This window comes from Taurulus bubalis (assembly GCF_910589615.1).
Source record: "Taurulus bubalis genome assembly, chromosome: 1".
NCBI lineage: Eukaryota > Metazoa > Chordata > Actinopteri > Perciformes > Cottidae > Taurulus > Taurulus bubalis.
The window spans coordinates 8,808,361-8,880,449 of NC_136589.1; the positions used below are offsets into that span (position 1 = coordinate 8,808,361).

A 72,089-nucleotide genomic window follows, 5' to 3' on the forward strand; every position below is an offset into this window, starting at 1 on the left:
CCTCCCATTTCATGAAGTCAAAACATTTAAAGACCAAATATGCAATAACTGGGCATCATTCGTTCGGCTCTTCCAAATGTAGCCAAAAGGTGTAGCCCTCCTTTCCTCAAAAAGGGGCACAACTGGTGTATCCTTTTACTCTATCCCAAAATCCCCTGTTAAATTCAGGTGGTCATGTGTCACCAGCAATTAAGTCACATGATCCGCACCAAAGAAAAAGCAACTGAAAGTGTTGGTTTCTACGAGGCGAATGGGTAGAAACATATCATGCTCAGAATCCTCTCATTTTGGCCTGGTATAGGCCACATCTGTCAAAGGAGGTGGCCCCTAAAATGGACACCGTGTCTGTCCTGCTCCCTCTCGTTTGCATGCTTTCCACCAGTTCGCCCCTGATTGCACCGTGGCACTTCTGGGTCAGCCTTGTATCACGACAACAGGCAGCGGTTCAAACTTGGAGAAAGACTGAGCACGAGGAAGAACCAGACAAGCGCAAGAGAGGACAGAAAAAGAGGGAAGACGGAGCCAGACAGAGAGGGATGCAGCGAGGAGAGGAGACATACGGACGGACACAGTCCAACAGACGGAGAGCTATAGGGACATTTGGAGGATACATGAGGCAGTTATGAACCTATTTGGTTTCTTCTACAGGGGCGCCCAAGTGTCACTAATGGCAAAGTAGGGGCTGGTAAACACATTTCTGTGACGGCACGACACTGCTGAAAAACAAATTAAACTCTCTTCTCACATTTCACACCCTCTCAACCCTTTTCTCTCTGTCTCCCTCAATTATTCATTTCTTGCCACTCTAGTTTTCCGTCGCAGTCTCTCTATTTCCACATTCTTTATTTTCCTGTCCATCCGTCTGTTTCAACCAATCCTTCTGTCTCGTCCACATTTTTCTGTGGCTTTCTCCTCACCCATTTCTCTTCTCTCTCCTCTCCTTTCCACTGTGCACCTCCACCCAAAAATGAAAAACAGGGCCATATGCGTTGGGACAGGGAGCAGAATTGCACTCCTGATGTTCCTGCTGAGGCAGTTAAGCGTCTCTCTGCAGACCGCGCCCACTTCTGCCTTGCCCAGGACATGGGGACAGTTGGCAAGCACTGCTTCCCCGAACAACACGGTAGCTGCTTTCTGGCTGCTCGTGCTGTGATGAGACTGGGAGTGGGAGTGTAATGAAGCTGCTGGGTCCTTGTGTTGACTCGCTGCCCCGTGTACAATGCCTGTCTGAGCTGCTGGTGCGGAACCGGACGAGAGGTGTGCAAGCTCCTCTTGCAAGAGAGCAAAAGACACTGAGGACGACTGAATTTATATGCACACAGATACACGCAAATTGCATGTTCAATGAAAGAGAATGAAAAAAGAGGCCCAAGCGCTGCCTTAAGATGCCCCTTTCTGCATCCTCGGATGAATTTTTTCTTCAGCGGTTAGATGTGAAGAGCCTTCAAAGGGGAATCTTGCCATCAAATGAAAGCCAGCGTTATCCTCTCCAGAGACGTCCCTTTACTTTCCTCCAGACTTGGGTTAAAATAACTTCTAAACACACCGCTTACCTCTTTCTGACCTTCACTCTGGGAGAGATTTACACACGTGTGTGCAAGTGTCACTTCTCTTTACACTCACTGCCTGTTGTCCTTCAACATCACGCTCGAGGAGTTTAATTTTCTTTCTTTCCATCAAAGACGTCTGAGCACACGAGCCTGATATGTGTTGGACATGGAAACTGGCAATGTCCATGTCCCTTGCAACATTAGAGCACAATTAAGTGTAGCATCAAGATATTTTGGAAGCTAATCTGGATAGTTGCAGGGTGCTGGTGTTTTTCAAAGGGCAAATGTTGCACTTTGCAACACATCAGTTGCAGTATACAAACATTATGACAATAAAAACAAGTCAAAATAAGAAAGTCCTTGCTTGTATTTCCAGCATATGAGTGATTTATGAACTCTTTCCCAGAGTAGTGAGCAAGCAATAGATAAGACCTTTATCTTTTTATTTTATTTTTTATCTCAGTGAGGAGGTGTGGTTTGTGTCGTCGCTTCGGGTGATGCTATTTTAAATACTGACATTGATTGATCTGTTTTATCATCACTCCATAATACCCAGTGAAGTAAGAGAAAATGTTATATTATCTAATATTTAATTTCCGCGCTATCCTCGGAAACTGACACGTGAAGCTGTTATTACACGCAGTAAACATGATTTTGCTGTCACTTAGGTTCTTTCTTGTATTCCCTCTGAGACCGACTGCTACTTTTAGGAAAACTTGGGGAACAGGGCTCCAGATTGTTTTGCTCAAATCTGAACAGCGAGGAATTGGAAGCTGCAGCAGGTGGTAGCAAACAGAAGGAATCAGATCGTGAAGTTGGATGTTTTTCAGAATAACTTGAATCTGATGTTCTACTTTTATGCCAGTCTGACAAGAAGATGCTAAAAAAAAAGTTGTAAGCAAAGTTTCACAAGTTATGTAATGTTTGCTAATGACTAACTCAACATTAATGTATCTGTTTTTTAAGGCAGTTATGCAACTTCACTTCGCCTTTGAATGTGAGAAGACTCTATTCTGCAAGTAAAATATGCAATTACCTTTAATTACGTGCTTGTAATAACGCAAAGTTATTGAACAGGAAAACAGGTTCCCAATCGACAACAATGCCACTGTACTCCTTTTACTTTAAAATAAAGCTCAAGTGCTCAGTGAGCCCTTGTTTTGACACAGCATTACACTAATGCTGACAGTGTGACACAGCTGCTATTAGCTCTTCATCCTATCCCTCTTTCCTTTTCCCCCCTCCTCCTCACATCTCACCCCACTCAGTTATTAGGAAAGGTGTCAGATGGATGTGCTTAACACTTATTGAAAGAAGTGTGTGTGTGTGTGCGCGTGTGTGTGTGTGTGTGCCCATTTAGCGAGGTGACACTTTGGATCGACCATGCGCTACTACAGGGGCTGATGTCGGTGTGTGAGGGGTTGCATGGGTCACTAAGTCACTAACTACTGCTGAGGGAAAGCCAGTAGGGGGTTGCTGATGTTTACAGTGGCCCACGGTAACGCATACTGAGTTAATAGTGTGCATGTGTGTGTGAGCCGGTGAGAGCCAGTGTGTGTGTGTGTGTGTGTGTGTGTGTGTGTGTGTGTGTGTGTGTGTGTGTGTGTGCGTGCGTGCGTGCGTGGGCGCTAACCTCTTCCTGGACTTTAATTCTTCCGAGGAACATTAGTAACAGACCAGAACACTCCCATCTGCCACTGCTCCGTCCTTCGAACTGCCTCTCATCCTTTTTTCTCTCCTTGTTTAATCATCTCTGAGCTTCTTCTCCACTCCCTCACTGTATCAGTTTCTCATCAGTGTCTCCTATTTTCTATTTTTTTGCTTTCAAAGTCTCTTTTCTCTCTTTAAAAAATGGTTGAGCCACTCCTTTGTGAATTACTTTTCCTCCTCTCCTTCTGTCATTCCCGCCAGCTGTTCTTCTTGATGTGTATCCATGTACGTAACCATCACTGTGTGCTGTTATCCACCTCTGCACCTCACGCACACACATTTCAATCATGTTCTCATTTTGAACTTAAATATTAGATAATCCACCGCCAAACAGCCACCACTGCTGAGAGCTCTCTCTGTCTTTGCCTCTGACTCTTTCTAAATGTTTCTCACTGTTTCTGTTCCTTTCCCTTCTCTTTCACACACACACACACACACACACACACACACACACACACACACACACACACACACACACACACACACACATCCCTGCCTCCGATGTGGTGAATAGTAAAACTGAACACAATAAACGTTATCACAACAGCCACTGAATTCGGAGAGATAAGAAATTCATTAGGCGCCAGCTTGCTAATGACGTGCAAAGAGACGAAATTATGGCAAGGACAAAAAGGATGTAAGAGACGAGAGAAGGGGAGGAAGGAGGGGAGGAGGTGAAGTGAAAAAGGATGTGGGAGAAAATGTTTCCCTGGATGGTACACCATATCATGGCATGCCAGCCCGACTGGCTTGTGACCTCTGCAAGTCAAAGAACTAAACGAGGCCTCATTCATATGACAACACTGTTTCCCTTTGTTCTTATTCACAGTTTGTGTTTCTTTCTTTCTCTCTTCCCCTCTATATGTCTGATATTACTCAGCATACACCGCGGGGGAAATCGAGGTTGATAGTCGAAGCACTCATGCTCGCAGTCTCTTCCTCGGCTTACTGCTCACATGCTACTCAAGGTCACTTAAGCGCAGGCCTCCATTAACTAATCATGGAAGTTCATAACCCTTTTGCCATGGTGCCGCATGTGGAAAAAAAGTTATTTTTCATGTTGAGAGTTATTATCCACCTGCATTTAGTGCTGAGGACAAAACACTACAGGTCCATCTGTGGCACATCAAAAACAGACAACCGTAATCCCAATGTCAGTACCTCAGCACGCTTAACATTCCCTCTAACACACACGCACGGACACACACGCACGCGCACACACACACACACACACACATCCGCCATCTGGTGTCCATCCTGCCCCATGTTATAGCCCCCTCTGCCCCATGCTGGATTACTCCCTCAGTATTTACATCTTGCAAATCCAGCCGGCGGCCTCTGATAGGGTCCATCTGTAATCTGAAGGTCATATTTGCAGCATGTGTGCATGTGTGTGTGTGTGTGTGTGTGTGTGTAGGGAGGGGGAGGTTCTCATGTGTGTTCTCATGTGTGTATCGGCATGTAATTTGTCCGTGCTCAGCACAGGGACAGTATCAGCATCCGCGACATCTGTTCAACACAGGGCCTACACAGCAGAACTGAGCGCATCATCTGCATCGGGCAGCACAGGGATGAACACACACACACACACACGCACATACTGTATATGTGCATGCATGAAATCATTTCGTTTTTCAGGTTTCCCATGCTCTTTCTTTCTGAGGAGGTTGTTTCATGTTTGTTATTTCTGTCTCCTCTGTTCAAACGACATCTATTGCATGTCTGCCTGTCCTGAAAGAGGGATCCCGCTTCTCTTGCTAGATTTGTGCTTTGTAATTTTGGGTAATATTACTGCTGGGTTATATATAAATTAAATAATGCACTTTGGAAATGTCGCTATTTGTTACTGATTGTCAACAAATCATTCCAATAATGCAACTTGATACTGCATTATGTTTGACCTTCTGTTTCATGCCAACATCTTTCAAAACCCTGCCTCTGAGTTGTAACAACTGAAATTGGAGGAGAGCCCCTTTCATGAAAATAACTTGGAATCCAGTTTATTTGTCAGGATGGCAACAAAGCGTTCGTGCTTTCTACATGTGCATTTAAGTAAGTGTGTTTGTCTGCACATGAGCACACATGCCGTGCAGTTGTACGCATCTGTGTGTGGTCAGCCGTGATTGAATCATCTCTGTTCCACCCAGCAGGCAGAGGAAAGGCTCAAAGGCTAAATATTGGAGTCTGAATTCCCAGTATTTGTTGCCAGGGATGACGACAGCAACTCAAGAGGGATGCACGCAGAGAAGGAGAACAAAAAGACTGAAATGAATTTACAGCTCACTCGTCGGGGGGTGGGTGTGGCGAAGATGAAGTGATGATCATCTCGGTTCCCCGCTAAAATGAAATATGATGGCGAGGGAGCTCAGTGCCATTTCCTGCCTGGCACAGGAAGCGCCCATCTGGAGCAGAGTGCTGTCTGTCCTCTGTTGTTGTGTTGCACGGCGTTGAAAAAGCTTGCTGTTGTTCCTGTTTTCAATGTTGCTATTATTTCTGAAGCGACACGCTGGTCAGCTGAGGGAGACGGGGAGAAAGAAATGATATTCATAGTTTAAGATGCTGAGGAGTTTATCATTTGAACTGAGAGGGGGTAGTAATAGAGGCAGTGGAGGGGAGTCTGTAGGAGGAAGAGCAGTGAGACGCATGTTGGCAGCTGCCCGTACGACTGTCACATCCCACCGCCCGCCAGAAAAGCAGAAGGAGGCCACTCGTCATCACCGTGACACCCAACGCGTGACGGGAGGAGGAAGGAAAGTTATCCATCAAAAAATGATGTAGGGATGAGCGCACTCCTTCGTCTCTCTGCACACACACACACACACACACACACACACACACACACACACACACACACTCACACACAGTCAAAAAATGCCATCATATTTCATCTGGGTCATCAGGAACAACTATCTCCAAGAGGAAATCTCTGACTGAATCTCATGCTCTCTCCACTCAACAACATGATAATGTATTTTCCTCTTTAACGAAGTGACTACAACCCCCATAGGGAGAATGTTCAGAGCACGCAGACAAACTGAAGGCACAATAGGAGGGAAACAGCAAATCAAGTGTGAAGTAAAAAAAACACCCCAGAGCCAGACTGTCACACTGAAGGCAAGTGTTTGGTTGTGCTGTAGACAAAAGCATGAATTCATTTAAAATAAATGAACCTGTCAACCAGAGATTAGTTATCTTCTCATACAAGATTGTACATGACTGATCAAGATTTGAATAATATCACACTGTTAAAGTTTAAAAAGCCAAGCAAAATGCTTTTTGTGTCGCACAAATGTAAATACGCTCAATATTTATGTTTTAAGATTATTAAGTGAAATCCTATGATCTTCCAGTGCACTGGAAAACCTAGCAGACAGATTTCTACGGTTAATAGCAACGTGTGCGTATCACACATTGAGCAGCTGAAGCTGCAAACTGATGGTTGTGGATCACAGGGACAAAAGCTTGAAAGGAAGACTACTGTACTCTCTGAGGCGTTGATGCCTGAACAAATAGAAAGTGCTGTAAACTGTGAGCGCTGAGCACCACCCAGTGGTTGAGTATGTGTTCAGGTAAATATAGCTGCACAGGATTATTAAAAAGGCACCTTCAAATGCATGCAGTTCTTACTTTTTATTGTCACCAATTTAAATTTGATGAAACAGACTGTGAGGAGTGACTGATGTGTAATTTTCTAATCAGTTTGTTGCTGTTGCTGTCTGCTGTAGAGCTTCACTGTCCCATAGATATGTATGTTGCTTACAATGTTGTACGCATCTGTGTGTGGTGTGTGGACAATGTGAAAACAATTTGACAACGTGGAAGAGGTCTCTTGAGGGTTCAAATTAATTTCAGATCATTGTTTAGGGCCACAGCTTTACTGTTGGTTCACTGTCAATTTAGCATTTAGTAGCACAAGGCTCAGATATTAAACTTGGGAGTTTATAGATACAACAGAATTACAACTAAATAAATATTGGACTTACATTCATCAAATGGTCAGGAGCACGACTCCAAGTGAATGTTAATGTGTGCATAATTAGCAGCTGTTTGTAAACACGTTCCCCAGGCGGCGACAAGATAATAGTGATGATATGTCAATGCTGTGTTTACGGCTTCCGCTGCCTCCAAGTGGGTAAAATCAACATGCTATTGAAGGTTCAAAGACAATGCAACGCTTGAAAGGAGAAATTACAGTACACTCTCCTTCTCATGCAAATGAATGGTTGAATCCGTAATTTAACAAAATGAACCCACATGCAAGGTTGTTGCTGCTCTAGCTTAAGTTGGCTATTGTTAGGAGAGATATATGAATGGCTTTTTGAATTACATTTAGTCTTTTATGAATCTTTAGTCTGTTATCTAACTTCATCACTTTCCTCTATTTCTGCTACTGTTTTAGATTAGATTAGATTAGATATTCCTTTATTCGTCCCGCAGTGGGGACATTTGCAGGATTACAGCAGCAAACGGGTAAAGTGCACACAAGAAACATAGTAAAATAAAAAAAGTAATATAAATAAACAGTAAAACAGTAATAAAAACAGTAAAATACAATAACTACATTATATATATAAACAGAATGTAACATAATGTCTTAAAAAATGTATCATCAACCTGCAATTATCACGTGTGACTGTGCACCAAATTTGCATCAACATTTTATTCTCAGAAGTTAGACATTTCCTCGTTATTCAGATTTATCTGTATCAATTCTGTATTTATTTTGTTTAATGTACCAATGTATGCGTATATGGAGTGTGTTTTTTCTTTTGCCAGATTGATGAATTCTACCCTTCCCAGTTAATAACAGGACTTTCTCTTTCCATATACATTTACATTTTCTCGCGAGACATTTCTCAAAACTGTCAGATAATGATTGTTAGAGCTGCTTACTTTGGATGAAACCATTTCTCCTTCACTTTTCCTCACAATATTTTCCCTATCTGGTCCCAAATCGGCTTCTTCAGTCACTGGGCGGATGCTGTCCTCTAGAGATCAATACAGTCAATATTCATAGAGGTGGTCAATAAAGTATAACATTAATTGTGCAAATTTGATTTGTCCAAGTTGATGAAAACAAACATAAACATGTGTTACAATACCACTTACGTGTGTATATGCACACATCACACTAGCTTCTTCCCATTACTCTACTGTCATCTATTGGTAGGAGGGCCACAGTGGCGTCTGCAGCGCGAACCAACAGGCATGACTGTAGCCAGCGGGGAGAATAATGAATGAGCAATGAATAATAGAAGAATAATGAAGATTAATGACTTGGGGAAAAGACACACACATGCATACATACTGGTATGCTCACTTCATACACACGAGGGCAGACAAAGATCATTATACGGTATCGTCATTTATCTTTCTCTCAGAGAGAGAGATGCATAAATAATGCATAAATAATGCATGGCTCATGATGAGTTGATGCATGCATTGATGCAGGATATATCATGAATTCCTGTTGATGACCGTTAAGAAATACGTTTTAAGTGTTAGCTAATAGAGGGCTATCGGGCTGCTCCTGACATCTACTCTAACGCATTCAGATACAATGGAGGATGTTTTCTCAATTATTTCCATTTTGTGCTTCCTCACATTTGACACATTTTGATGATAATACGTTCATAATTTTTTCGAGTAATTGAGTATTTTTCATGGTGGTATTGCTGCATCTACTTTTGTAAAAGTTTAAAATATGTAATCTACTACTTAGTGTTAAGAAGCTGTTCCTTCCTCTCTGGGTGGTTCTGTTCTTGGGCAGCATTTGGTTTGTTTAAGCAACAGTTGTATGATGCAACAGAAACCACTTCCTGCATTTCAGGGACATAGCTATGGCAACCAGTGAGCATTTGCCTCGGGTGAGAGGTCTGGTGTCAAAATGTCCAGCAACAACAATCTTAGCTGTTATCTCAGCCTGAAGGTGAACACGGTCGCAGATATGAAATGTTTAAAACCGATTGTGTTGAGAGTCTGATAGACTGGCCTGCCAGCTCTGACTTAAAAAAAAAAAACATTCACAGTTCTGTGGAGTCTGGTTAACTGTGTTCCCTGCATGGCGTGAATTGATTGACAGGTTTAAAATTGTACAAACTAAAAGCTTGCATGTGTAATATTTGGTTTAGTTGTGATTCTCTTTCTGCCTCCTGTGTACTTTGGCATGCTAAGATTTCCAATAACAAGCTATAGAAGTTGGACACATTGGATTATGCCGCTTGCCTTGTCAAATTGCGAAATGTTAATCATTATTTCTGTCCAGCTGATTGATTTAATGATAAGTTAACATTGCTTCATTTCATTCAAGAACAAAGAATACAATTAGAACAACTTCATAAAAAAAGAATCCATGGGAAACAATAAAAAGGAACCTGAAACTTCCTTTTTATTTCTGTTTCCCAGTCTCATACTTCCTCAACTCTTACCTGTGCTTTGATTGTAACATTTGAGTCATTCTTGTACCTGTTTGCCTGAAGAGAGTGTGGCATTTACTTTTTGTTCGTCTTCAAACAACATGCTGCTTATCTTTTCTCTCCTGTTGTTTTTGTGTGAGAGCACAGGTAAGGACATTTTTATTAGTGAGTGTAAAAACAGAACCCAGGACATCGGTTTTTAAATATGCTGCTAACTTGTATTTGTGCTTCTTGTTGTGTGTACAGTGAAATCCCAGACATTGCCTCAATCAAACTCGACTTCTTCCACGGCTAATTATTCAACTACAGTGGCTCCTGAAGGTATTACAGAATGTGATTATTTAATAATTCCAATCAAATGAAAGTATTAAAAAACAAGAGCTATGCCGGCAGCTCTGTGAGGATGTATCCAGTTTTGAGCTAAATGCTAATGCTAGCCTACTGATATGCTCACAATGTGTATGTGACCATGTTAATGTTTAATAGGTGGGAGGGGCTGCTAGTTCAGGTAGATGTTTCCCCATTGTTCCAATTTTCTTTTCTTTTTTTTCACAATATCTTCAATGGTACTGAGAATTAAAAAGTGAGTTGATTAAAGCTGCAGCTTGATCAGTTCTTAACAGCTTAATATTTAGCATCCACTTGAGTCACACAACATTGTCAGTGTTGCCAAAATACTGTAGCTCCTCCCACTTCATAGCTCTATGATGTTTGCTTCTTTCTAGTTTAGCATGCTAGCATTTGCTTATTAGCATTAAACAAAAAGTACTATGCATCTGATGGGAATGGCATTAATTGTGCTGGTATTTGGTCATAAACCAAAATTTTGGGGAAATACATTTTGACCTAATTATGGCGCTAGATGAAAAGTCAACGGATCACCAAAGTGATTCGTGCTTATCCTCTGGGGAACGGAAATCTCTGTACACAATGTCTTAGCAATGCATACATTAATTGCTGAGGTGTCTGGTGGATGAACTGGCCAACACAACAGAACCCAGACATTGCCCTCCCTAGAACCGTGCCTTCTTCTGTCTGTAACTGTTCATACTCTCTCTTTCCATCATCCATCATCCATCATTTTGTGTTCACTATACCCTCAACCCTTTTCCTCCCAAGAAACGCTCTCTCTGCAGCTGGAGGCCATACCAGACTACCCAGTTGCAGCAGGTCAAAGGGTCAACCTGCACTGCAAGGCTTTCCCCATGCCAGACTCTGTCGAGTGGGCCTGGCAACGCCTAGAAAATCAGACTTGGCGTGAGAAGAAATTCGGGGGGGATCTGACCCTTACCAAGCCAGAGCAGAGCGGGCTTTACCGCTGCCATGCAAAGAGACAGTTATCTCAAAACCACACAGTCTATATAATCTCCATGCATACAACAGGTCGGTACTCTGTTTTGACTCTGCAGTTCCCCTCAGCTCTACTAAGCTTTAATTTGTCTTTCAGCTCATTGTTTAACTGTCCAGCCCACAACTGTTTTTATTCACTATTCTCATAGGTGTTTCTAAATTATGCCCATATATAAATTTATCTACAGTAATATTGTCTACAACTAACCAAGAAAACGTTTGTGTTTGTCATGCACAAAGACAGAATGCCATTTCTTTGTCTTTTCAACCGTTTATAATTTTTTGCTATGACCTACAACTAAAAACTTTCACCTGTAATTCTGTGTTGTTTCCCTGACTTACAACAGTCGGTGAGTATTTAGGAATAGCTGCCTTTGTCCTGTCTCTCCTGGCCTTGATCATCAACTTCACTAATCTTTTGTGGCTTGGCTACCACAGACGTGACGCCACAGTGACCACTTCCAACATTGCAGCTCAAGGTAAAAAAAAAAAACACCAGAGAGCATTTCCTGTCAAAATCTTGTAAAACTCTTGGTCAAATCTTAATCAAATGTTCTGTTGACTATTTCAATGTCTTGGTTTTCTTAAAGGTTTTCCTGGATCTGAAAAGTCACCAAAGTAAGTCTCGACGGAAAAAATATTTGGTTCACATGCTGTGCATATATTAACAGTCTGATGCCATTTTTGTACTCAGGGGAGGTTTGCCACACACTGAAAGTGACGGAGATGTGTACATGAATTACACAAACACCAGCCAAGCCTACACTGATCTGGACCCCACCAATATGAATGAGGAAAATGTGTACTCCAGTCTATCATGAACGATCATGTGATGGTGGAGATGTGCAATAAAAAGACAAAAAAATGCATTTTGTTCAGCAGTAGAATATCTGAAGAAAGAACTCAGCATTACCTTCAACCTGAATTATGCCATATTTGCCACCGTAATGTGATTATTATGAGTTATTTAACACAATCTGAATGTGGTAAAAAAAATTAAAATCCCACAAAACACAAAGAGGCCATTCCTTTTCTGTGTTTGTACAATTTTGATAACACCTGTAATTTGCTCTCGTTCTCTGTCTCTTTTTTATGTGTGTACATAGACTGAGATGTCTTCCAGCTTGTTGATATGTAAGAAACTGTCTTTTTTTATTTTGCTTCAATCAACACGGCAAATGAAACTTCAAAATTAAAATCGCAAAAGTTGACAATTGACAAAAGTTGAAAGTTTAAATGACATTCCAAACACATTTGAGTCCCATACAAGAAGCTACTGAATACAAAATGCGTCCTAAATCAGTTTTGCAACAGCAGATACTCGCAGTAAGAATACAGTATAATGCATATAAAGTAGATCGGTGAATAATAATAAGTGTTGTCACACTGACTCATGGGATTTTTACTATGTGACATATACACAATGTCACAATACTGGATGCTCGCGGGGAAACATAGCTCAAGCATTATCACTTCCGTTTCATGGTTTCACAATAGAAGATATAACATTCAAAGCCAAAAAACACGTCATTTATCTAATATAGAAGACAATCTTACAGATCTGTAACCAATTTACTGATAAAATGTCATGCAAGACAACCACACCGATACTACCCGTAAGTGTATGTGTAATCTAGTGAGACTTTCCCATCTTAACACCCACAAAGAGATGACTAGGCTCTTTATATATGGCTATTATCCTTGACTTCTCTACTCTTTTAGTGTCCCACTTTGTGCAGAACAACACCTGTAGGAGGATCTAAATAATGTGTCTGCTGCTGCTTTATCAGTTCATTTCACGGACAAAAGTGATAGTGTCCTCTTGCAGACTTTCCAGAGCCATCATGGGTTTTCTGATGTACTTCTGCTTGCAAAACTTCTGCTTTTCAGCTTGTACTTCACACAGGAAGAACAGGCGGACTGGTGCACGTCAGACTGATGCTACTATAGTGTGTGGAGATAGAATGTCTATTGTGAGGGTGACACTAAACTACGTCAACATTGACAATGTTTACAGATTCGGAGGTGCAAGAATATACTGTATGTTCTGTAATCTTGAAACAGAGGCAACATGAAAGTCTTTTTACACACAAGTTACAAATATCTACACTTTTGTACAAGTATTAAATCTGTTTAAATTAATGTATTTGGGGCTGCTGGTCCTCAAGTCTCTGGCTCTGATTCCTGCTGTCCATGGAGAGCTGTGAGGTGAGCGTCTGTGAGCACCCCTCTCTCTTTACTAACTGTTTAATGTGGGCCATGATAAACCCTCTGAACTTCTGTGTGGCAAAATAGTAAACTACAGGATCCAAAATGCAGTTGAGGCCCATAAGAAGCAAAGTGACCTGATGCGCGTCGTTGAGCGCCTGAAGGGTCTCCCGGTCCCACTCTACGTGGCCCCAGCCCTGTGTGATCTGCAACACCGCCAGTGTCCAGAAGCCTTGAACTACATGGTGAGGCAGGAAACACAGAACAAACACTCCCACCACTGCGAACAACATCGGCAGAGCTCTTCGTTTCACCCCGGTGGGCCTTTTAGTCGAGGAGGACTTGGTCGTGTGGGACTTCCTGGCTATGATCGTTGCAGACTGGAGCTCTGACTGAGGAAGATTTTGATGAAACAACACTCGAGCAATAAGGAAATTACACACCACGACCAGAAAAAAGACCACAAAAAACAGTCCAATTATTGCAAAATGAGTTGCAGCCACTTTTCTCTTCTGTGGATCGGAATCCTGTTGGTACCCCTCAAAACAGCGAGTTATGTTTTTCTCAGCAATGTTGGTCCCTGGAGATGCCAGATATGGAATAGCCATTGCCATGGTCAAAACCCAGATGACAACGCTCACGATGATCCCACGACGTCTGTGGTCCGAGGTGGCCACATCCAGAGGCCGGGTGACCGCCCAGTATCGGTTGATGCTGATGGCCCCGAGGAAGAGGATGGAGCAGTACGTGTTGATGAAGAACAACGAGCCAGTCAGCCGGCACATGAAGTCCGTGTAGATCCAGTTACCATTCCGGCTGTAATAGTCGATCCAGAAGGGAAGGGCAGTCACAAAAAGGAGATCGGCGATGGTCAAGTTTACCATGTAGATGCGGATTTCACCCATGGCCTTGGCAGCGCGGAGGCAGCGCAGGACAAACAGCACGTAGAGGTTAGCGAAGAGGCCCAGGATGAAGGTGATGCCATAGACAACCGGGAAGAGGACATAACGGAACTTAGAGTCCAGGAAGGTTGAGCCATTAACGGCCGAAGAGCCCAGGCGAGAGGTCATGGTCACGGCAACCTGCTCTGTAGTTGAGGGTAGCATTTCTGTCTGTGGGAGAAAAACCATCATAAAACATTCTGGCGTTTTTTTATTGTCAAAACAAGTTTATTAGGTGCAACCAGCTAAAACGAAGTCTAATACAATATAAATCCAACCAATGAAGGTTATTATGATTTTACAGAATTGGTTGATTCAACCTTTCTTTTAGTGTTTATATTATTATTATTATTACAATTAAACCTTAGTATGTAAGGTAGGTCTACCCTACTTTTAACTTTTTTTATTTATTTTTATTTATAAAAGACTTTAAAAAAAATCTCGACTTACCGGACTGCTTCTTCTCCTCTCTATCTCTCAGGAAGTAAATGCCTCACTGAATGGGCGTCTGCTTTTGTCTTTCTGACATTACTTCAAAATTCAAGACGAAGAAGGTGTGAACGTTTTTCAGAAATACCCACATGTCGCAACAAGCCCTCCTCATTATTGTCTCCGTGTTTGTTCTTGTTCGTCAAAACAAGAGGAAAAAAAGAAAGACGTCTCAGAGTTTGGCAGTTTGTCTTTAATTCTGTCGTCATAAAAATGTGTTTTAAATATTCGGAGGAAGACACCAACAATCGAGTGGCGTAGTTCAATTGAAGCTCTTCATGGGACCATAAGGCAATAATATAAACAGCAATATTTTAGAAAACAGAAAGTGTGTTTTGTTATTTTCCTATATAAGAGAATATAATTAAAATCATTAGTTACAATAAGAGTTGAGCTCTGAAGTTTTTAATTCAAATAATGAATAAAAGAAGATTATAATTATGGTCCTTTAAATCTATAGTGTCAATGTATTACATAGCTATATTAACTCCTTATCGCAACATAGGACCACATGAATGTCACTTTAAACTCAATTATGGGAATCAAAGACACTGTTCCGCTCTAGAAGTCACAACACCAACTTAAATTTGTCAAAACTTGCAACCAAAAAGTCGTTCTAACTTTATGAGCAGTGGCTCAAGTTTAACTTTAATTGTATCTCCCATATTAAACATTACATTATTAACGTCTGTATTTAATTTAAAGGCTGTCAGAACAAGTCCTCTCTCCTAAATGAGTCATGATTGCGGCTAATAATCTGAATGATGTCGATGAAGCGTCAGATTAGTTCGATGTTGTTTGTATTGTCATTAGCATGCCTTCATCGTTCGTTATGTAGTCCGGGACGTGCAAATGCATTTTGTGGGGCTTTTTTACTCGGCACCCACTGTATCATGACTCCAGCCGATGTTAGCACACTATACAATTATTTCTGTCAAGGACTGTACTGATAAATATATAATACACCTATATATGTTTTGTTTCGTTCTCTAAACCCATATAAAGAGTGACACATTATACTGTTGATATCTTTGGCTCATCAGCAGCTGAGGCAAGTGTGCAGTAATGCATTTTAACCACATGGGGGAGGCAGAGGCAAATAAAAAGAGCAAAGAACTCAAGCTTCATAATCTCTGTGGTGAATGGTTAATTCAGGCTCCTATGTACAAACACACAACACAACACACCCTCCTCTCCCTGGTGCCACAGTGTAATTCATATAGATTAAGGTTAACGAGCCTCCCCAACCGTATTGCTGTTATTATCGCTTGGCAGTGGAACAAAAGAGCAGAGATTTTTGGCGGATGTGCCCTGCATGACTGCCAGAGGTGCAGTGCCATTGCTGGGTATAAAGGATTACGCTGTATAATAAATAAATTAAATTAAATCTATTTTTTTTTCACGATACATCTTGCTGCTCGTGGTTTGGGTGCGGATTCAAAAGATTCCACAGCAACATGTGAGATTTGTCTTGGTCATGAAAGCAGCTGGTTGAATTATATTGTATAAGCTGTCAAACAACATACAGGAATTTAGCAAAAACAACTCATCTCTTTTAAAAAACATTTAATAAAAAAGTTCTAGTTCTCAGATGCATCTCAAATGTACAAACATCACAAACATTTGTTCATTATTCTGAGTAGAACTGATAAGTTGGATGGATGAGACATGATCAATGTATTAGCAGACTTCCCAGCATGTTTTGTTTGAGGGTTCAAACTCTGCAGAGACCATTCCTTTTTTGGAGTGAAACAATATCATGTCTGTACATTAAATGTGAAGCTACGGTCAGCAGCCTCTTACAATAGTTTAGTTCGGCTCAAAGACTGGAAACTGGGGAAATCCACCAGCCTGGAGGGTTTAGTCTTAGCTACGCTAGTTGTTTCCCCATGCTTCAAGTATTTGTGACCAAAAAAGAATTAGTATCTACTTCAGACCCTACAACTTACACTTTTAATTTAAAGGAGTTGCCTGCAGCAGCCGTGTTTTGATTCAGGTACAGAAGGACAAAGACTGCCATACCGAAGAATCTTTCGAGGGGAACCCATTTTTTAAGTTGAGCCAGCCCCGCGATGTTTTCGAGTACAATGTTAAGCAACTATTGGATTAAAATCATGACATCTCATGTTGCACCGACAGTTGTGAGATACTTCACACATTCCTCCACAGTCTGAACACACCTGCGTCTGGCTCACACCTGCATGCCAACGGATTCTTTTTCTCAAACATACTCCTGTTCGGCCTCTAAATGGCCCAGGAAGAAATGTTAAATAATCAGATACAGATTCACGCAGGTGATCCCGGATGCTCTGCACTGCTCCACTGGTCAGTCCAACGAATCATTCCTCCCAAAGTATGGTTGTACTTTCAGTCCAGGTGTGCAGATACAAAGAGAGGGAACGCCGCCATGGCCTCATATTTTCTTTCTTCCTTTTTTAAATGGGATAGCTCGCTATCGCCCTGGAAGGGCGATACAGTCAGAAGTCAGAGTCATGCATTCCTCCGGGAGGCAGGAAGGGAGGGAGGCAGGGAGCTGCCTGTGGAGCTCCTCTTGTCCCATTAACACCTTTTCACAGTTGCTCCTTCACCTCACCTTGATCCATGGCACTTTGCCTCAGGCAGACATGAAACGTCCTAGTTGGATAATTTACAGGCAGCTGTATGCTCAGGCAAATTATGAGGAACAGAGAGAAGCGGAGAACTGATAAATAGGTGTTTAGCTGCACGTCTTGCTTGGCGGAGGGTTCTTGGCAGACCAGAGAGGGTAGGTCTCTCTCAGGCAGATTTACTGCGTGCCAGAGGCTGAGGTTTGAGGAATGTCCCCCTGCAGTGAGAAAGAGAGGGCCATGGGAGGGTGAGCTAGACAGGCTGAGACATCTGTACTTCAAGATCATACAGAACCGATATGATTGTTTTATTCCTATCAAAGGTTTTGGAGATCTATCAATCTTTATCTTTCTCTCTCTTGGGACTTTCTGTGTACTACCGGATGAAGATATAAAAAAAAACAAATATCAAAACTCAGCATGAAGTAACCCGTTAGCGGTTAAAGTGGAACAATCTGTCATAGTTTTAAGATATTTAGAGTCACGGGACAGTATTGTACAAGCAATGCTGTTTTTTTTAAAAGAGGTCCCTTCAAACATGACATCTGTACGACACGCTACATTTATGGTAGTTTACACAACGTTGTCAGTGGCTTGATGACATTAGATAAGTGCATGTTTCCCTCCAGGACAAGCTGCCCGACATTTTGATCCATCAGGGTTACATTTGTTTAAATACCGGCCTTAATCCACCGCATTAAGCACAATAATCCTTATCCCCGCTGTAAAACGAATACAAAGTGGAAAAGCTTTATTGTGGTATTAGATCCTCCAACTATGATCCATTTTTTTCTTACATACTTATTTTGTCATCAAAAGAATATTAGCAGGTGACTATTGACCTGATCCTTGCACTCTCTACTATTGGCTGCTTGTAATTTTGGTGATCTATGCCGGATTATTAGAGATTAGTCTGCTGTTGCAGCCACTGCAAGCCGCTCTGGATAAGATAAAATACCTAACATGTGGAATAGAAATAAATCACGACGAGGCTTCCTTTTATAAGACAACCAATGCATTCATTTGATTATGATTTGTGCTGTTCACTCGCACGTTTATTTTATAGGAATAAACAAGTTAATGTTACTGGGTGGTGAAGGATGTTTGTGATTAGGAAGGATGTTGGCTTGAACACATGCTCTTCCTGAGTCCTTTTGTGCTACAGTGTGTGCTGTAGGAGATTACATTACCCTGTCCATACACATTAGATTTCAGTCTGTATTATGCATTTGCATTTCTATAATTTGATGTATTAAGGCAAATTCCCAGAATGACAATTTGTGTGAGAATGAGCCAACCTTCTTCAGACGAATGAAACATGGCTGATACACGTCCTCCTAAAATCCTCATAGTCATTTTCCATGCCTGTCTTTACTTATATGTCATCTCACTGTTTCTATTGCCCTGATGGATGTTTTGTGCTTTGCTTCTGCATAGATCAAGAGTTATTTTAATGTCTAGAGCAGACCAGTCGCTCTGGAAACTGAAGCATACATTTACATAGTCTGCGGTTCCTCGGTTTCTCTCTCCCTTTATCTTTTAAACACACTAACATAAGAAATATGCAGACAGACATAGAGGTTAAATAGAAATATGCATGCACATATATTAACATACACCTGAGCTTGTAGTGTTCAGGTGCATGGGCATGCCTGGTTCTGCCTTTAGTGTGGAGCAGCTTCTGAAGGGATTCCATATCTCTTTCATTACCTTTGACAAGGAGAGAGCAACACCATAGAATTATTTTCATCTCATCTATTCCCTTATATGATTAGCGCGCGATGGTCTTTTCCAAGGGAGGGATGTTTAATGAGAGGGAAAACAAAGACTTGACTATGAGAAACTCAACGAAGGGCTGCTTTAATTACACAACCATTTAAGTCACACAAGACACTGTCACTGATGAACGTTAGGTTTTTGACATCCAATAACTATATCATCCAGCCTCCTCCTTTCACGGTGAGCAACAAAGTGCCGCTGCATTAATTTAAAAAAGCAATCAGGCAGTATTGATTTAGTTTTTAATAATACAACAGAGCCCTAACATGACGGCAGTGTTTATGTCCTCCTCTGCTGAATGAAGCAGTATTTTTGCAAGAATCCGTGCACATTTTTTTTAAACAAACACTTCGCAGTGTAAGAGCGTGTGTGTGTGTGTGTGTGTGTGTGTGTGTGTGTGTGTGTGTGTGTGTGTGTGTGTGAGAGAGCAGGACTTCACCTGGTTACTGAAATAGATAATACATAGTTATGTAACTGAAAGACAGCAGAATTTACTGCCACACTATAATAATGCTGCAATACAAAGAGTAAACAATTGGCTTCTGTTGCAGTTATCACTCCGACTGCAGTTCGCGTACTTAATGACAGCAGTTGAAACCAGGGAGTATTTCATACAGGTACAGTGGCTGCTTCGTAATGGAAACTTGGAGAACCCTTGACTTAAATTCCACCCTGAAACCTCTCCACAGCAAAGCCACTTGCATTTCTGAACCTGACACAATAAATGTTGCATAACTTTAATTGGAACATTTGCCCATTTATAAGCATATGCAGAATAATCAGCATGTTTGTGGTGGTCAGTTTGCAGTTCCTGCATATTTATGGACATTACAGTGCACACAACAGCCCCAGAACTGTTTTTTAACAATTAAATGGGGATTTATTACATATCTATGAAACTGGAAAATATTAGTTATATATTTTTGTAATCTTACTAGTGTTTTTACCCTGTTTGCGATTATTAACATTGCCACAGGTGTTACTGTTTGAATTGTATTATTATCAATGATACTTTTGACACTTAATTCCCATATCACTACTTATTTATATTGCAATAAGGACCTGAACTGTGATATACAATGCAAATCCTGAGGTAAATGTGTTCTTAATGCTAAGTTATGAATGGGTTAAATGCAGAGACCAAATTGCATGTATGTATGTAAAAATATGTAACATGACGATGTAATAAAGTTTAAGTTATATCCACAATCGTATTAGAAAGATAGTGCTATTAGAATTGTTGCGGAGGATCATGGTGTACCAGGAAGTTGTATAGTGATCATGTTGTTCAAGTCAAAAATATGTTGTGTGGGCAGAGAGAGAAAGAGAGAGCGAGAGAGAGAGTTTAACTCAGAGTATATTCAAATACCCGGACTATCCTCACGAGCTCCCTTTAGACTCGTTCCTCCCCACCGTGCAGACTTGCCTATGTTCTGTGGGGAAGAGGCGGGACCTCGCAGCCGGGAAGGGCGTTCTCTTTGCGGTCAGACCGGGCAGAGTCCTCCCGAGGGGTGGGTCCTCCGGCAGCAGTAAAGGAAAACCCACCTTTTTTCATTGTTAAAGCCGCGGAGGAATGTGATGGTTTGATCTCAAACGAACCAGGGAGGGGAATACCCGAGAGGAAAAGGGCCGAAGAACGTGATTCAGAGAAAGGGGGAAACCAAAGAAAAACAGCTGTCCGCTCCGTGTCCTCCAACTCTCCGGGTGTATGTGAGAATATGTGGATGAACTTGTCCTCGCCGTGTCGGCAGCAGCGAGTCTCACCGTCCGCATGAGCTCCAACCGTGTGAAGCTGTGGATTTACTGCTGAGTTTTTTCTGTCCCGGTGGTGGGCCAGCCAAAGGTAAAGTTGGTCTTTATTTCTGAGTGTGTTTGGGGTTTCATGGGGAGCATGGGGACACGGGTTTTTGGGGGTTTAGACAACGCGCTTCCTGAGTTGGAGCCAGTCAATCGGGACTGCAGAAGTCTGAACTGCGGCAAGTTTTTTAACCCTCCTCCTCCTCCTCGTCGTCTTCCTCCTCCTCCTCCGCTGGTTTTGTAGCCAAAAGGAAGCATCCAGGACTGCGGTGAAAACCTCAGGTGGTTAAAATGTAGCGGTGCACACACGCAACGTTTACGTTTTTATTTTGTTAACATGTCGCAGTTTTTTAATGAAAATGTTTCGTGTATTTGGCGTCTACGCACTTATAACGCTACGTTTATTTTTTTTAGGCTGCTGCATAACAAGCCATAGTTCATAACACGAGGTTGATGAAAAACGTTGACAAAAATCGAAAGTTGGCTACTCGCAACGCTCTTGGTATGGTTTTGGGTAAAGATATTCTCTTCAAAATGTAACGCAACTCAAGTTAGGAATTTTAGGGTATTTTTTTTATTTTTATGAATGAAGTCACAATGTTTCAGTTTCGTGCTTCAGTTTCAGCAACACGAGCTAGTTAGCATATATGTAGACTTTGTACCTGACTGCCAAAGGCACTAGTACTGCCCTCGTTTCCTTCAGGATACAAGGAAGCAGGAAACGGTGTTTACACCCAAACACAAAGATATTTCCTACACTTTGAATACAGTTTTAACGGTTGATACGACATCTTATGTTAGTATCTACAGCAGTAGTTCGTGTAGGGCGGCTTACAGTGTACTGGCTTACATATATTTTGTTGTTCGATTAGTCACACTTTGGGCTCCATAATATATCAACTGAGCAAAATAGTCCCCTAAAGGACATTACTCTCAGGAATAGACTAACAACAAATCTGCAAGAATACTCTCGGGTTTTTTCTTTGAAGGGAATTTGAACACCACCTGTATTTAGGTCTTTTAATCTGTTGAATCTGTTGAATGTTAATGAAGCTGCTTTGACAGCAGCTGTGATGACAAATGCATTAGTCAGTTTTTGGACGGTGGACAACCTCAGTGTAAGGGCAAAATAGTTGAAATTAGTCTGAAAACAATACTGAAAACTAGTAATCTCGATAGACAAAAACATAATAGTAATTTATTCAGGATAAATGCCAAATATTTTCTGGCTCCAGCTTCTCTAAATGGAGAGGCTGTTGCGTTTCTCTGTCTAGTTTACTGTGTGTGTGTGTGTGTGTGTGTGTGTGTGTGTGTGTGTGTGTGTGTGTGTGTGTGTATTTATTTATATATTTTTTTTTGGGACAAGCAATTTAAAAATATGTTTCATACAGCTTTGAGAAGTTTCTTTTCACAATTGTATGGCTAAATTAAAAGAAGTTGCCGCATTCAGCCATAACTAACATAACCAGAAGAGTGTGTGTGTGTGTGTGTGTGTGTGTGTGTGTGTGTGTGTGTGTGTGTGTGTGTGTGTGTGTGTGTGTGTGTGTGTGTGTTCCTTCACGTGAGATGGAATGTGTTCTGCTGCATAGTCTACACATGTATGAAACTAAGGTGGCAGAGCACGGAATCTGAACAGTATGTGCCCTGTGCTGTCTCACCAGAGCGTTTGTGTGCGCGTGTGTGTGTGTGTGTGTGTGAGAGACAGAAAAGGTAGTTGTAGTGGTGGAATACTAATCTGCCAGGTGGGGCTCGTAAAGAACAGCACAGGGAGGGAAGGAGATGGCGGGGACCTGCCTTGACCTGTTTCAGACATGAAAGAGACAAAAACAAATCACTGATGACTTTCCAGTAAGGCTCACCCTCCCAGCCAGCTGTAGATTATACCAGCTGAGCTACCAGTTTGAGCTGTTCTAAACCACCTTTTCCTCCTAGATTTAGCACAGGCACTAGCATGACAGTTTGTCATGGCGGTGGACGTGCGAAGAGGGTTTCCTATGGTATTCTAGAGGGGATTGTGACGTATGCAGTTTATGCCATCAGATTGGAAATGCAAGGGTGAAATGAAATTAGAGTACCAGCAAAGTGACTAGTGAGATGTCACGTTTTTCCCTGATCAGTGCTTGTTCCACACAGTCTTGGGGAAATCATTGCGCCAAGTTTGGTTTGGTTGCATTGGCTCTCAGGAGGAATAATTCAGAGTATAACTGAACATGATTCCTCAGTGATGAGAGCTGTTGATGCTGACGCAGTAGGAGGGCCACCGCCACCTGTTTCAGAATCTTGAAAGGATTTTGATGGAGACAAGTGAAAGTTACACAAAGACGCAGTTTGCACCGTGTCCTGTCCAGGAGTTGTCGCCTGCCATGCAAAGTAATAATCATACCCCTCGCACCTCTTTTATGACCTGGGCTATACCACGCATGATTGATTTTCCGCTCTGCAGAACGCTGCGACCGCCCTATGAAACCGCCTGCAATGCTTTTGGTGAAACCAAAAACTAATCATTATGGGTGTCCAATAAGGGTAATTATCAGACTAAGCGCTGGACCTGGAGATTACACAGTGGCTAAATGACTGCTGTGGGGATTAAATTAAAATATTGAGGTTTTCTGCCTGGGAAAATCAAACCGCTGGGAATGTCAAACCCAGCCTGTCGGGGGTAGAATGACTGCCACTCCACACATCAAGATTTATGCACAGAGCCCCTGCTGTTAATACTGCACCGTCGCATCAGTGTGGACATTGACGTAATTTGTTGCAAGTGCCTGCAAATATAAATGGATATTGTGATCGCTTAGTTGAATTGCTCAGTTTGCCGACATTTAAACATAATTTCCCTTTCAGTGCATTGCCTTTAGTGTTAATACCAGTAACACACCAATTAATACCATCGAACAATTAGCAAGTAATTGATTTAATTGTTAACATATTGAAAATGCTCTGACGGTAATGTAAATGTTAAAAGAAAAGGTCAGCCCCCATATGAACAGACCTATACATCCTAATATGCTGTAATGGATATCGCTCAGAGTGGACCGGATGGTGTTGCTTACTATTAGTGGGTGACTCTCACTTTTAGCCTCCGTAACATCTCACCCAGGAATAGATCAGCGGAGGATGCACAGACAGGACACAGAGTGGTATTGCAGGCGTTACAATTCGGGGGCGTCCTTGAAATAACACAGATTAATCATGGTCTCTCAGAGGCTTGTATTAAAGCCCACACACAGCCTGTGTGGATAGTTTATGTGCGCATTTGGCTATAATACAAGAATGGACTCCGTATCCGGGACATAGGCTGCTGTTGACAATCCGCAGGCCAGCTGGAGTTGCTGTGTGTCTATTAGCATACTTGCAGGAAAATGGCTTAATGCCACAAAGACACGTAAATGAGACTGCAGGCACCCTCCAGCTTCTCAGAAGTGTGTGCTTTTCTTTTGGGATTGTACACGTATTGGCAATAAACCGACATATCGATCAAAAATACCCAACATTTCCTACTCTCAGCTCGTCAGATTGTAAGAGTTGCTGCTTTTCTCTGTTTTACATAAATTCAAGTAAAATAATTTGCGTTACCATCGAGAACTTAATTTTGCTTTCTGGGAACTACAATAATGTAATATTCACTATTGTGGTCTTTAAAAAAATACCAAACTAGTTATTGATAATGAAAATATGAACTAGTTGCAGCACTATATGTATGTGGTTCACTCCCATCAGACTCTTGAGCTGCTTATTCGGACCCTTTCTTTCCCCATCCCCTCCTATTTTGCTTCTCCTCTACTGTATACATTACTTTTCTCCCGCTCCTTTTCCCGCGCTTCCCTCCCGTCTTCCTGCCTCCCCTGCCTGCCAGTTTTCTTTATCAGTGGTGGGCCGGTGACCGGGCAGGGCTCTGTGATTTCAGCTGGAGTTCAAACTACTTTAACTTAGTGTGTATTCATCAGTTCGTTGTGTGTGTGCGTGCATGTATGTCCGTATGCCAAAGCCCTTTTGCTCTGTGCTGATCCCAGCCATGTCGCTCTGTCATCGGATACTAGAGGCCGGGAGTGTCAATCACTCAGCGAGTAGTAGAAGTACATCTCAGCTCAGAGTGTTCACACGCTTCACTCAGGCTCTCATTAACACATACGCTGACACACAGAGCAACCGATATGTGCTCTCACTCTTTGAGAATTCAAAGAATGGATTCTGTTCATACAATTCCTTCTGCGTGTGTAAATGAATCCTCCTCGTTAGTCGTCCAAATCGTGCCAAACGGCCTCCTCATTACCAGCTCCTGTGGTGGGCTTTCTGTCCTGTGGCGGCGTGGTCGCTTTCTGAGGCCTCACTACACAGGTGACTGTGAGCCAACGGTGTCATCACGGAGATCTGCTGCAGATGCACGCGACAGCGTCATGTCCCGTATGTGGCAGTAGATGTCCACGACAACACAGCATTGATCTCAAGTCTTTCATTTTTTCTTTTCTTCAGCCCATTAGAGCAGGTGGAAAAGGTTGAGTGAGATAATTGATCTGTTTCCAATAGGCCTTACTCACAGCAGACATTTTGACTTGTCACAGGAGGAAAAAATGGCCGCCGCTTTGACCATCCTGCTACGTTGATTTGAATGGGAATGCCTCTTCTACCCCTTTTTTATATGGATGTCATACACCCAGAGAGTGTATAGAGAGGCTAGATTAGCATACAAAATATGGTGGTAGTGACTTTTTACTTGTTACATACATTTTTGATTTGCTCTGATCAAAGTTTAAAATGTATACTGAGGAAATTCAGTAATTGAAGAAGTGTGTATTTTGTGTCAAACTCTTCAGCAAGATTGTGTAACCAAGACTCCTTTTTAACCAGTCAGCCAAACTGACATCTGTTATTGAGTTACTGTGTGGTTATTGAACCTGTTACATGAATGGGTGGTTATGAAATAGGATTTTATGGGGGCAAATTAGGCTGCTGTTGAATGATCAACTTTGTACACTTGGCACAAACTTTTGGTCTGAGCCAAAATCTTACGACCATTAGTTGTTTGTAGCGAAGCTCTTCCACTGAGAGGCTGACGACAATGACTCAAGTTTGAGGAAAAGCATTTTCTTGTATTCTTTAATGTGCGACAGGCAGGCTGGCCAGTCATCTAAGATATTTTGTCAGACATGTATGGCCTTTCCTTCATCATAATGAAAAAATCCTCAGCGCTTAATGCAGAGCTGTGATCCTTTCCCATGTTTGAATGTCCTCTGTATTTATCTGGAAGCCACAGTCAAGAAGATGGCATACATACATACGGACGGACAGACAGACTTGGGAAAGGATCACAGCTCCGTATTGAGCGCTGAGGATGTAGTTCAAAGCTGTACTACGCTTCCAAACTGCTTCCTAGCGCCATATTTAAGGATTTTTTTTATTTATGAACACCCATCGCTCCTCTACATCCCTCAAAATCAGGTAGCTGCCTTGCTGTTAACCATGTGATTGAATCTAAAGCTACTGGATGGTAACTGAAGAAGAAAAACTCATCGGGTCTTCATTTTGGCTTCCCAACTAAGCACCATTTCCTTATCACAGGGCAGCATAGAGAGATGTAGTTATTGTAGAGACCATAGATGGTTTAACAGAATTTTCCTTTTTATTTGTTGAACATTCATTTTCGTCATTTTTTTCCCACAGTTTCCCTCTTTTTTTTGCCACTGCTTCCAATTGATCTTGAATTTAGGGTAAAAACTAACTGTGAATCAGTGACTTTAGTCTTCAACCTTTACTCAAAGGTTTCTGATGAGTCATAATACTGAGCGTCAGTTTATTTAAAACGCTGTGAAACACTGCCAAGAATGTGTTCATGGCTGTTTAGATAGACCCTGATAGCTGCAGGTGATAAGTCCTCCAATGTTTAATCGGTGGCCTGGCCAGACCAGCTTCCCCACATGGCTGGAGTTTGGACCATAATGACTAATATGGATCACTCTGCTGCTCCTGTATTTGTGTTTCACATGCTTTCAAGTTGACCTGAAACACAAATGTCCTCTTTTTTTTTTCCAACTGGGTCCTGTGTTGTATTTAAGTTTCTGTTCAGCCTCCAGTAAGTTGTTTTACAGAAGCTCCCCTGCGCGCCAGTTTCGTTCTTGCATTGTGCATGCTCCTCAAAAATGGCTACCTCGTCGATCCTGGAAGAAAGAGGACAGGAGTGCAAAGGAAACTGACTTCAAAAGCATGTAGTAGGCACAGCAAGGCAGAGAGAGGGAGGGGAGAACGAGACTGGGATGCTTTAGCAGGGGAGAGCTAAAGTTGAGACATTTCTTGTAAATTCCTCTATGATTTTAGGTGTTCTCCTCCTCTAAGGGCCAATATTCCCCCTCTTTCCAACCAATTGTTATCATGTCTCACTCACTCTCTCCTTCTCTATTTGCTGCGCTAAAGAGGAGGCCCTGTCACTCCCCCTGCTCCCGCCTGGTCCAAGAGTATTTTTGGAAGTTAATGAAAAGAGAAATCTGTACCGCCGACCCTTAAAAGGCATGTCTGGGTCAGCTGGGTGGAAACTTGTGTTATTAATGTCCATAACATTTTCTATGCGAGTGGGTCATCTGTGATTGTAAGTATGTGTGCGTTCGGTGCCGTGTACAGCGAAGGAATGCTGTGGGTTGGGTTAGGGGGGGGGGGGTGGCTAGAAGGGAAGGAGGGTGGGCTAGGAAGCAGGCCTACGTCTTCAGGAAAGGAGGGGGGTCAGAGGCATATTTGGCATATTTCAGGAGCCATTCCAGTCTGGTTCAAGATGCATTCTTCTTCCGAGGGATCTGGCTGAGCAGCCAGACGGACAATGATCAAGGCAGGGGAAGATGGTGTCAGTCTGGTGATGCTGGTTGCGGAAGATGGACTAAAAGCGATTAGCACAGGGGATAAAAAGACACGAAAATACCGTCTCATGCCACCTACACAGTGGAACAGATGTGTAACGCACCAAGCATATAACCTCAATAATAGCCATAAAAGGCTGTTGAACCCAGCAGCAGGGTTTGTATGTCTTGGGTACCATCACTAACATTTTATGAATGTTTATATGCAGAGAGCTGTAATATGTCTCTTTCAGCCTCTCTTCCGTGGCATTATAGTCACTGCTTCTCTACCCTAGAATTTATGATGTCTTAGCCTGTTATTTGCAGTTCGATGGCCACTGACTGACGTGACAGTGGTTGGCAGGAGTTCACTGGAGCACTACCAGTCCAGTGCTCAGCGGAGGTCGGGTTCATTGTGAGGTCTCGAGTTCGAGTCCGTGAGTTAGTGAGGCTGAGTATACAGATCTAACCGGACAAACCTTTGTGTTTTTAATTCTCTTTTTTTTGCTGAAACTTCAAATATTTTTCTTTTATCACTGTCTCAAATCCAAATGACACTAAAATATACTGACATAAGAACAAGCTATTCGAATATCAAATACCTTTTGTTGGTGGGTGCTTATATTACATTGACTGCTGTTTCTGGGCGAGGCCCAGAGAGACAACATCAAATGTGCTTTGATGTGTCTGCGTCTCTAATGTGAATTAGGGTTAGTGGCAGATTCAAAGAAAGACCTGAATAATTGCATGCAGAACAACTACTTTCAAATCTTTTGGCGGTGTGGTGCTCATCCCTCAAGTGAAGCTGCACAGACTTGTAGAATCTATGCCACGGAGTAATGCAGCTCTGTGGCTGCTGGTGCTGCCCTAAGTCACTTTGTTTTTCCCTCAACCTTGGAGCCCATCGGCTATCGACCTGACAGCGCTCTAGCCTCTGGGGGCAGCGGCCAATATTATGGGTGGAGAGACTCGAGCTGTAGTTGAGAAACGACTACTGCTAATATCTATAAACCAATATCTGCATATAATGGCTGATAAATACTATTTAAAAAAACCTAATAAAAGAATGTATTTATGTTGGACCATAACTGATATGTTCCAGAGATTGCATTTAGTCTATTTTGCGCTCCACACAAACTGTTTACCTGCTCAAGCGTCAATGGACAATATACTATTCTGACTACAAACGCTTACTGGGAACAGATTGATTAGTTGCGGGTAATAAAGATGGACTTGGACCGGTGATGCCTGTGTCCAAAGTGGCCTTCATAAATTCACTTTGTTGTACATTTGTCTTCCCCCTTTTCTGTATGAGGGATACACACACTCACATCCACACACTCTCACACACTCCTGTCTGACCTAATCCTTGGATCTCCAGGGCGGCTCTGAAAATAAAATTCCTCTCGCAGATTATTTTTCTTGTGATCAGAAAATATACATGTTCTCAGAGAGAAGAATGTTCAGACGCCATGGCAACCCGACGATTGCTCACTTCCCCCTCTTCTGTTTCTCTTGTGCTGTTTTGTCTTCCGTGCACTGTTTCTTCTCAGCTTTATTTTTCCGTCCCTTTACTTATTTACTTGGTAGACAGGTCTGCAATAGTTTGGTAAATCTAATGAACTTTCAACAACTCGTTCCACATTTTTTCTCACGTATGAGACCTTTATCTGATTTCCAAAGTTCCCTCGTTTTCTGTTTGTCCTTTGTTCTCACCTACCCTCATTTAATACTGTTAAAATGTTTTTCTTCTTTTCAACAGACATCCCTCCCTCCGTTCCCTCCATCCATGCATTAGCAAGTCTGGTTTTAGGAGCTTTCATCATTGTGGTGCTGATGCATGCAGACCCCGACTGCTCGGCTATTTTCAGCTTCTCTTTCCCCTCCTCTGTACCCTTTTACCCCCTCTTCTCTTCTCTGCTTTGGTTTTATTTTGGAGGAGATCTCTGTGCTGTTGTCTTTTGTAAAGGCCTGGGTTGGCTAGTTTCCCCCTCCATGCCAACTTTGCTCTTTGGAGCTCCTTCTCATGCTAGCCGTCCCAACCAGAGGAAGTGAAGCAGCACAATGAGAGACTATTAAAATAGACCAGTTAAAGTGCTGCTTTTACTCCAAGAGACATGATTGAAACCCCTTCATGTTCAATATTTCTTGTACTGTAGTCGGAGAAGAAGTTTGACTCGATAAAGCTGCAGCACCACCACCAATTTTAAAACGTTTTTGTTTTTTTCACATTTTGTTGGACAACCAGAGACAGACAGGAAACAAAGTTTATCAGCATACCTCATTACTAATTATTTTAATTGATTAATTTGTATGCTGTCATTTGATTGGTTGGTTGCATAAATGTCGGTTAATAGTGAAACAATGGCCTCAATTTTCCTGAGCCTAAGGTGATAAATTCAAATAAGCAACTATATATTGTTTTCATTATTCATTTTAATACAATAATTATTTTCACAGTTGAAATGTTGAATGACCACCAGTTCAACCCCCCCAAATAATTACATGTACTACAATGTCAGACTAAGAAAAGCTGTAAATTGTCAAATTTGAAAACCTGTACAAAACTAAAGTTTTTGCTTGATTTTTGGATGACATGACTAATTGTTTCAGTTCTCTGGGTTTTAAAATGGTCTTCTGGAACCTAAACACATTGGATCACCCACAGTGATAACACACGTACGTGCTCCATTAGCGTTTAGCAGACACACACACACACACACGCACACAAACAGGACTCAGACAATGATCGCGTCATCTGCTCCCCTCTGGTGGTCCCTTCATCTCTCCTGCGCTTCTTTTCTCTCTCACTTTATGGCTAAACATCTGGATAGCTGTATGAAAAAAGACACAATTGAATACAAATATAGTTTTTATTTACTGTATAGTAAAGCCAGTAAGCCTTTTAGTTATTGAATTTAACTTTTTTACCATCGAAAAAACTTTTAACTAGTATTTCATTGGATGTCTGGCTCACCCACAGTTAAGTCTTGTGTGTTTTGTGTGTATATAACGTTTGTGCATGTGGACACAGGAGCCTCACAGGAATCCCATAACACTCTAAAGTCCCTGAGTGGCTCATTTGTGCACCATGGAACATTGTGGAATACCAGGCATATTTTATGATTCAACCTTCAGCTGGCTCCCTCTCTTTCTCCCGGCGGCAAGGTTTATTTGTGAGGCTAAGCCTGGCCATCCGTAGAGAGAAACCTACAGGCAAATTTGGCTGAGGACTCCAACGTAAACTCTGGGCCGGGAGTTGATTTCCACAGTATGGTTTGTCACCCTGTGAGAGGTTTAGGTCTCTTCGTGGGTTGACATGTTCAACTCTTTTGCAATTCAACCTCCAGTAGCCTTTCTCATCCCCACTTGTCTTTAATACTCTCTCTCATTCCATCTCTTGCTCTGCCTCCCTTCCTCTGTCTCTCTCTAGGTGTGGACGGCACAGAAGAATGCAGTTAAATCAGTGTTTCTTTTCTCCTGCCAGCCAGCTGCATCTTACACTCCCACCCATGCCAAGCATCTGAGACACAATTGACCTTAAAAGGAAACAATAGCGGCCTATCAATTCTGCTCTGCCAGTCAAGGAATGGCTCACTCTTGCATGGGCAGGGACACACACACACACACACACACACACACACACACACACACACACACACACACACACACACACACACACACACACACACACAAAATGAACTTTGAAAGTGCGGCTAAGTTTCCTCTTTTTATTTTATAGGTTTATACTGTCTGTACGGGACCGGAGCCAGGAGTCCATTCGGTTGATTATAGTTTCAAAACCTGATTGACAATTCCTACTTTATTTGAATTCATTTGAACGCCACCCACGTCGCCATGTGAGAGAAATGCTTATGTTGCTGTCAGGCATTTGCTTCACCTTTATTCATCCGTGTCAGAGTCACTGTGTATTTAACGAATGCCTTTGCTTAAGAACAAGGCTCAGCTTGTCTTGCGTACACACTGAGAATTTTGAATTCTAAAAGATTACAGCTCAACCATTTCACTTTTTTCCCCAAGTTCCAACAGAAAGATTGAAGATTGAAACCCCAAGTCAAGCCCCATAATGCCCATTAATGGTTAAGCTTATCTTAAATAGTGGATTTGACCTTAAAAAGACAAGTTTACATGCTCGGATTGTTCCAATATAGGTGAGGCGTTCTGTGACATTGCTAGTTGTCATATCACTGTTGTAAAAATGAAAAATGTTGACATTAATCTTTATCTGCAGTCCACAGTAGTGTGTGAAAGCCTCCGCTGTTATTTGTGGAACAGGCAGGGCTAAAAGTCATTAGATATTAAGACCGGTTCTGCAGGTTCATGGTGAAGTTTAAGAGGTGGATGGTTTTCCATTTGACAGCTCGTCAGCTTTTAGACAGACTCTTACTCCACCTTGCTGCTCAGCTGGAATGCAAATCGCAGCAGGAGGAATGCTGTTCGCAGGCTTCAGTGGCAGCGAATGAAAAATCAATCCCTTGCCCTATCGCATGCCTTTCCTTTTGTTCGCCCCTTCTGTCTGCTACTTTCTGGATCTCTGCTTCCTGGCTCTCCCCATCATCTCCCCACTGTGTGCTGACGCTTTCTGTCTCTCTTTCCCTTGTCCTGCTCTCACTCTCTCTCTAGGCATCCTGTTCACTGTGTTTGATTTGGGCATTCCTTTCCTCCCCGAGCAGACAAAACAACCCCAGACCTCTCTGAACTGCTCGCACACACATACACACACACACACACACACGCTCTCCCTTCTGCTAATCACACACAGGAAATGGGCTCCCATGCAAACGAGGCCCGCCTGGCCAGTGGAACCCAGGATGGAGTTTCAGGCCTTGAAATGTTCTCCAATGGAGGAAATTGAACATGATCTCTCTCTTCCCCCTTCTTTCTTTCTCCCTCGTTTCCTCTCTTGTTTTACTCGCTGTGGTTCCTCTGTCCTTCTTTTGACACTTTAAAAATGATTTTACTAGCAGTCAGCTCAATGTTAGGTGAAAGCATTTCCTGCAACACACTGTGTCAAATCAGACTTGTGCGTGCGTGGCCTCACGTGTATTGTGTGGAAAAGTTATTTGGAAAGTGCAAGTGCTCAAAAAGCATACACTGATAACGTATCAACTGCCTTCCTTTTTATGTGGCATAAATCCGTACTCGAAGATAAACATAACACGATAAAATGTTTACGTAGAATGAAAAGAGATTTATTTTTAACCCATCAAAGTTTGAAAGAATTGTGTCTTTGTAATATAACTGACTACGCATACACCTGAATCGATACACAAACGTATGTTGGTGACATCGGTGCAGACGTGTTTTGACAGATGTTCAAATCACAAGTCGACACAGATTGTTCAGGAACAGCCAGCCTCCTCAGTTAGTACATGTTCGGAGTCAGAAAGGACACGAGTGGCATTTCAGTTGGAATTAGATTTGAATGTCACAGAGTCTCTTTTTGAACTCTAGATGATGGTCAAAAAATACAATCACAACCAAAAGAAATCCTAAAAGAAAACCAAACATTTACTCAATAGATTTGTACTAAATACAATTTGTTTTTAAATCTTAAAATTATTTAAGATGGTTGTGTTTTATTGTACAGATTTTAACTTTGATCCGACACCCAAAAAGATTTAAAAGCGATTGGCTCTACGAAAAATCTTAAGATAATCATAATATAATTAAAGTATTAGGAATGGACAATAAGTCGGTAATGATCTTGAGTTCATTGTTATTGCCTTTTCATAAAAGCACTATACAAATACAATGTATTATTAATATGTTTTGAAACATTATTATATCTTGTTGTAATGATTATATATTTTTTTGCCTAATCTCATCAGTCATTATAAGGATCAGAACTACTCTATAAGTTAAGTTCTAATCATGACACACAAAAGTATGTAAAGTGGATACAGCATGCTGGAAATTACTCTTGCTTTTGTGGGGAAAAGTGTTTAGTGAACTGATGGCTGGTTGTTCAGAGACGGATGCAGATCCTGGAGGAAGTTCACACTGTTTGAGTTTATTCTGCTGAGTAACGTATTGAATCCTCCTCCCCAACTTGACACGCCGTGTCCGTGAGGGGAAGCGAGTGGGAGAGAAGGATGAGGAGGAGACGGCTGTTTCCAGTATCGCTTGGTTAAGGGTTGGCTAACTGTCTGAATGAATAGTTTCGAACCCCCCCCCCCAAATCCCACACATACAAACATGTGGTCTCTGGTCACCAGGGTATTTGGAGTCTTCTGGATCGCAAAGAATGGGTTGACTGACTCCCATTTGTGAAATCCCATATTTTCACCAAAATGAATGTTTATTTATGACAAAGCACACACAAAAAAAGCTGGCTTTGCAGTCTGGACAGTTACACGTTTGGTTTATTGTAGCGTGAGAACATCGGATGATTCAGCAAAACCCGTGTGCAGGTATTATGCCGTGTCCCTCATGAATCTAACATGACAGAGCTGAGTGCAGAGCAGCAGCGCTGTCTCCTTCCTGTAGAGAGACATTGTGTGGGAACCAACAGAAAGGATGACACACAGAGGAGTGGCAGGAGCAGCTAAAAGGCCGGTGCTTTCTGTCCATCAGCAGCTACTTACATGATCGAAGTGTCTTTGAACGCATCACCTGCCTCCGCGATCTCAGTTAGTTTAGCCTCAGTCAAGTTGCTGAGCCGATCGATAGGAAATTATTCTGCAACAGTTCTGATAACAGAATAATCTATGAAGTCATGTTCCAGCTGCTTAAATGTCATGTAACATGAAGAAAATGTTTTACGAAATTTCCCCACTACTTTCGGATATTTTAAAGACCAGGCGATTAATCAAATGAATAATCAGAAGATTCATTCTAATTAATTATTGTTAGCTGCAGCCCCTCATGCTTTTTTTTTTTTCACATCCCACCCCACATTCCCATTTTTTTTTCCCTTCCATGTAAAGGTAAAAGTCCAAACATACAGGTGACAAAACAATGTATATTCAAGTCCGACCTACTCAAGTCCGACACAGTCTTCCTCAGCACATTGAGTTTGCTTAATTGTCAGAGTTGTAGATTTGCCTTTTTTTTCTTTTTTTTTTACTTGGTAGCTTTAATGTTCTATGTAATGTTCAATGTTTCTGTACCAGGGTGTCCTGTTGCTGCCTACAGTTCACAGGAATGTTCCCTTTTTTCCTTAAACCCCCCACACCCCTCCTCTTCCTCATTTCTCCCCCTTCCCTCTCTCATCCTTTAAATTCAGTCCAGACTTCAGTCTTAAATCTGGATTCTCTGTGCTTAACCAAACATATGGAATGCTACTGTAGTGGAATGCTCCAAGTCTGGGTTGTTTTCTCTGACTCTTGGTGTGTGTGTGTGTGTGTGTGTGTGTGTGTGTAAAGCATGCACATGTTTTGAAGCAGATGAGAGCTTCTAGGATGATTATGATAATGGTGCGTGTGTGTTTGTGTGCCTCCCCAGAGAACTGAATAGGGCCTTCTGTTGTCGTGGCCAAACACTGCTTGTCTGCTCAGGCATGAGTCTATTGCAAAGTCGCCCAAATGTGTCCCATATCTGAGCAGTTAGCTCATTCTTTAGCCTGTTAGCTTGACTGTGAACGATCTCCCCCACAGTGACTGCATTGTAGGCCCGGCCGCAGGCTCGGGGCCTTGCCAACTGCCAAACATAACAATGGTGAAAGATGGCGTGTGTGTGCGTGCGTGTGCGTGTGCGTGTGCGTGTGCGTGTGTGTGTGTGTGTGTGTGTGTGTCTTGATATTATGACGACCAGCGCGTCCACTTTTACGAAGCCTGAGCTTGTGTTTTTTTTTTTTTTTTTTTTTTTTTTTTTTTAAACCACAGGATGGAGACTTTGGGAAGAGGAGCTTAACGTGCAACAGACGAAAAGATGCATCTTAAATGTAAGTTACGCCTCTCTGTTCTCTATTTAATGTCAATTTATTTCTGCACATGTGGGCCGTGTCTTGGTCGCTGAAAGTTAACGAAAGTCATCAAATTGAATTTCAGCAAAACACCTTTTTAAAAATACCAAATCAAAAGTTTTTGAAGTGAAGGAGTTGTATATAATAACATATTGCATGTTACCCTAATGCGGGGTTTGATCTATGTGATTTAATCAACACAATTGTATTCTATGTCCCACATAAAAGAATAGTTACATTTTTTTTAAACATGGTAAGTTTTTAAATTTTCTTCCCAAGAGTGAAGTAATATGACTGATACCACTCATGTCTTGGTATTATTTATGGAGGTGATTATCTTAACTTAACATAAAGACTGGAAACAGTGTGCAGCAAGACAGGCGTCTTCCAAAGTAAAAAAAATACGCCTACCAGCACCTAAAGCTCACACGTTGTGTCCTGTTGGTTTAATCAACAAGTGAATGTAAAAAAAAACAGGTCAGTGTACCCAACTCCCAAGTACGTCTGTACAGAGCATTTCCAGTTATAGCGCTGCTTGTTTGGCAACTTTGATATGATGACAAGACTCCGGGAAATCACTCTGTTATTCTCCAAACTGTTGTTTCTAGAATATTTTTTTTTTAATTTAACAGATAGTGTGTGTCAGCTGTTTCCCCATGCGTCTTATAGCAGGAGGGGAAAAAAATCTAAGCTAATTGCCTCAGCGCTACAACACACATGACAGTGTGTCGGTCTTTTTATTTTACTTATAAAAAGGAAGTTCACTTCCCAAAATACTGAAATATTCCTATATTGTCCTGTTGTCTTTTTTTCTTCTTTTCTTGACATTTAATGCTATCGGGGACCAAATTAAAAAGAAAAGCATGGCTTTCTGAAGCCTTGAGATACCGCTGTATCGCTATTTGTGTGAGGAGTGTTGGATTCACAGCAACAACAATGTTCTGAATTTCAAATGTTTCCTCTGGCTCCACCTCCTTCTCCTTCTTCCTTCACTTCTCCACCTCACTTCTTGTTCTTCTCAACCTCCTCCTCTGCTCACCTCTTCCTCACTTCCTCTCCACCTCCCCCTCTTCGGCCCCTCCTCTGCTCTTTGTAAGTGTGTTTCCCGTTGGGCACAAACGCCGGCGCCGCACTTCCTTCCCTGTAGCCTGAAGTCACACAGGAGTGGCACACATACGTTTATACAATACTGTATATATTCAGTAACGTATGGGTCAGTGCGTTCATGTGCATAAACATTCACACTGCTCTACGGGACAGCTGTGTGTGCGTGTGTGTGGCCAGGTTAGTCAGCAGAGACAGTATATGTGTCACTGTCTCACCACGTCTACTCAGCGGTCTGCTAACACCACCGTTTAAGGTCAATATGTGGCCAAGGCGTGTTCCGAGCTGCATTTACATGCGTTTATTATTCCGGATGCTAGTTCACATCCTGCTTGAGCTGAATTCATTCTAAAAAGTCCAGATCTGACAAAGACCATGAAAACCGACAGTGAAACAGGAAAAGGAGCTTCTCGTGTCAGTGTGCTACGACTGTAATGTCACGTCCCGTTCTAGGTTTTTAATAATCAGGAGCTTGATTCTTTCCCAAATGGATGTCATTAACTGTACATATGCAGTTAATAACCATACTGGAAGGAATAGAATGACACCGTTCTTAGCTTTCTTTCCAAGAGTTAAATGAAAAGGTGGATACCACTTATGGCTGTACTATAGTGAGACGGTAAACTTAGCTTATCATTTAGACTGGCAGCATGGGGAAGCTGCTTGGCTGGCTTTGTCGGAAGGTCCTTTTCACCTTTTAAGTTTTTGTACAGATTAACCAAACAAGATATAGAATGTTAATAGGCAGGAAGAACTTTCTGTACCTTTGGACAGTGCCAGGCCAGCAGTTTCCGTCTACTAAGCTAACTGTCTCCAAGCTGTAGTTTATGAGAGTTGTGTCAATCTTTTCACCTATTGCCCGGTAAGAAAACAAATAAACGTATTTCCCAAAAAGTAATTTGTTTTAATTTTGGTTTTCCTTTGGTGGATACTCCTTGTGGCACTCGCTGTTTTGGCTGTTGCACTTCATTCAAACTGCCTGTTTCTCGCTGATAACGAAAGCTGTCTCACTTCCTGCACACTAGATGCCATTTCATGGGATATATATTCAGATATATTATCCTGTTATGCATGTGCAAGCACATTTGTACATGATTGATGTGAACTGTAATAAGCAGCACAGCAGTTGTTTTACCATACATTTATGGTCTACATACGTTGTTGTTTACAGTAATAGGACAATAACTGTATGATTCAGTATCTCTCCTGTGGTGTACAGCTTCATCATTTTATCCCCTGCTCTTTTCGACTCCTCGTCCCTCCCTCCATCCTGCAGCCAGTGCTGCATTCCTGCTGCAGTAATCCACTCTGGCAGCTACCTGCTCCGCATACTGTGGAGTCACTCCCCTCGTCTCACCCTCTCTCTCTCTTCCTTGACGTTTTTTCTCTCAATATATCTTTGCTTACCTATTACATGCATTTTGCTCTGCATATTTGCCCTGTCTAAGCTTTTCCGCTGCTAGCTCTCTCTTGCCCTCTCTCACTCTCTCTCTTCCTCTGCTCTGCTCTGTTTCTTCCTCATCAGAGAGCCACTGAGGTCTCCATTCAGCCGCAGCAGGCAGCTAATGCCAAGGCTCAGGCGGATGAAGCACTGCCAAGCTCTGCCAACCAAGCTCTATGTGCGTGTGTGTGCTCTGTGCTCTGTGCTAGGATGGGAAAGCAGTGAATGAGCAGGATGTCAAGCAGCCAGGCAGAAGCTTGAAGGACTGTATGTTAAGAGCTATTGATGTGTCTATGAATCGACAGCTTTTGTCAGCAGTTGTCCCCAGCCATCAGAAGGGGCCAGCCTGGTAAAATGTCCAATCATTCACCACCGGACAGTTTGATGATGCGCTGTCACCTCCTCCTCTCTTAGGCACAGTAGCAAGAATATATGAATAGCAGGATGGCAGGGGAATGAGGATGAAGGACGAGGGAAGGAAATGGAAGGAATGCAGCGGCAGAAACGGGGGGGTTTGGGGGGGATATCTAGAGGTAGAGGTCACATGAAAGAAGGGTGGCAGTGATGGAGGCTGATGGTAAAGGGGAGAGAAATAGAGAATGTAAGGAAGGAAAAGGACGAATGGTAGTTAGACCAGAGACAATAATCCAGTGGCGGGCCGGGATGACCTTCTAAGCCTTCTTTGCTGGCCTAAACAGAATCACAAAGTTATAGCTATTTTATAAATATGTTATTTATTTTATTTATTATTATTTGTATAATTAAAAGTTATAGCTATGTTATAATGTAATTGTTTTTCACAAATATACTACATGTATTATAATAATCTTTCCCTATTAGCTTATTTTCTCATTGCACAGCTGTCTTCATCTGTTCCTCAGCTCCTTCAGGCCTCTGGTATGCCTCTGCTTGGGAGCTGGTTAACAGCATCTTTATCCAACCACATTTCACCTCTCTTTATCTATGGAAGAGTAGCCTGGTTAAAATACATGAAAAAGCTTCTAGAGGGTCTGGACGTCTGATTCGTCACAGGCCCGCGTGACCATTAATATGCACTGTGATTGGTCAGTGAAGCTAGAACCTCGAATCTCAGGATTTACTGGATTTACTGATGACTCCTTTCCCACAGAGGGTTACAGAGGGTTATGTGCATCTGGCGAGTGAAATGCTGGTTGTGCTACTTTTTTTTTTTTTTTTTTTACATTTGCAGTCATATTTAATCATAAACAAGCCACAGCGCTGCTGGACTGGGGCTGCTGGTCCCGCGCCTCTCCCAAGGTGCACAGCTGCGCCTGCGATGTCTTGTGTGTGCAGGGTTTCAGAGTAACTAAATGTGACTGGTTGTTGATTTGGACAACACGCATTGTTGTTGACCCGACGGAGTTAGGCTGGTCAAGTCGGTCAGCCAGGATGCACAACATCGCGAGGAACTTACGCTAGAGCTTCATGTGTTTTCATATGTAGAGAAAACGTGTAGAGACACCTCCAACCGAGAGGTGTCCGTGTGGCGGAGTGGGTGTCTGCTGTCCACACATGGTGGACTGTATGAGCGCGCCGTGTATGGAGTGGGTCGGTCTGCGATAGTAACTCCCGGGACACTTTTTTTCCCCCAGTCAGCCCGTGATGTGGACTATACGGCACTCACTGAAGGCCTAAGTTGAAAATGCACGGCCCGCCACTGCAATGATCATCAAATATGCTTAGAACTCAAAAAACGGCACCAAAACATACATTAAAGAAGCAAAACATGTTATACATCACAGATAGGACACACATTAGTGAACAATCCTAAAGAAGGTAATCATGAATCATAAGGTTCTCCTGCATACATCTGGAATAAATACATAAAAAACATTGTCCTGTCTTGCATGACAATTCTTGTATTGTTCTATTTTCACTTATTTACCATGATTTAAGAGTCACTGGCTACAATATTAATGTGCATCATGTTAATTGAAATTCACCACAGTCAACTTCCCGTGAGTGATTTTCATCCCGATCCCATCACTAGTGGTGGAGTTTTCAAAATTAATTGGAGGAAATGGCAAAACACACCAATTTGTTTTTTTTGTTTTTTTTAACTTTTTTTTTTAAGTATTTAACCCAGTCCGTCTGGGATGAGTATGTAAAGAACGGATGTGAGGTAGCCCTTCCATAAATCTCACTTCACCCCTTTGATAAGCCTGTTAATGCATTTGTACGCTTCAAGGCACCTGGAGAATAATGTTTTTTCACACGCACAATGTAAATGAATTGTTCCAGCCGCAAAAGGGATGGTACAAATTACAAGAAGCATTAGTACAAAAACAAGATATATAATAGATGAGCTCAAAGTAAACTGTAATGAGTAGACCGACTGACTGGTTGAAGTGAGCTCAGTTGTTTTGAGAGAAAAGCATTTTTGATTACATCTAGCAAAGTGATGACATTTTTTAACCAGATCCCCAGTTTTTGAGAGGTTCGGCTAACTCTCAAACAAAGAGACAAACGGATAGTAGGCTCACTGGTGGAGGTGATGAATGGGAATACATCTCAGAGTTCTTCTCACTCTTTAGTTCCTTCTTATGTGTGTGTGTTCGTTCTCATTAAATCATTTCAGGTTTTTGCTGACACCTGAGTGTTTAAATTGGTAGCTGGTGGTTTGTTTTTATCAGAGCGTTTGGCTGCATCTCAAAGCAATATCTCTATTGTAGTTCCTCTCTCACTCTCTTCTTTGATCACTCTTATCTAATCACAGCTCATATTAATGTCTCAGTGTGGTTGGACATTTACGTCTCCAACTGGAGTCTTCCTGTCTATCGCTTCACAACTGGGACATCCTGTAGTTTCAGTTCACATGATAGCAAATCACACACACGTACTAAAAAAAAATAATAATGCAGAAGTCAATAGAGTTTACTGACCCTTAAGGTCTGGTATTATTTAAGGACACATGCCTTTTATTCATTACTCAAATACATGTTTCATTCTGATCATTTACTGTATGTTCAACCCTTCAGCCACTCGTTTGTCAGTTTCTTTTCAAAGGACGGATTATGAACATTCCATTGTTTCTCCCATATTTGAAGTAGCCATGTGTCTTTTGTTATCCGTACAAAAGCCACACTAGTTAGCAACTAAACTCATTCTCGTTTCCCGCATTGTGTTCGCACTGATGCAGTTCAGCTTAGTTCGGCTTGGCTTAGCGGCATAACAAAACAACACAATCTGCTCTCCTAATCAGGCCCTCACTCCTGTTTGCCCCAGTGTCTTGTGAGAAGTGTTTTTCAGGTTTACAGTGTCAGTGACCTCTGACCAGAGGGCAGGAGGCCGAGGGCATGCTGGAGAAGTGTTAGGAGATATTTCATGGAAACATGACGGCAAGTCACACAGGACAGGACATACATCTGTGTATTTACATCAACAGCAAGAGTATTGCAGAACACGGATGCAAGTGAGCCCCACATATACCCATGAAGTAGTGCATGCATTTACATTTGTGTTTTGTGTTATTTAAAAACTGTAGCAGTAAGTACCATTTTTGACAGTCAGTGAGTTGACATTTTAGGAATGGTCTGAGAATGGACACATGTGATAAGAGCTGATTGTGAGAACAGCTGGATCCACTTTGGTATTTACATATTAACACTGGAGCTGAACGTATTAGTCAATCAATCAGTCAAGTGCAAGGAAAATAATCTTCAACTATGTATAGTTACAGTCCACTTTCAAGCAGAAATTCACTGCAAACATATTTGCTGCTTTATTCAGTTTTATATCCATGTCAAACTGAGCATCTTTGGGTTTTGGACTGTAAGTCAAAGCAGACATTTGCATGGACACTTTTTGGTATTTTATTTTACATAGTTAATCGATTATTCAAGACTTGAATAATCGATTATTGAACAAACCAGGCCAGAGACCAGCAGCTATTCAACAGCAGGACCGAACCGGATTAGATTGAATAAGATTCAAACTTGGTTAATAGGACCAAAGTGAACTCATAAAGACCTTTTAATCTACAGTATTACCAGCCCGGCCAATGCCTTTATACACTACAAATAATGTGTGCCATTTGGGGTGATTGTTTAGGATCAGAAACAGGTTTATAGCTAAGTAGATTTTCGCGTACAAGGAATTTACCTTGGTGTTTAGCGCATAATGATACACTTAGAGTAATTCAATAGTATTCAAGGAATCTGCAATGGCAGTGTCATGTATACAGAAGATGTGTGATTATGTACAGAGGTGATGGTCCAATGATGGGCATTAAACGGAGAGTTACTGGAAGGATGCTAGAATTTAAATGTTAAAGGCATTGCTCCTTGCCTGCAGATCTGCCTGTAGCAAGCAACTGACTGACTAGTATTTGAGGGTGCTTTTTTTAAATGGAGCATCTAATATCCTTCCCTTGCTCTGCTTCTGGGTCCTGCAACAGTGAGCGCTGCATGTAATCCTGTGTGTTGTGCTGATCTAAGAGCATGTTCTACTTACTGTTATGCCACCAAGATCAGGAGCCAAGAAGCTCTGAGGGCTTTAAGTTTGATTCAACATCCTCAAAGTTACATCACAATTAGGTCATAAATGGAGAAGCAAAACATATGTAGAAGATTACTGCATAATTATGAAGATTTTAAATCATATTTATTATTAGAAACTTTCGTGTGCAATTTACAGGTATGACCATTATGTTAGAACATCCTAGAGACTTTCAGTGCGACTGCAACTAACGGTTATTCTCAATGCAGACACAAACTCCCTCCTCTCGCTTTTATTTCGGCTTTGAGACTCCCTGCGTTCAAAACCATGAAAAGCCACTGTTTCTCATGAATTACTAAATGAGTTCAGACAAATGTTAACAAATGAAAGGAAATCCAAACTGAAATGAAGCGAAGTGTCCATGCTGAGCTTTTCCAGTCATTGGCAGCCAGGCCGTGGAGGAAAGACCCTTAAGAGTAATGGAGCGAAACTGTGATATATCAACTCCATTTTTATTTTGCATTTACTAAAGCGGAGAAATTGCTGGTGGGAGAAAAGAAAAAGGAAATCATGTCACTAAGGAATATCTTAACATTTAGTGATGTTGCCCTGACAAATATAACCTGCTATTTGTCAGGACAACAAATTATTATGATTAACCTGCTATAGCACCTGCTTTGCTGTTATAGTGGTACCGTGGTTAACGCCCGTGTCCGTTTCCCATAAACAAATCTGTTTTTCTGACGACATTTTGTTGACCCACTATTTCACCATGTTTCAATACGTATACTGTAAGTGGTCATTTCACCCAGTATGGTAAAGAAAAAGGAAGACTGGATTGCAATCCCATTTCAGCTCGAATGAATACGCTACATGACCAGAGTTCCTTATCCATTTTTCTGCTGAAATGCAACACTGCCTTTCATTTCTTTAGCATTTTTCCAGAAGCGGGGCAAAACTGAAAGGGTGAAAGAAAAAAGGAACATGACAGGACAGGAAACGACAAACCGAACATTATGGGATGCTGGTTTTCTCTTTCTTGGAAAAAGGGGAAAATGCAGGCCAAGCGTCAGGTCTCCACCATCTTGTGGCTTCCAGTGCAGCGCCAGCATCCATCCACTGCAGTCGTCCCTCCTCTCACACACACACACACACACACACACACACACACACACACACACACACACAGTATTTGTCACATATGCACGCTGGCAATAACCCCCGACATGAAGATGTGGTTGAGGCATTTTGATTGGACTGGGGCCCTTTATTAACTACCGTTTATGAGGCAGAAGAGCTTCAAACCCATAAGTTCCAATGTCAAGTGCGAGAGAGAGGGGATTTTTTTCCCTTTCTTTTCCTTCTCTCTTTCATGGGGAGAACAGAATGTACTCAAGGCAACAGGAAGGCAGGAAGAGAGTGGCTAAAGCCTTAATGATATGGTGGATGATTGTAACCTTGGTGTGTGTGTGTGTGTGTGTGTGTGTGTGTGTGTGTGTGTGTGTGTGTGTGTGTGTGTGTGTGTGTGCGCGCAGAGTGGATGAACCTCTTCAACGAAGTTTGAGTTCCAGGTTTGTTTGGTGTTGTTGATCAAAGACAAAATGAAACCCCTCTGGTTTTCTGCCCTCCTCTACCCACCCACCCTTTAAAAGCATTATTGTCTGGCTCTCCCATTCCATCTTTCTGGCCTCACTCCTCAGTTCTCATTTTGTCTTTGACTCCCTAATTCCTAATTTGTGTCTAACTCCCTAATTCACGTTTAGCGGGCAAGAACACAGCTCCCCCAGTCTTTGCGTGACCAGTTTTTACATGCGCCAACCTACGCCACCTACAGCAAATGGACGCAATAGCAGAACAAGTTTAGACCTGCAGATGTAGGTATGTTGATGTTGCTCCCTACAGGCAAAGAAAATGATGGCTGCTGCAGGTTTCAAACTTGCACCTGCAGATTGTTTCAGCTCCAGTTTCTTTTCTTTTTTATAGATGTGGTTAGCCTGTCTTTGTACTTTTTCCAGCATCCCATAAAATATGCTCCAGTTACCAACAACAAAACCCAATCATTTAGAATGTGAAATAAAACGCTTTCTGAGGGTGGCACATATGTCGACATTGCAGGAGCTGTTACATACCTTGCACGTTGACACTCTTTCTTTTTTTTTAACTTCATATTTTGCGTTTTTAACACATCAGAGCCATCCCTGACATCCAGATAAACAAACATAACAAAATACATAGCACTGACACTCTTGATACTCTTGCTGCCGATTAAGGAAGTGGAAAATGCGAGAGTCGTACGGTGTTGGATTGAGTCATTGGGTTTAAGCTGTTTTCAGTGTTCTCTTTAATTTATATGGGGTTAAGTTTAGTTACAGATGCTGTATCGCCTTACATGGCAAAGACAATCGCAGGAATGTGTTCGATGAAATTTCTCTGACTGAAATAAAATCTGGACTCCAAATTGTCTTGATCCAGTTGATGCTCAGAGCAGACTAAAGAAAAATATCAGAAACATTTGTATATATACTCCCAGACAATTCCCTGGTTCGGGCTTCTGCAGAACCAGGGAATTGTCGGTGGCCTGGTTAGGAGCAGACGAGGCGGAGCGAGGGCCTGGCAGTGCCCTGGTTCGTCCATCACGAGGAATGTGTCTGCGTAAAAGGAGTCAGTTCCCCTGCCTCGCAGCTCCTACCAGGTTTTCTATAATTGTCCAACGACACACAAAAGACAGTGGAATGAAACGGTTCAATTTGTTCCTCAGTGACTCTCCTCCCACCACTTCCCTTCTCTACGTTTTTGAACTTGTTCCTGGCCAAACAGCTTCTCACATTTTGTTTTTTGTTCCACAGCTTTGAAGATGAAATAATAAATCAAAGGAATATTAGGCTCCATGAACGCATATCTATGTGGGTCATGATCTTAAATTGAACAAATTCATGTTCCAAGACTACATACTGATTTCTAATCCATCATTCTTTCAGCTCTAATCTCTCGTCCCCCCCCCCCCCCCTCCCGCCCTGCATCTTCTCGTTTCTTCTCTCCTCCCTTCCACTTCACTCACCATCCATCTATCTCATCCCAAATGTAGTTATTGAGGCCCCAGTCCTGCGATTAGTGTATCAGGTATGTTGATTGGTTTGGCAGAGGCGGGGCCCTTGCCAGAGTCGCTTTGCACGCACCGCCGCCGCCCCTTTAAAGCGCCCACTTGGCCGTGCTGGTGTGCGTGTCTGAGAGAAATGAGGGGAGAGATGAGGGAGGGAGAAAGAGAGCTGGCAAAGAAATAAAAGGGGAATGAAAGGAGAGGTAGGCAGACGGCCAAGACAGGAGTAGCTGGCCCTAGCGAAACACCATTTCTAACCAGGAAGAGGCTCAACTAGAGCAGCTGTCCGAGTTGTTGAATTTTAGAAAGGCTGTAGGGGCCAAACCTGAAGATAATAAGGAATCTGTTGTAGGGGAAAATAATGAAATCAGAACAGAAGGATGACCATCCAGGTTTGGTGTTGAAGGAATCAACCTTTCCCCCTGAGGGACATTATTCAAAAGTTATTCTCTCAACCTTTTCACTAGTAACATTGCTGCATAGTGGAGTATGACATGCTGTCATGAAGAAGTGAACTGTAGCTAGGCAAGTCTTTTTTTGTGTGCAAGCGAGCCTTCTCTGCTTTTAATGGATACATGGGGAATCTTTCATGTTTTTTTGACTGCTGGAACAGGATCAGACGGGACAGGTTTGGATCACAGCGACTACCTCAAGACAACAGGCGAAAATTGGTCTACAACTCGGTTAACAAGCCACAGCTGTGCAACGCTATGCAACCCAAAATGACTTTATTGACTAAGGTGTTCTTGGCATTCAAGTCGACAGCAAGGCTAGCAGTTTTCTCTCCAACATTTTTCCCAATTTATCTTTTCCCCTGATCCCTCTTCAGTCCACTATTCCTCAAAATCTTGTACTCACTGAGAAGATTACCAAACCACTAGACCTCATGAAAGTAAAGAATAATTAAAACACGACAGCTAAACGCTTTGAGTTCACATTGTGCTTTTTCTTAATGTAATCGTTGCCATATTGACTTTCAAAGCTTATTGCCTTGGTTTATGTTGTAACATGTATGTAACAAGACATTTAATGAATTGTGGGAAGGGTGGTTTGGGCTTCTTACACCAAATTAAACCATAAAATATTTTAAACTATGCTGGAGTGAACCATAATGGCAAGTTATACCTTGTTGTATACTATATAGACACACAGATAAAAAATAACTGAGACAATTTACTGCATTGGTTGCAGCAGTAAAAGTTATTTAATGTAAAGGAAAACTACAGTAGTCTTTAAACGTCGTGGTTTGTAGCGTCGGAGAGGCAATCTTTGAACATGGTGCTGTAGACTAAGGGGAGGAGGATGCATGGAGCCGGTTGTCAGGGGGTCGATAAGTGATGATGTGTGCAGATGTTATGTCCTACCCTTAGGTCGATTCTCCTGCGCGGTCAGTGGGGGAAGCTCACCAGAATGATGGGGAAAGAGGAGGAGTGGGATTTAAGAAAGCACACTACATGAATCATGCATGAGACAGAAGCTTCAGCTGGTAGATTTATGAAGGCCATGAAGGCAAACATGCTGCGATGTAGTCTTTGTTCTCATTAGATATCTGTATGCTGGACCCATAGATCGATATTGCCGCGCGCGTGTGCGTGTGCACACACCTGATCACTCTCTGTCTAGTCTCTGTCGCAGATCGAAACACTTTTCATCATGTCTGTCCCGTGTGGCCATGAATGTAGTGTTGTGAGGGGCCTGTGATGACGTGGTTGCCACGGTGATGGCTGTGTATGTGTGCAGATGGGGGTATGTGAAGGATCTCTCTGTTATTGAGATATGCACCCGTCAGCTGAAGCAGGCAAGCATAAATCGATGCTGGATACAACAGCAGTAGGGAGACTTCAAAGTGTGTGTGTTCAAGCCTGTGCAGGCATGTTGAAACCCCGCCATAGTCACACATGAAATGTAGGCAGTGCCACCTCCATGTCCTTCAAGGGGTCAGGCAAGGTGAAATGCATTGTGGTTTAGTGGAAAAAATAAAGGGAAATGCACTGTGTGTATTACGTCCTCTTTGTGTGCAAGTGTTTTTATTAGTGTAAAAGTGTAATAAGTGATTTTTTATTTTTTTCCCTCGCTTACAAAGCTACCTTTTTGTGAATGCAACTGACTGTCATTGACAAATTAGGGATGACTAAGTGTTATTTTCTGTCTCCCTCCTACAGATGACGGATTCGTCTGCTAAACACCAGTCGGAGGGAACTTCAAAGTCTTAAAGCGACAGTGACAGACAGACCGCTGGGAGAAAAGAGTATTTTCCCCAAGAAAGGACTTGATAACACTACCACACAAATGTGGCCCTCCCAAAACGTTGTCATCAAATAATCTGAACAACAAAACAAACACAACAGATAAAACACAAAGAATTTTGTAGCCATGTCTGACCATAAAGACGTGACACATCGCCACTTGCGGCACAAGCTACAGAATCTCGGCCGAAGACTGGATGAACTGGAAGAAGCAACCAACAAGCTGCAGAAGTCTGAGGATGAGCTACTTGACCTGCAGGTCAGCAATTGTTGACTTCAGACGGTGTTTGTTTGTGTGTGCTTATCGGAAGCAATGAGTAGAACGAGGTTGAATAGAAATGAATAGATTAATAAATGGTTGAACACTGTCTCTCTTTCTCTCTTCTACAGGACAAAGTCATCCAGGGAGAAGGCAGCAACTCATCCCTTCTTGGAGATGTGGAGGACCTTAGGAAACGTCTCCTAAAGATCCAGGGTAAGGATGAGGAGGTACGGAAAGCTGAGGATCTCTGCCGCACGGTCAGAGAGAAACTGGAAGAAGAGGAAAGCCTGACCAAGGAGCTAAAGGCAGAGATTGAACATCTACAACGGAGGATGGCAGAACTGGAGAAACTGGAAGGAGCTTTTGGGAAAAGCAAGTCTGACTGCAGCCAGCTCTGCCTGAGCCTGAATGAGGAAAAGAACTTGACCAAGAAGCTCTCGTCAGAGTTGGAGGCTCTCAAAGCACGTCTGAAGGAGGTGGAGGGCTCTGAGACGAAGCTGGAAAGAGCAGAGCAGGTTTTGGGCTTGGATCTTGAGAAACTCAAAGGATTCACCCAAACCTTTATGAGTGAGCGTAAGAAGTTACTAGAGAAACAGAGGGAGGACGAGAAGATCATTCTGAAGCTGACAGAAAAATTGGAGCACCAGAAAAATTGCCTTGGCCTGTCTGCAGACCCTGGTCGTGCAGATTTCATGAGGTCACGAATTGAGGATGAGCTTTCATCCACAGGGCTCCTCACGAGTAAACTGGCTGGACGCAAGAAGAGCCTTGACTACTTGAAGCTGGCTGATGACAACTTTGGTCTTGTGAACAAATCTGAAAATGAGAAAAACAGCGGCCTTGAAGGCTCTCAGGATGAGGACAACAAAGTAAAGGAGCTGACACAGGAAGTAGAGAGACTGAAGAGTCGCCTTAAACAGCTGGAAATCGTGGAGGAGGATCTAAAGAACTCAGAGTCCAAAAATGGCGAACTTCATGAGAAGTTCCAGACGGAACGAAACCGTGCTCGCCAACTGAACGAGCAGGTGGAACAGCTCAGGACACAGCTGTGCGGAAAAGGTGGAATTGGAAGAAATGGAACCAGCAATGTGGATAAACACGGCAATGTGAGCGCTAACGTTTGCTCCAACAACCCTGCTAAGATCCTGGAGAATGGTAAAGCTGAGAATGAAGAGATTGGCATGAAGGGATGTTTCAGACAAGAGAAGCCAAAATATAGGAGTGCTGCAACTGTCTCAGAGCCGAGTTCCCCCAAACACAGGAACAGGGAGCTCTCTCCTCAGCATAAAAAAGAGACGAAGCTGAGGAGCAAAGAGCCCAACCACTCAGAGGAGAGCTCTCCTAAGTCTGTGAGGAGAGCCCTGAGTCCTGCGCACAAGAGTAGAAGGACACCCAAAACCCCAGCTACTGCGATTTCCTCGGATAATGGAACAAGAGACACAAGACGAGGCAGTGAGGAAAAGACGAGAGGAGCCACTCCCTGCTCTGTAAACACATCCTCTAGTGAGATTAAGAAAGCGCCTGTTCTTAGCCGCTACCCTCCAGCAGCTCATGACCAGAAGCCACTTAGGACGGCTCACAAACAGACTGATGGGGATAATAAAAACAACAGAGTGGAAAAGGTTTCAAAGCTGTACGTAGGTAGTGATAGTGAATCAAACAACTCTGATGTCGTGCTTGAAGGTTCTGCTTTAGAGAAGGACACAGCATCCGCCTCAGATCAGGAATCAACAGACCAAGTTCAGGAATCTGTCGCCTCTACCCTGTCCAAAGCCAATGGAGCCTACGCAGCCTTCAGGTCCAACGTCACTCCACTGTTGCCCAACAATCAGGGGTCAGAAGGTCATTCATCTGCCTCTGAAACAGAATCTACTGAGCCTGTAACTGAGACGACTACTTCAACTGTAAGCAGTAGGACTGCCACCGCCAGATATCCTAGATACCCCCATGTCCATGACTCTCATTCAGAGGGTTCTTCTTCCAGGAGCTCATTTGATGAAGAGCTCTACAACAGAACACTGTTCGCTGAGGGAGGCCACCAGGGGCCCACACATACTGCATCGGGAATTGAGATCCAGCGAGTGTGCAGCCCACGCGAGGCGCTGAGGTCAAAAGCTGTCATCAAGCCTGCGATCATAGAGATTGACAGGAAGGAAGTGATGATGTCGGAACCTTTTTCTACAAATGGCAAACCCAAAATCTCCACCAAACCTATCGTGACCAGTAGTATAACCATCTACCCCAATGACCCAAGCTCTTCAAGAACAAGCAGTCGCAGCAGCAGCGTGTCCAGTGAGCCCATGCTGATCAAAGAACGCCACACCTCCACGAGTAACATCCTCATAGGTAAGGAAGGTAAAACAGTGCAGGTGCTATGATACTATTTTACTTTAACTACAACTGGATTAGAACATGAGTTGTTGACTTAAAAGTCTACAGCCAGGTTAGCAATTTTGTTAGGCTGTATTCAAGAAGAGCTTTGAGCTAAACGCTAATGCTATCATGCTCACAGTGACAATACTAACATGCTGATGTTTAGCAGTTATAATGTTAACAATGTTCACCATCTCGCTGTAGCAGCTGCATTACTGTCTTGTTACTCTTACTGTCAGCTTGTTGCATATATTTCATGTATTTTTACTCATTGCCAGGCCCCAGCAGTGGCAGCATCTCCATCCCATATGAGATCTCCATTCCCAAAAGTGAGATCACCTTGCGGTCGTGCCCAGACCAGGACTGTATAGTGGATGACCACAAAGATTCCTCATTAAGGTCCAAACCCCCCAACACTTCCAGAGTGGAGACCACCACCAGCCACCTGAGCTGCCAACGCAGCAACTTCAGCCTCCAGTCCCTGGACACCACCTCTGCAGACTTTAACGACACAGAGTCAGGCTTTGAAAGTAGCAGCAGTAGCACAACCACGGTCACCAGCTGGAGACACCAAAGACAAAGCCAGCACTCCCAAGAAGACGGTTTCCCAGACATGAAGAATGTGACTGTGAGAAGCACCTGGAAGAACCTGGGCGCTGCGTCAGCGGATGAGACGGGCCGAGGAAGAGGAGGCGCAAGGACGACGACTGATGGGGGGTCTGAGGATGAAGCGGAGGTCGCAACAACATGGAGGGCTTACCGGGCAACCACCTTTGATACAGAAGAAACGATAAACAGCGGAACAGGAGGTGGTGGGAATGCTGAGGCACAGAGGGGAGCCAAGCCGTCCCCTGCAGAGGTGAGCTAGATAACAAATGTATGAGAAAAATTAGCATGTTCTTTACACACAGTTAATAATAGATTGGAGGATTTTAAGTACTTTATAACTGTATAATGTTGCTGTTTGTGTTGCTCCTTGTTCCAGGTGTATATGCGTAGGATCAACAGTGTGGTCACTAATACCAGAGAGGTCGAGGACCCAGCGCTTCGCAGACGCAAACGCTCAACGTCTCCCACCATGGAAGCAAGAGGCCTGGGAAGGATCATACCCCACGCACCTGTTACCTCTCAGTCCTGGGGCCGATCCTACACACAACAACCACAGGTAGGATGAAGGACACTTTTCTGTTCACATAAGCTGTGTTCTTTTGAAATAATGCCGGTAGATAGAAAGTATTAATATAAATTAATTATTTAGTAGTCATCAAATGGTAAGCACAAATAAAGTGTCGTGGTTTAGCTAAATGTGGCTGGTAATTTGACATGCTTGGAGTATTTAGTGTTTTGACAATGTGGAACAACGACTCACTTAAAGTAACTAAATCACTTACAATTTAATTCCTCCCTTCCTTTGAAAATTAGTCCTTGTTTTACAAGATTTCAATTTCTTAAACAAACATGTGACTGTACTATTGTATTTCTCCATAATGTGTCTTCTATAATACCCTGCATTGCTATGCAGGGGATTGCTATTATTTGTACGCAAATGGTTGTCTTGCAGATAAAAGTCCAGAAAGTACAACCGCAGCGCTGAGCTCCTGGTGTGTCCACTTTGCATGAGAGCTCAGCTTGTATTTTTCCCTGACGCCAGGCTCTGCAACTTCAAGCTTAGCACAGCAGTTCTGTAGGCCCCACTCCTGCTGCCCCAGTAAGCACAAAGAGAAAAGGGTGGGACAAAAAAAAAGAGGGAGGATGGAAATGAAAAAGACCTCAACAGGGGGAAAAGAGAGTTAGGAAAACCTCAAGAAGAAGAAAATAGCTTTCATTTAAATGTGCCACAACAGTCTGGGCCCCTGCCAGGCTATTCTACACAAACATTACTGAAAAAAATGTACTCACGCCCTCTTAGTGCACGTATTGGATTAATGTGTGTTTGTGTAATAATCAATATACATGGATCTTTCACCTGTCGCTGTGTAATAGTTTATATTTTGGGCTTGTGGTCTTCTTTCAGTATGGGGAAAATGTAATGTAATCACAACCTGCCATATGACTTCAAGACTTTTGTGGAGCTGTGTTGTAAACAATAAATTGTAAAGAGACAGATTGAGCCCACTAATTTCATATGTGTGCCGATGCATTAATATGTATGATTGTGTGCATAGCTACAATTTAATTAATGGAGTGTGAAAGTTCATTCAAGTCCTTAGAAAGATGAGGTGAAAACTACTAATGGGCTACAGTATGAACTTACTTGTCTATTGGTGTCTAATATATTGTCAAATGGCTGTAGTATGGCTTACAGCATGGGCTCCATGGCTACAATAACATCAGTCTGTCAGCTTGACAAACTATGCTGGACTAAAGGCCTTTGGGTAAAATCTCTGTGTTTTCCCCTATAAATAAACTGTTGCCAAGGAGACCAACACAGACATGCAAAATGTCTGCTGTCTCATCCATCATGTTGGCTCACATTTGCTTTATCGTAATTTAAACTGTATTTGTTATACACATGCCTGTAGAATATTACAGATAACTTCTTTTTAAGTTCGGCTATTTAGCTGTCACCATCTTGGATTACGGCCGTCGGCATGTTGGCTTTTTTGCAGCCAATGAAAGGAACTTACCATGTTTGGAAAGCGGAGGAGCGACGTAGTGACGCCGTATACCTCTCTGGTTGCGGCAGTGACCTGTCAATCACAGTAAGCCCGCCTTAAAGCAGACTCCGCTTTATGGTCCATTTTACTTTAACTGGACCATCATTTACCAAATGAACATCTTGCTTCATTGATGAAGACTTGCCACTAATGATTGAGACCATCAACGCATGTTCATAATGTTTAATGAGGTAATAAATCAAGTTCGAAGTAGATTAATTTTCTCCTAGACTTCCATACAATCAGACTTCTTTTTGCAACCGGTGTCGTCAATAGAGAGAATGCAAGTTTTAAGACACTTCCGCATTGGCTTCTCTCGGCAGGACTGGAGTACGCCAAGCTGTGTATACCGCAACGGTTCTGGGGTCCTGGTTGTGTTCTGCACCAAAGTAGTGCAGTGCAAACATGGCGTTCGAGCTGTAATTGCCTACAGGGCCACTTAGCAGTTGCAACGGGCTCAATGAAATCTGTCTAACGAGCCTCGACCCTTAACGCCCCCCTTCAACGCTGATATAGACTAGAAAGATCAGGAGGGGACAGCCAGCTTTGTTTTGTCTGACGCCTCCCCGCCCACCTATTTAATGTCAGCCAACCCCTGACACGAGCGAAGTGGCTTCAAGCCATGTATTTGAGAAGTTCTGTCAGGGTCAGTTCTCACATCAATTCTACTGCATGGCCTTGACTCCAGCACTTTTTCAGGAGGGCGAACCCTTATTCTTTTCTCACTTCAGTCCATGAGTCTCCTGCTCTCTTTTTGACCCTGTCCCACATCACTCATCCTTGATAGCCCTGGTTATCCTAAAGCCCCGAGTCCCTGTCCTGTCTCTGATGTGGTAAATCAGCAGTGACCTGATGAACTGCCTTTTTTTTTGTCAGTTATGCACTACGTTATGGGAATTTTCCAAACCCACTTAGTTGACACTGCAGTACAGTAAAACAGTGTTCATCCTGATATTTAATGGACAAACTGGTCATTCCATTTGGATAGCAACCATGAAGAAAAAATAGCTATCAGCAAAAAAACCTACTTCAATTCATAATTGGTATTCAAAGCATGTCTTGGAGCACAGCCGATCATTTATGGTTTGGATATTAAGAACATTTCAGTGGTCTGAACAGCATCCAGTCCCAAGAGGTTTGGATAAATCCAGCTGTAGTTAGAACAGTGGGAGGTTGGGATTAGTTTGGGATTGCCGTGTCAAAGGTTGATAGAAGAGGTTTGTGTCCACGTTTGTAGATGGAGGCATCTTTGCTAGAGATTCAAATATATCTCCTGTCTACATGACCTACATGTCTTTTTGCAGACATTTACATCAAAGGCCTTCCCAGTGATTAGAGTAGTGCAGACTGAAAATCAGCGATCAATGAGTAGTCATTAAGGAGGAGACGACACTCCCTTAAGCACCCTGCAGCGATCTGGGAAAACTGATAGCTTATTGATTAGCTTTCTTTTGTGAACCTCATGTTTAAATTATTTGGATGCCATTTATTCAAACCTCGATGGCACAGAGAATGACATTGTTTCATCTAATGAAAGGTCATCGTTGTTGTCATCATGATATAAATCAATGGCTGTTGCCTCTTGTATGTCCAAACCAATGTTTACAGTGCAATGTTTTTCCCACTCAAGTGGCCTGACTCCTTTCCTGACTCCTGGCCTTTCGGTTCACCACATGGGTCCAGAACAAATTATCGCCATGCCATTTCATGCAGACATTCATGGCGTCCATAGGATGAACCTACTGACGTTGTTGAAATCAATTAATTAATATCTTGACAACCAATGTATGGACTGGCACAAAGTTGACCATCCCAAAACATGCGTAAAGATATGAATAAACCTGACAGGTCAGTGTTAAAATGGAGAGTTTTTTCTTTCTGTAGCAGTCACTCCACACTTCAGAGTATAGAGCAGAACATTATTGTAGTGATTCCTCCCCGCTGTAGCAGAAGGAAACCTCAGCCTGTACTTGAATGAACCGTGAACTTATGTTTGGCTGAGGACGGCGGGGCCGATATGACCGAGATACCAAAACATCCTTTGTTGAGTCAAAAACCAGCAGCAGCAAGGTAAAGTGTGGGATGAGTGCTCGTCTACTATTTACCATTTGCCTGACCTGACCCGTGCAAATGCCCCATGGAAAGCTATAAAAGCATGTTTTTTATAAATCATAAGCAATAAACAGATCATCACTAGGGAAAATCAAACGCACGTTTTTTTTTTTTTCTAAAACATTTCACCTGAAGTGTCAAGAGTGTTGTCTTGCTGGAGAGGTGATTTATGAGTTTGGGTTGGCAAGACATCACCATTCCTTTTAAAATTGGGCGAGAGACCAAGAGCAGACAGATTTAAAGTAGGGATATAATTTCTTCTGCAGATGCTGACACGCTACTTGTGTTACTTCCTAAATCTGTGGCCTTCATTTTGTATTGGAAAAAAGAGCTTTCTCACAGTGTCTGTTTGGTCTTCAAAGTAAACTCTTGGAAACTGTATTGATCATTCTAAAAAAGAGCCTCCTTTTTTCATCAAAGTATGTATACTCGAAAAACCTAAAACACCCTGTGCAAATAGTTTAACATTTTTGAAAACCTGTTAGACAAGACAATTGATACCACTCTGATGTCTCGACGGTAAATATGAATCTGCAGTTAGTTAGCTTAGGTTAGAAAGACTTGCAAAAGATTAGACCAGCTCACAACATTTTTACACTGTTAAATAAACAAAGCTGATATAACATGTTAATTAGGGAGCTTTAGAGATGCTGGTAGGTCGGTTGTATTACATTTGGACAGAGCCTTTAGAAGCTAACTACCGGTAGCTGCTGAATCCAACTACATATTAGCTTTACAGATATGAGAGTGGTATCGATCATCTTATCCCACAAAGAGGAGGTGAATAAGTGTATTTCCCAAAATGTCAAGCTATTCCTTTAAATGTCACAGAACATGCCTATCCTTTTTCATTTGACATAAAAGTTAGTCCGAGATATGTACCTAACCACTCGGCTTTTCTTAGTCCTACCTTTCCGTTTTTTATTGTCAAATTATCGCGCTGTGCTTCCAGACATGATTTAATGTTTCTGATTATAACAGCCTGTAAAAGCGTGTTTTCCGCGCTAAAGGCATTCAGGTGTGAGCTGGAGCTCTGATGACAACAGCACTTGCTGTTCCAGTGGATTTCCTCTGCTGTGGCACGTCAACTTACTTAACAGCATTTATTACAGGCTGACGTTGCTCTTGCCCAGATATTTTCTTAATTTAACTTTCAGCCACATGGGGAAAAGCTCTCCATTGGCACACACACACACACACACACACACACACACACACACACACACACACACACACACACACACACACACACACACACACACACACACACACACAGAAGTTACTTATTTTCCTGCGTCTGAAGCCACACATCTTTTTAAAAGATTTTTTGGTTTAATTGAGCATTGCACTTCATCATTTTTATTTTCAAGCTTTTTCTTTTTAACTTTAAAAGATTTGTTTTGTTTTTGTTATTTTAAGAATATGACAACATGTTGAACAATACAAAAGCGTCCTGTTGATTGTAGGAGGAACACTGGAAGTGCATTACATGGCACCCTTGTGAAAGCCCCCGGTCTTGCAGCTGTAGCTTACCATAGAAGGAGAATATGCCACTCTGCCGTTTCCTCCCTTTGCTGACTGGAGCAGGAAGTGACCACACTGAACACGCCTACTTGGCAGGGATCGCTGGTGACGGATTTCCTGTCTGTTACCCCTGGAGACCGAGAAAGGCAGTCCAGCAGGGCGCCATTAAAGCCAATTAGTGAGAATGCATTCTAAAACTGCATCAGAAGCCAACTCCAACCCACCAAATGTCACTAATTATGGTGCTTTTTTAAAGCTGAAATTACAGGAGCGGGGTGCTGTTTCTGTGTGCTTTAGGAACTGCATCGTCATCTAACTCTCGCTTTCTTAGAGCAGGGTTACTGAGGTTATGAGAGGGGACGTGCCGCTGTAGCTACCACAGACTAGTAACGTTGGATTTGTTTTCTAGTCAGCCCACCAAATTATAAATCTCTCAGCTTGGGGTATGTTTGGGGTTTTGGGTTGGGGATTTTTCCCCTGGCAGAAGTCCACATGGCAGTCTTTCCCTGTCACACATCAGTTAACATAAGCAGCATGTACTTAATGCCCACATAACACAAAAGTCCAACCAAGGCCCCAAGCCGCCCAAACAAAATGCTCTGAGCTCCGAAACACAACTCCAGAATATGGGATTGAATGAATTGACCTCTGTTGTAATGTTTGTGTTGCTGACCCTGCAAATGCCAAACCAATCCATGTTTTAAACTTGCTGCCAACTCTGACAGCGAACAAGACTTTTCTTTATCAAGTTTTCTAACCTTTTCAGGCTGCTGATAGCGCAGAGCCAAGTCCAAACCCAAGCGACAGTCCAGCCTCCTGGAGGCGGCAGATACCCAACAGCGACTCTCCTTACCTGGGGAGCTCTAATGACCGGGCGTCCAAGACAGCGGGGGCCTCCTCCAAAGGGGATCTGTGGTCCAGTCGGGGTCAAGGGTCGGCGTCCAAAGCTGAAGGGAGGAGTGGAGCGGGAAGCCGACCATGGAATCACCGTCATTATGAGCATCATTAGACCAGCTGGGGTCTCAGCAGGACTTCTACAGCAAGAGGACAGGTAGGAGAGGACACAGTCTTTTCTTTTGTCTCCTGAAACTCATTAATTAAAGGAAACAGATCTTAATTACCCCTGTTGGAATGATGTCACATCTCCTAATGGGGTTTCAAATCGAAATTTGCAGTATTAAGCTGACCTGACACTGCTGTAGCACATTTCACAGCGCAGCAGTGCAGTGGTTTAATGAGGAGAGTGACCCAGTGGGAAGGCCCAGCTTCACTGCATGTAACAGTTAGCATCCACCCTGCAGAGAGGTCCACGAACAAGGCAATTCCAGGTGAACTGTGCCGTAGCTAAACCGACAAGCAAGCGTGAGAGAGAAATCCTGTATTGTTAATAATTCCAAATATTTCTGAGTCGTCAGCCGTTTCCTGGGAATAATTATGTAGTTAAGCACAAATTAGGAGACATTTTGAGTTTTTCTTGAAAGAAAAGCTCCATTTGAACCCAAGTTAATATTCATTCATTATTCAGTTCTTTTTAGAAACTATATTTTTCATACATGTTGACTTGTATATCAACATATTTCACATTGCACATAAAACCCTTGAGGTTTTGTGGAAATTGATTTTATTGGCAAGTGTACCAATTGAGCTTAATTAGTACCAAATGACTTTGTTCTTTCTGGCACACTTTCTTGGAAATTATTTGGAAATTGTGGAGCCATCGTGTCAAAAGAAGAGGAATAGTTCTGTTGAAATAATAAGGAAGGATTAAACAAGCTCTTTCTCAATTTTTTTCTTAACAGCACTCCATCAAGCTCTCAATGGCACAAGGATGGCCAAACATCAGTCTCCCATCAACTAAAGGCTTCCATCTCCAAAAGTCAACATCTGCAGCTTTTATAGCAAAGAAAATAAAACTAGCCGTTGCAGCCACACACAATACAACAAACCACAGACCTGACATCCTTACTCTGACCCTGAGTGTGTGCTGAGACGTGAACAGCTCATTCTATCCGGAACTCTCTCTGTCCCAAAAGAGGCATAACTGGAAAGACAGTGCCTGTACAGTGTTTTGGAGGTCGCCTCACCAGCCCATGTATCCTCTTCTGCTTCTTGTGTTGGATGTATTATAGTGTAATCCCGAAACTTGACAAGGGAGAGGCTGGCATGTTGTGGACAACTGGGGATTTTCCTCCGTCCAGAGAGGGTTTAAAGAGATTTATAGGAAGAATGACTCAAACGTTGAGAATACCTTTCTCAGAAGACCCTGGCAGTGACCTCAATGGAGCTGGATATATCGCTTCTGCGTCAGAAATTCAACCTTTCTCCATCACGGAAGAAATAAAACAACCCAATCTTCAATCAACAGCAGTGCAATGTTTAAGATGCGTCTTCATCTCACAGGGCTGGATCTTCATGCAGAGTTCTTCACAAATCAATAGATCTTTAACTTTTTAATGTGACCAAAAACAGGAAGCGAATTATTCTCTTTGCTGATTCCACATGTGCATTTTCTTTCTTTTTTTTCTCACCCATAAATACACAAAACCATACAAACACGTGCACACTTAAAAAAATAAATGTTTAATTTTAACCCACTGACCTCAAACTGGTCTTAGATGTTGATTGAACATTTGCATGTAAGTAATAAATGAAGAGCACTTGAAAGATTGTGACTCAGCATGTACTCTGCCTAAAGGATTGCTGGTTGGCTGCATTTAAGGAGCGCACACATACACACAAATTTTGAAAGGCCGGGACCTTATTTATGCTTTTGGCCATTTTCACCAATTATTTAGCTTTGTAATTCGCTTCCTGTTCTGCATTATCTGCATTATCCTTTCCCTTTCTACTCAACCATATCAAGAAAAAAAAAAAACGTAGTTTGCACGCAATGAAATGCAATGCACATGTAGAAAGAAAAAAAAATTAATGGGGGGGTGGGGGGGGTGTTTGTAACCTCAAACCATGCTACAATTTCCATGGTGCTTTGTTTTACAGCTCTTGCAATTGTCCTCATTCATGTCTTTTTAGAGAGCCATAGCAAAGAGAAGTTTCTCTTTTAACTGAACATTGGACTTTGGATTACCAGCAAACCTGGCCTGGCAAGGCGGACATCTTCAGAGCTGCTGTAAATACTTGTGGACGTGCCAGCCAGTCATAGGAAGAAACCAGACTCCTAATCACAGGGAGCTGACAGTTCAGCTTGTATGTGACTGGGTTCGCCGTGCGAATTGCCCCAGCGTATCTCTGCTTCTTATTTCTATACAGGTGTGTTATTTTGTTACATTATAAAATATCAACATGTGGTTGGTATGTTGGAGCAATCTCTCATAGGAGGGTGCCACTGCAACAATGGGGGTGCCATAAACCAATTTAGTAGAGGCCAGTAATACAGATAAGGGGTTTTCATTGAGGTGAATGATGCATATCGACTTCTAACAGGCTTTTGCTGGACTTACGATCTGACACACAACTTTTATTGCAGTACAACAGGCGACGCAAACGTTGATCCTTCCACAAAATATATGAATGTTGCGATTGAATGCAGCTGAGAATGACCAATTGCTTGATGGCTTGATGCCCCAATCTGACAGGATCATGTAAACATAGCTGTGACAACTTGGGACGCATGAAATCTGTTGAAGAACTTGGGACATAAAAAGCTCCATCTAGTTCCTCTGCTGTTACGGATTTCAATGCTGTGTTGAGTCAGACCCTGATGGGGACGGCCTGTTTCAGTCTGTGCATTTCTCAGTTCTCCTGTATTTCTACCAGCCGCCATCTAGCTGTAGTATTTATTAGCCTTCATAAATGTACAGGTTCTTTTGTTGTGAGGTCTGCCCGGTGGCAGGAGCCCAGTCTGTTGCCGCTTTGTCACTTTACTGTTTATGCAAGTAGGAGATTATATGCAATCAATAAACTGTCCCCCATGCAATGTTTGTAACAATGTCAGTGATCATGCTTTTCATACAAATCAGTGATAACTCCAAACTTAGAAGTTAGTTTTTACATTCAGAATGCACATTTTCACTAATATCTACTTTGACTTTTTGCTAGAAATATCTACAGTATGTTCATCTGTGCCTTGAGATACAGTCAGAGAGAGAATATCCCAACTCATTCAGACTTGCACCAAATCGTTAGTCTTGCTGTGCATATAAATGACATGCAATACTGATTTGTGAGGTTGACTTTTATTATTTTATATATTTTCCTCTCGAGGATTGTTGTATGGAACGTCGTAAAATTATTTTGGTTGAAGCGTAAAAAGAGGTTCATCGAGGAAACTTCCCCCTGAGGAAGTCAGAGCAAGGTTCCCTTAGGAAAAGCCAGTTTTTTTTATTTTTTCTAACCCAACTTCAAAGTACCCTTTTAAAGAATATAGACCGCACCGCCCAAAAAGCTATGTCGTTTGGATTTGTCTGTCAGAGTTGCAGCCTCAGAGAGGATTGCCATGTGGCCACTTCATGGCCACTGCTGGCTTTAAGACGGAGCAAAGACAGACCAGACAGAATGTTCAGAGCTCCTCGTGCGCACGCCAAGACTTGATGATCATATAGTCTTACTCTGTTGTTTCTTCAACCACACTTCTCATTCACCGAGCGGGAATGCGATCATTTCAATTTCCTTTTTAGTATGTTAGCCGTGAAATGTCTCTCTCCCCTCTCTTTCTCATCCTCGCTCTGTCTCTCTGAGTCTTCCTTCTCATGTCCTAAAGGGAAAGCCGAGACTTAAACAGCAGTGAGATGTGTTGTTGGTTCAGAGTTCTTTTATTGAAGGCCAGGGGCCCGTCGCCAGGCTGTGATGGGCAGCGCCCTGGGTAACTGAAAGGTCAGAGGTCAGAGCTGCATCTAATCCTGTCTCTGTCTTGACTCAGGGCTTCTAAATGCAGGAGAGAGGAAGACAGACAGCTTGGCAGTGATGTCCACTTTAGGGATAATTCAAACAGACGATGGTATCGAATGTCCAGTTCTGCCTGAGCTCATGCTGCCAAAGATACACGTGGTGTGGTCATCCATCGGAGTGTGTTGTTATTAATATGTCAGTGAGGCCTGTGAACTGGTGTGCTGTAAACTGCTGCAGATCCCGAGTTGGAAGGCGCTGACTGACAAACACACGTGCACATTTGTCAGAGTTGGCATGCAGGGCCGGAGAGTGTTTCTTTTTGGAGGCTGACATCACTGTGGGTCAGGATTTCTGTATATAGCAACTCAATGATGCAAGTGCTGACACGAATGCCCTCCTCCATCTTTATCCTGCCTTACTCCCCCATGTGTCACTCGTTTCCCTCCGCCCAACAAAAAAAGTCCTCCAGTTTCACCCGTCCTTACTACAACTATACTCTGCAACCTCATTTTCATTCTCCAACCGTTCTTGCCGTATGCTCTTAAACCTGTAACCCCACCCGCCTCAACTTGAAGAGAGCATTTTAATCTGGGAGGAAGAGCACAGCTGTTGGAAACTGTAGGTTTTATGACACGTTGGAGGGTTTCCCTCCCGGAGAGCGACTTCAAAGAATGCAGGGCTTTTTAAAGGGTTATGTTGAAACTCCATCCTCTGCTGTGAGTGATGCCTTTCTTCCTGACAAGCCCCAAAGCACACTAACACCCGACTGTACATCCACTCCGTCCACTGGAATCTCGCTGGACTCTGAGTGCCGGGATGAAGACCTCTTTAAGCTCCGACCTATATGTGTTTTGGGCTACAATCCACGGCCGGAGGTCTTATTCGTTGCTCCCAGTGGCAAGAGCCTGTACAGTGTTGACATGGCGGAATGTACTGACTGGTCATCTGGGACTTAAGTGAAGACTTTACAGGTTATAAACGGGGGTATTGGTGGCAGTTTTGCAGAACATTGTTGAATGAGAGAATCGGTTTGATAGCTGCTCCTGGAGCAGAATATTTAGGACATGGCTATGAATGTCATAATAGAAAATTCCTACAAGAACAAGAAGTGGTTAAACAGCGGAGAGAAAGTGTCTGCTTCTGCTTTACTCCTCAAATACCAACTAAAGAGTTAACAGAAATCCTCTTAAACTCTGGTGTTGTAAGTATAAACATCCGTTATTTACAAGTCATTGTTTTTTTCCCTTTTATTAAGTAGACTAGAATGTACTTAGTGGAGATTGGAGTGGCGAGGCAGAAATGGCTCTCGGGCAGCGAGCAGGCCCTTGTCCTCAAAAGCCTCCATTGTGAAGCCGGGGTCATGGTGTCATTGGGTGGCGTAGGCTATAATCTGCACTTAACCAGCACTTAACTTTAAAACCTCAAACGACTAATGCCCCTTTAGTCCCCTTTGTCAAAAAATTGTCCCAGAATTGTGTTTTAGTTCTGTTTCAGTAGCTGTTTGCTGAATGTACCACCGTCAGATATGTTATGTAATTTTTTGCACCAGCCAAATTAGAGTATTTCAGAATCATCCCACCAGTTAAAGAAAGGAAATTGGTGTGCACTCAGTGAATGAATAATCTTTGAGGTATGGCACCCTGTTATGCCTGCATCTCAGCCTTCTAACATTGTGCCAAAATCATTCCACAGTATTTACAGTTTACAGTTAGAGACAGTGCCAATGCTTCCCCAGAGGGTCACCCTGTCTCTAAGATGCTGACATTAAGGGGACATATTCAATTTGAGGGTTTTTGTTTTTTGTTTTCTGTCAATTGTGTTCTGATTTCTTTGTTAAACAAAAGATGTCTTATTTTGGAAGCTATATCAGATAGATTTTATTTAAGGAAACTTGTAATTTTGTAAAGTGGGCCTTATTATTGAAATATATTAAGTATTTGTCCATCTTGATTTTAAGAATGATATTTTTTTGCAAGATAATGCATCTTCCTTATTGTTAATACACTCCTGGAGAGTACTTCTTCCTGTATTTTGTGTTTGTTATTTTAATGCAAGACATTTCTCACAGTCTGGAGACACGATGGCACACCACGGATCAGAGGAAGGGAGGGAGAGAGAGAACCCAGGGTTGTGTCATAGCCATCGAAGACTGAGAGCTATGTGTGTTTTATCAGCGCTGAGCAGGTTGGCAGTGCTGAGTGGTTCACCATGTGTTGTCCCGATTTTATCAGGGACCATTCAGTGCTGCAACCTCTTTGCTGCGCTGCTCTCTCTCGCTCTTAAATTCAGGGTTCGTACATCTTCTGTGCTGTACGTTTGTAAGTGCTGCCAAAGAAAGAAGCGTGCTGGCCCCATACACATGTGTGTATATATAAACACACAAAAAACATAGTAGGAATTAGAAAAAAACAAAACATGGAACTGGATTTTACACACACACACACACACACACATACATGCACAGATACAAGAATATCAGGCCTGTACAATCAACTGTTTTTATTGCTGAGTGTTTATAAGTTCATTTTGTTTGCAGAAAAAGGAGACTGTCGGACAGAGGTGTCAAACACAGAACTGTATGTAATGAAATCAGATCAAATGGGTTTTTATGGTTTAATAATGCTTCTCAGTGTGTCGGCAATGCCAGGTGGACTGTGTGGGGAGGCTTTTTTCTGTTTTAGACTTAATACATTGTGCATGTTTTAACCTTACTGTGGCTGGCGCACTCTGCATGTAGGTCTCTCAAAGCTGCCAACTGTACAGCAGACCATGTGTATTCCAATAAAAATAAAAAACCGACCTGTTTGTAACACGTCTCCATGTCAGAACCTGTGTCAGTATGTGTGCGTAGCTCATTGTGTGTAAAACCCAACCATGTATGTTAATCTCCATGCTTTTCTGCTGAACAAGCTCAGCAAGTTTTGATTTCATAGCGGTACACCCTGTGTGTGTGTGTGTGTGTGTGTGTGTGTGTGTGTGTGTGTGTGTGTGTGTGTGTGTGTGTGTGCAAGCAATCCTCTGGTTTTACCAGCTACAACAGCAGCTGACGGTACTCAAAATATGCAGGCAGACAAATGAGGCAAATTTGGTCAGGTACAAAGAGGAAAACCACAAGCTGTTGTGGAATGCAAAGTCAGCGCACACAACGTTCTCTTAAACAGCTACGCCTCACTTTATGAAAGCCAGCAAATCTGTCCCTGCAACTGAAATGTAAATCTAATCTACACAATCTAGTCTGATAAATCTGACTTTTCGTGTGAAAATAACCAACCTCTGATTCTCAAGTTATTGCACTGTCCATCAGTATAGCTTGTTGCATCTCAGGTTTTGCCTCAAGCTGCCAGGTAGTTTTCAACATTTCCCAGAACCATTTTTGTAAGACTCCAGTGAACAAGCCTGAACGTGCTGAATTCTGCTGCATAGCCTTAATGTGCAGGTGGAGTCATAAAGCAAAAATATCAACATGTTCTAGTTGAGACCAGGTGACTCCTGCTGCTCGGCTGCATTTTATTCTTGTCTATTGCGACTACTATATATATATATATATATATATATATATATATATATATATATATATATATATATATATATATATATATATATATATATATATATATATATATTCCTCATACAAGACCCGTTTGACATTTTGCTGTCACAGTAGGAAAATAAAATGAATGATGGTCTCAGGGTCCTGATGTTATGGATGCTTGAAAAGGGCAACGCTGTGCTTTACCTACTGTGACCAGTTAAAATGTCTGCTGCAAAAAGGCCTGTTTTGAATCACAACTGCTTGCAGTCTCGAGGCTTCTTTCACGTAAGAGTAGAAAAAGAAAAGTCATCAGAGCTTTGTGGGTTGACGTGTGTCAATATGGTTGAGAGTCGGGGGTTTAATCTGTCCCAAGTTCAGATGCAGGGAGGTGCTCCCTGTTTAGACCCTGGTACTCCTGAGGCTCAGCAATGATGCCTGACCTGAATTAGTGCTGTGAAGTCAACCATGGAAATGACTCGGTGACACTGCAGGCAGGTGGAGGAGCCAGAAGATGGAGTAGGAAGGAGGAAGAGGCTTCACTGCGTAAAACAGGTGTCATGGGAAAGACTGAGGGGGATGTTGATTGTGAGAATGCATACAGAGTTGTTGAGGTCGAGCCTGCAGCTTTAAATAACTTGGGAAGTGACACTAGTGTGCTAATTGTGCATGTTATATGGGAATTCAGGTAATTTACCAAGTATTAGTACTGAAGCGGCTTTCATTAGTTTTGCAGGTATTTGGTCAGAAGCTCAAGTACTGATGGGCCTCAGTGGAAAAGTCAGGGATTCAGCAAAGTCTGTAGGATTCATCATCTGTGGACTATGAATGTCTGTATAAAGTTTCATGACAATCAAATAGTTTCAGTCTTGACCAAAATGGTGGGCCGACCAACTAACATTATGTGATTATTGTTGATGTCCAAAATGCTCATAGCAGCTTGTGGGAGGTGTTTGTACCTGTGTCAGTGTGCATTCCACCCCACACCTATAAATCCCATGAGATGTGCTCAGACGTGCTGTGGTCTCTCATTCAAAGGACTTTAATAACTCCCTATTACACTTTCTGTGTCTCTGCCTTTATCAACAAACCAGTTGGTGTGGGCTTGAGGCCATCATGAAAAATAACCTCAACAGTTACACACTGCTCAGAGCCGACGGTTTACCAGGGAGGTGAAAATGCCAGAGTGCCGCGGTCCAAAACCTCAGCTCAAATTACTGTCGTTACACCAAACATCTCCTTTGGTCGCGATAATAATAACCACATCTCTGGGGGGGAAACGGGCCTGCGACGCTCCACAGTGCATGGAAACAGAGGGGCACAGAGCCCTGAAATACAACTCCACAGAGAAACTCATGGCTGACCATTTTACCCCTCATTCATCAGATCCCCCACTATGTGGAGCTGCTGCCAGGGACCCTCATCTCTCCCTCACACAGGGTGCCACAGACCCTGAGAACCAGCCAGGCCTGCTAGGAAGGAGGGTCACAAGAGGGTCAAAGCAGAAGCAGCCATGTTACTGTTGCACATGCATGTACAAGTACAGAAACTACACGATTGCAGGTGATCGAAGAGGACGCACGTTCTGTTTTTGAAAAAAAGAAATCATTTGCATGCACATATCACTTTCAAGAAGAACACGCTGAATTCAAGACATTTTTTTTCCTTTTAATAACAAAACAATTGTCAATATAAAAAAAAGTATGTGGTGACAACCATAATAAAATACTTAAACTGCTATGGCAACAAAAACATTCACAATTCTTTTAATCTTTCTTTTTAGCTTTGAATACAAACTATTTCCACTACTCTCTGCAACTGAAAATAATAGAAAGTAAACTTAAGAGGCATACAGCTACAGTACATAGCAATGTTTTAAGACAACCGAGACGAGGCCTTGAGATTTACACTGTGCCCCAGAGCTCGTCGTCGGTCTTATACGATATCTGGCTCTAGGTTCTGTGTACTTTTAGGATTTAAACAAGGGCACATAAATAGATGTTGGGTTTTGCAGACATGCTGCACAGGGAATCAAATACACTTTATCACTCCAAACAATGCCATGCTTCCGTTTTCAAGACTGGGAAAATCACACATTTCTAAAGAGGAGTTATCACATTGCTATGTAACACAATTGGGATTAGCTTCCCCCAGTCTTCGTAGTAGGTTACATCCGTCGCCTTATGTTGCTGGAAATGTGAACAGTCACTAATGTCCCAAAATAAGTCTGTAGGAACTGTAATGCCACTTAAAGAATCTTAATTTCACATCATACCTAAAGTCAGAAAATTACTTCTCTGTGTCGTTACTCGACTAAAGGCAATGATGCAAAGTGTTGTCAGGGACTTCCCAGATCTTTCACGTTCAGAAATATCAACAGTTTATGGGGAAAGCTTTAGCATTTTCTCATTAACTGCTTTAGTTGGTCCCACAGTCCTGAGTTGGCAGGAACTGGGTGAGGCGATTTCAGACACTGGGGGTGGGATGAGCCTGTTGAGGGTTGCTGGCAGCTGTGGGAGTGGCTTGTCGGGGAAGTGTGTACATGGCGCCCAGGAACTGATCAGCAATGCGCCCGGCTTCGCGGAGCCCGCTGAGCAGGGCGCCGTGAACTGTAGCGGGGTAATTCCTGATCGTGTGCTCCCCGGAGAAGAAGAGACGAGGGACCGGCTGAGAGGAAAACAGAAAAACCGCATTGATGTTGATGTTGGATTATTCCAATGTAATAAGGAATTAAATGAAAATATGGGATTGGTGAAACAGGAGGGGAAAAAAAAGTGTGGTAGTAAAATGCCAGAACGCATCAGTCAACACATGAATATGACTAAATCAGCTAAAAACATCTGTGTGGAGAATAAACTGCTCTGGTTAAGTATTGTGGGCAGGCTGTGATGTCTTCTCTCCTTCGTCTTCTCACACGCACCAACAGACTCAAGACTGTGTGTGTGTGTGTGTGTTTTAAACCCAGCTTCTCCTTGCTTTGTTTACGATCGCTCATTGTAGTGCATGAGAGTCTCTCTGTTGTGCCCCGCTGGCTAGCTAGTTGCCACTGCACTGCGCTCATATGTCGGGCATCGCTGATAACGCCTTCCTGACCCAAGGCATAGTTAAGGCGTTGTGGACTTTACCTGTGAGGCTCCTGGTATGGCGGGGCCAGGTGTGATGGGTTGTGCCATGAGGTCATAGTCGTTACCCGAAGAACCTGCTGCAACGTACGAGTAGGAGCCCCGAGCCCAGGGGTCCGCACGCCAACGAGTGACCACGGTTTCCTTTGGCTGCCATGACGACAAACAACAACACATAATTCTTAGGAGTTTCCATGATGATGTTTGAGGAACCTGTTAACAGTTGGATGGTGAACAGTTCCAACGCTGGCCTCCATGCATATGATTTTATCCCATTTGAAACCATAAGCAAATGATTTATAATGACATGTGGTTTGGATACGACTCCAGTGCCTTTCACATGTGCTCGCTGTGTAGAGTGGTGCTGGTTATGGGGGTCAATTCAGGAACGGATTTGACATTCCACTCAAAGTACTGGAAAAACCAGAGAAAACGCTAATGATGGAGCTTAAAGTAAAACCCAGCACTACTTTTCTGTAAACAACAAACATGATGAAGTCATATTTGAACAAAACTACCAGCCATGTCGAATTGTGTGGACATTGTGTTTGAGGGGAATAAATTATGGTATGTGTGTGGGGGGGGGGCGGGGGGGGTCAAGAATAATTTAAAGTGAAGAAAAACGAGCAAATATCAAACTGAACATTGATGGTTCGGGAAAATATCAGCGTGAGGGTTTTTGTCGTCGATGATTCCCAATTGTGTACCTGTGGGACAGCGCTGCTTCCAAATATTCCTTTGAGAATGGCCAGACAGCGCCCAACAATCACGTCATCACTGATGTTCTCCATGATGCCAGCGGCCTCGCCGGCCATCAGAGCGAGCAGGATCGGGGCTGAAAATGGAAAAGTCACAATTTGTTACAGAGACCTTTAATGAATTTATCAAGAGAAGCAAAGGGCATGCATACATATATAAATATATGGACAGGGAAAATATCTCAAAACCAAATCACTATATGAAACTAAAAAGCATCTCGTTACCTTTGTAGAGGTTCCAGAAAAGGAAGAGTTCGCCACGACTTGCTGTGGTGGAGCCGACATGACCAAACAGGTTGACACTGGGATCCCAGAACACGCGGTCAAAACACAACACCACCTTCAAGACGGGGGGGAAGAAAAAAGGTCACACATCAATCAATGTGCTTATTTTGATCCATGGCCTGTGAGGCACATCGCAGGTTCAGCACATTTACTGCCAACGTGTGAATAGTTGAGCACCATCTGCTGGAGAAAGAGCTAGTAGCAGATCAGATTGCATAATAATGCAGTATTCTCCTCTGTGCTGCAGTATAATTAGGAGATAAACTACTCTGCTGCAGATGATACTCGGCAACAGAGAGAGGACAAGAGCTGGTGGCCAGGAGTGATGCAGAATGAGAACTCTGATCCGATTACAAACGCACTGGCAAAAAGCACCTTTCATTTGCATGCCAAGAAGCTTTGAGTGCCTCTCCAGTCCTATACTTAACACATTGCCCATGCCAACCTTTTGATCCCACTCTCCATCCTCCATCTGAGCCAAAATGTAAACCACGTTATGCAATATCAACAAGGCAATGAACACAATGGAATCCTGAATACTTCTTTTTCAGCCCAAGGTCATTTCCTAGCATAAGGACAGTGCAGCAGAAAGAGAAGCAGGATGTCTCTCTAAGGAACATTCTCATCATGCCAAAAGCACATTACATAATTTCAAACCTCACAAACTGATTTGAACATTGTGACTCATTTCATGACAGAAGAGCTTGCACAAAATGTGGTAGATCACACTTGGCACACATTTCCCTGTCGTGTGAGTGTGAGGATTCTGTAGTTTGGTTGAGGAAAGAAGGCAGCAACCTCAGTTTGATGAATACTCAGCAACATACCTTGTTGAGGTTGCCAAAGCCCATCCTCTGTATAGCAGATGTCTTCCACTCAGGCAGCGGGGGAACAAACTGCACCGCAGGGGGCTGCTGCTTCAGCACGCCGAGAGGCAAGGTGCACAGCACAGCATCACACTTGTATATGAAGGTCTGGGTCGTGGAGCGGGTGTTGACTGCTATCACCTCACAGCCTGAAAAAACAGCAGATGAGGAACCGTTCAACACACATTGTACATCCACATGACCGTCAATCAATAGAGGAACGTGTGGCCAAAAGCGGTCGAAGACACACACACGGTCCTGTGCACGTACCAGAAGCTGTATACCGGACCTGCCGCACTGCTGTGTTTAGTTTAATGTCCAAGCCTTCGGCCAGGGCCACAGGAACACATGAATAGCCATTCCTTACTGTCAGGTGGCTGCCAGTGAACTCAAAGTCATCATCCTGTGGATAAAGTAATAACTTGTCACACAGTAGCACAATTAAATCCCTAAAGTAATACAACTGGATTAGAGGTATCTGGCAGAGGTATCTCATAGTTAATCTAGAAATATCTTGTTATGAACATGGGTTTGTAAAAGGACTTTGGGTCTTTGAAATGCATGACCATTGTCAGGATTACATCGTTATAACATTTCAAAATGGCTTCATGTTTATACCTGATCCCAATGCTTGAGAGAAAGGGTGGAGAGGGGCGTGGCATTGGCAAACTCCAAGTTGGCAAAGTGCCAGTCCAGGATCTGCCGATCCCTGGATGACAGGTAAACATCACTGTGGGAAAGCAGGGAAGAAAAGAGACATGTTGATGTGACCGACAGCTATTCAGACATCAGAGGCACATGTTTACTCATGCAAAAGCAGAAAACGCTTAATTCAAAACATAATACATATTTGAACACATACTTAACTGGAAACTTAAAAAAAATAGACAAACTGCCATAATACACACAGGTAAACATCTGTTGCCAATGGCCTCAGGGCTCCAACATTAATTATCTGTTATTACCATTAATGATAGACCATGTTCACTACAGCTCATAAGCCAATATTGCTTCAACATAGCCAGTCTAACGTACTTATCTTGGATAGCTCCCAATTAAAACATTTTTTTCTTTAAAAGAAGAATTCTGGAGCAGTGACATCTCAAACTAATGTACTGATCCAATCCAGATCAGTACAACAATCTGGGAACAAAGACACGCCCAATTTAATTCTGGCCACGACGTCTTCATCAGTACCCACTGGTTAACTGGATTGGTTACCTGGGTGGGTTGGCCTCCAGCTCCTGCAGCTTCTCCTCCAGCTTGACCTGCATCTCCACCAAGTCATCATACTCCTACACAGGGACAAGGCAGACAGCAAGGAGACGTACACGTCTTAATTTCATTCATTTAGTATCACTGCAGGAAAATACTGATACAATGACGATTCTTTTATTTGATTATTATGAATATTAATCACAATTACATTTCCAATTAAAACTAATGACCTAAAACTTAATGAGAAAAGTAATTGAGAAGCAAAACTATTGTGACATTATATTGCCGTGACAATTTCCCCCTAATGCTGACAATTAAGATTTATTTCAAGTTTACAATTGTTCACCATTACACACTGAAAATTATAACATAATTCTCACACTGAATTTCTGTCAGACTTAAAGAGCTGGTGAAGAACGGTGTGCGCACTTACAAGATACACACCAAGAGGGTTTCAGGTCATGCAGAAAGGACAGGCAGTCTTGACAGAAAGGGCTGACTTAACCTTCATCAGCAGAGAGTGCAGCCTCTGGTAATACCACAACAGGACACAGCGTCTAGTCTAGAACATTAGACATCCTAATGACACCGCCAAGCT

General features: G+C 42.6%; 3 protein-coding genes across 4 annotated transcripts in view; 1 reads left to right on the top strand and 2 right to left on the bottom strand.

Annotated features, from left to right (window-relative positions):
• Window positions 1-13,164: 13,164 nt before the first annotated feature.
• On the bottom strand, window positions 13,165-14,340 carry ptafr (platelet-activating factor receptor; the record flags this gene model as incomplete). Its single annotated transcript, XM_079230030.1, has 1 exon — window positions 13,165-14,340. The coding sequence occupies one exon, from the start codon at window positions 14,338-14,340 to the stop codon at window positions 13,165-13,167; it is 1,176 nt and encodes a 391-aa protein (XP_079086156.1).
• A 33,727-nt stretch (window positions 14,341-48,067) lies between these two features.
• luzp1 (leucine zipper protein 1) lies at window positions 48,068-59,751 on the top strand (the record flags this gene model as incomplete). 2 transcript variants are annotated; one of them, XM_079219291.1, is made up of 6 exons in its annotated part: window positions 48,068-48,199; window positions 48,331-50,548; window positions 50,854-51,434; window positions 51,561-51,740; window positions 57,635-57,919; window positions 58,668-59,751. In XM_079219291.1, the coding sequence occupies 5 exons, from the start codon at window positions 48,068-48,070 to the stop codon at window positions 57,875-57,877; spliced, it is 3,354 nt and encodes a 1,117-aa protein (XP_079075417.1). In that variant the 3' UTR covers window positions 57,878-57,919; window positions 58,668-59,751. The 2 variants fall into 2 exon arrangements, with proteins under 2 accessions (XP_079075417.1, XP_079075418.1); XM_079219292.1 differs by lacking the exon at window positions 58,668-59,751 and adding an exon at window positions 58,071-58,177.
• A 7,138-nt stretch (window positions 59,752-66,889) lies between these two features.
• The window catches only part of kdm1a (lysine (K)-specific demethylase 1a), a gene marked incomplete at its 5' end in the record, with an annotated part of 11,394 nt that continues 6,194 nt past the window's right edge, over window positions 66,890-72,089 (bottom strand). Inside the window, 8 exons of the mRNA XM_079232298.1 lie at window positions 66,890-67,909; window positions 68,368-68,514; window positions 69,072-69,199; window positions 69,348-69,462; window positions 70,235-70,422; window positions 70,544-70,676; window positions 70,892-71,003; window positions 71,495-71,568. Coding sequence (XP_079088424.1) covers window positions 67,709-67,909; window positions 68,368-68,514; window positions 69,072-69,199; window positions 69,348-69,462; window positions 70,235-70,422; window positions 70,544-70,676; window positions 70,892-71,003; window positions 71,495-71,568 — 1,098 coding nt within the window. The 3' untranslated portion in view covers window positions 66,890-67,708. The remainder of the gene's footprint in view (window positions 67,910-68,367; window positions 68,515-69,071; window positions 69,200-69,347; window positions 69,463-70,234; window positions 70,423-70,543; window positions 70,677-70,891; window positions 71,004-71,494; window positions 71,569-72,089) is intronic.